Source organism: Silene latifolia, chromosome 6, assembly GCF_048544455.1.
Source record: "Silene latifolia isolate original U9 population chromosome 6, ASM4854445v1, whole genome shotgun sequence".
Lineage (NCBI taxonomy): Eukaryota > Viridiplantae > Streptophyta > Magnoliopsida > Caryophyllales > Caryophyllaceae > Silene > Silene latifolia.
In genome coordinates this window covers 12,382,701-12,454,789 of record NC_133531.1, presented here as the reverse complement: position 1 = coordinate 12,454,789, position 72,089 = coordinate 12,382,701, and the positions used below count along the sequence as shown (strand labels likewise).

The following is a 72,089-nucleotide window of genomic DNA, read 5'->3' as shown; positions in this document are numbered from 1 at the left end:
ATACCTTCCTCAATTTGGACATTTTGCCATATGTCGACCATCACCTTCTCACACCAAAACCTCCTTTGCTCCACGAGACAACATTCCACATATACACTTGTCACCCTAGACCTTCCGAACATGTGTCTTGATTGTAGTTCTCCCCACCCTCAAACACCAACCCCCATCCTCTTCATGAAGGCTCACCACACAAGTCTCCATAAATAGCCATCCGTGTTCAGTGCCAGAGCCAGAATTTACCAATTTGGAGTGCGGAAAATTTCAGTGGAGATAAAAGAATTATGCCATAAAGTAAACTCGGAAAAAAAAGTGAGAAAATTTAGCTAGAATTTTCAAGGTTTTCAATGACATATTCAACCTAAACCAATTTTTAGCCTTCACGTCTGAATTTTTCTTTCATTAAAGTTTTATACAGTATCCCTACCGAGGATTCCCGTCGAACACTTCTCGCCCATTAGCGGGACTAAGTAAGGCCTAAAGCCCCGAGCAAAATTTAACAATTGAGGAATAATCGCCTCAAACATTAAGCTATTCAAATTTTAAACTTATTCAAAGCGTCTTGCTTGTGACGGGTACATTTCGTCTAACCATTTTCCCTAAAAAGTTACCAGAATAATTTCCTAAGCTATAATAATTTGCCATTAAAATAGTCACATTTTGTCGTTAAAATGGCGATATTTAGCCCGTTTTTAGTTTGTGACGAAAAGTGTCCGTCTTCAATGAGAATTGATGTTCATTATTATCTCCTATTTGTTAGAGAAATAACTTTATTTAACTTTACCAATATGGTTTTCTAATGAATCATAACCCAATCAAATCACGACACGAGGGATTGAGCATTTTCCATCTAATAATCTTTTGCACCAACAAGGGAATCCAACCTAGAAAAACTTTGTTTAATTTAAATGATTGATAATGATAACATGATAACATCCGATCAAATGGAATCTATTAATTTTTAAAAGGATAGTAGTGAACATCTTTGATAAGTTAGGAACCATATTCGGTAACAAATGCGACAAATACAAAAACCTAAAAAAATTGGTATCCTCATGTCAATTAATAGAAGGTGCGTATAGCAGGAAGCCAGGAATATTTGAACGTTTTAGATATTTTTGTCGTCAGGATTGACCCAAACTTACTTTTTGACCATTATAACACTCTTTTAGTCTTCTTATCTCGTCACTTATTGATCTATGTATTTGACTTTTGACATGTATAATAATGGTAGCACTAATTTTCATTTAAGACGAATATTATCCGTCTTAAACTTAAGACGTGTTAAATACATATCAAATTATATAGTAAGTGATCTAAAAATTCAAAACTTGTGTCTTTATTATCAACATATATGGTAGTATATTTGATCTGTCTTAAGTTTAAAACAGATAGTACATTTTTTAAGTAGGAATTCTATAAAGATAGAACGACTAGGAGTATAAGACTAAAGTAATTATAACTACTATTATTAATAAAATATATAAGGATAATTAATTTACTCACTAAAGTTATTAGTAAATAGAAACAAAAATACATATGGATAATTAATTTTTACTAAGTAGAATTATTATCATTGTTAAATAGAACGATAAAAAAAAAGTTAAACACCTAAAAAGTAAACTAGATTAAATAAATTATTCTTAAACAAAGAGAGTAGGTCTAATTGAGATCGATATTATCTCCAAAGTCTAGCTGAGAGTAAACTTTAATGTTTTATCTCATTTATTTATTTTACTATTATTTTTATTTTTTCTTATTCATATTAAATAATGTCATTTTGTCACTTTGCATAAATTCAACATATACTCAATAATGGATTAAAGATAATGGAAGGAGTACACTATTAAAACACTATATGAGTTATGTGTACATATATTTTATATTGAGAATATATTCTTCAAAAAGTTATATGGAGTATTATTAATTTATTATACAAATATAGTCTTTTTTTATAACTATTTTCATGTTATTTCTAGGAAAAATTGTAATACAGTATTTGTATATTGTGAGAAAATAACGATTAAAGTTATTTAGTAAAGTGAAGTCTAAGGAGATGATATATTGATATAGATAGAATTATCCTAGTGTTTTGTTTGTTTGTTTATATTTTCTCTATTCACTTATCCCCCCCCCCCCCTTCCGTTTTCATGGTAGTCGGATTTTCTTCCGTCTTTTCTTTTTTGGAAGGTTTTGTGTGGTCGAAAATCAATTATATGTGGGGTAGAGTGTTTTGTGTGGTCCAAAATCATTTTCTTATTTCTTGTGTAAAATGGAAGGGGAAGAAATGAGTAAATAGGAAAGAGTATCAATTTTAAAGTTTGAAAAAAGGAAGACTTTTGTGGTCTTATTTATTTTTAAGGAAGTGTCATACTCCTCATTTAATTCCACGTAATTATTGTCGTCATCAAAAACAATTCAACATAACTAGTATAGATCCCGCGCCACTGCACGGTATATATAGAGATTTTATTTTTGAGGGTATTTATTTAAATCAACACTTTATTAATATTTAATATTTCATTCCATTTTATTTTGATATTAAAAAAATTGAAATGCAAAATTAATCAAAGAGAATTGAGTAAAATTATTAAATGTGTATTTTTATGAAAGTACTTTTTTTACCATAAAACTACGGATTTCATTTTATAATTTTCTCCAATTTTTTTAATGATTTTTTTTACGAACCTAATAGTAAGTATGTGTTAATTCTCTAAAGTAATCATTATTGCATTGTGAAAAATTTAGCAACATATAGTCGATAGTTTAATACCAAATTTATTTTATTATAATGAAAAAAATCATAATTTTGAATTTAATTAAAAGACTAGTGTAGTTCCCGTGCTAAAGCACGGTAATTTCTGAATTTATTTTATAAAGAGACGTTCTCAAATAAATTATTTGTATAAATGAATGGTAGTTTTAATTAAATGTTATAATATACTAAATATAATATTAATAAGAGCTAGAAAAAAAAGTTTACTGTCATCAAAAGAGACTTTAAGTAAATTATTTTATTACTACTAAAAATAATGTTATATCATTACATGCAACTAATTTATGACATTAATAATAAAATTAAGTTAGTTGTATAATCTAATTAAAACGCGTATTGACATTAAAATAAAAATCGGTAAAAACAGTGGGCTAATTCAAAAATCTGGGCTATTAATAGCTTTTACCTCGACATGTGGGATAGATAAAAAGTGGGCTATTTATAGGGTCCACAATTTACAATCCAACTAATATTGGGTTAATATTATGGTGTTAGTATCCAGAAAAATAGGCCCAACTAAATATAAATTTTTTAGGCGGGAAAACTAAGAGAATTTTTATTCTCTTAGTAGTAGGGGAGATTATTGTCGTAATTATTGTCGTCATCAAAATTTGTGAATCTTTATTACCATTCTTAGGTAGTTAGAGCCTAGAGGGGGTTCACAGAGTCGCTCGCCTCCACTAACAGTCGGAAATTTTAAAGTTTCCAATTTTTTTAAACTTCCTTTAAACCATTACTCGTTTGGCCTCACTACTTAAGTTCAAGCTATCATACATATGTCATTTTGAATAGAATTATAAAATGAGCTCATGGAGGAGTATAATTTCACAATGGAGCACTTGAGACTTTCCTTTGATTTTGATCACCCACAAAGTTGTCAACACTAAAGTCTAGGTCAGAATAAGGAGGAGGGACTCTGACATAAATTGGGTTTTGAGCTTCTTGTAATTTTAATTGATTTTACATTACGTTACTAGCTACTCATTTGTCCAACACAATCTTATTCTCTTCCAACAAAATTTTCAGATTGGACTTGCAAGATGGAATATGCCTTTCAAGGGTTGACATGTCATCTACCTCAAGAAACATAAGTACTCGTATAAGTTAATATTCTTTCTATTCCGGTCATTTATTTATCTTTTTCATTTTAGGATATTTTAAATAATTGTTTACTTTTCCATTTTAGGAATGTTTTTTAATGAATAATTTGATCATCCACACTCAATTTAGTCTACTTGTCATCAAATGATTGGTCATCTTCTCTTTCCCGGGTCGTCGTGGCAACATCAAAGGTAAAGAAATGACCAAGACTCAATTTAAGCTCTTGTAACACAGTTTCCCACACTTTTTCAAGTGAAGCGGAAAACTAGAGTTTAAGGTGAATCTAACGGATAATGTATATTCTAAGGTAAATCTGAACAAATAAAAAAATAATAAAAATTAGTAAAAAGCTGATATGACAGAGTCTTACGACTGAGCAAAATCTAGTCAATAATTACCTCCACTTGCCCTCCTACTTGCATTTTGGGAGAGAATCACAATCCGTTTATAGTTTTAGACGGATAATCTCCGTCCACAATAAAACGGATTGAATCTCCTCAAGTCCTCCCCCACTACTCACTAGTCACTACGTACGTGCCTTGCCTCTTTATTTCCTGAAGGGCTAAGAGCCTAAGACCCATGTCCACTTGATACTTGGCCACAAAAGCTTTGACCACAGCACATACTCAAAAGTCTATAGCAAACAATGATGAAGCCCATTAATTCCATTCATTTCGTATCTAATCTTGACATACTCTATTACCAATTTCGTACATTTGGGCCTCAAAAACAAATCAACTTCTTGCCTTGCTTAGAGTAAATTATTGGTAGGTTTGAAACAAGACTTTGGTGAATTTTAAGACAAAACTTACTCAAGACTACCAAAAATCTATCCTAATCTTGACAAAGTCTTAAGTTGAGTATTGAAAATTCAAGACTCAATTTAAGACTTTGGGGAGTCTTGACTCTTGACCCCACTTTAAAGGGGAATCAACCAATGAGTGGATCCATGTGTCATTTCTTTTTTGTGTAAAAAAGGAGTAAAGTGAAACAGTAGAGTCTGAGGTGAGTCTGACGGATAATGTATAAAGTCTGAGGTGAGTCTGAACAATAAAAAAAATAATAAAAGTTAGTGGAAAGCTGATGTGGTTGAGTCTTAAGACTTGGAAGAGTCTCACTGATAATCTCACCATTAGATCATGTACAACAGTGAGGAGATTTTCTCATCTTATTTTTATTTGGGTGTTGATTTTCGCAGTACGTATTTTACTCATCGCAATACATTTTTGACCATTATAGCCCTCTCATTTTTTCTCTAACTTCTCTCTAACTTGTTCCCCTCCTAATTCTCATCTCCTTTTATTTCCTCTCTCACCAACCACCACCATCACCCACCGTCGTACTGCAAAATTCATATATGTACGTATTTTTATTGCGACAACTACGGATAATATAGTGTACTCTATATACGTACTGCATATCGTAATTGATGGGGCATATTCTGCACCCGCTGACCGAGTCAACATATTGAGCAAGGTCAAAGATATCCACAGCAAGTCAACATATTAGACAGCCTAACCGACGCGAGTCGGCTGTCACTGGGTCTCGGCCAGGTGACTAGCTAGCGCCGGAGACACATCCGCGTACTCATATCCAAGACCCCTCGGCATGGAGTCAACCAGGCCAGCCGGCCTGCCATGGGTCCCTCGGTCGAGGGTAGAACAGTCTTTTTCACCTGCTCTGCCACTTGGCCACTTGGCCACTACGTGACAAAAGGTGAAAGTCTATAAATACTCCTCAATCTTCATTGAGAAAACGATCGAATAATCCACAATTCATCCATAAACTCACTATTAATCTGGTATAAACTCCCTTATCTCTCTACAATACACTTTGCCAAGTAACACACAACTTAATCTCTTAAGTTTACTGACTTGAGCGTCGGAGTGAGTACGCTCGGTACCAAGCCGAGCCCTCAGTTTGTTCATTGTTTCAGGAGAGGCCGAAAGGAAGAGTCAAGCGAAAACGTCATTCACCAAGCTTACGTGGTCACAAACACTGCTCCGGAATTACACCCGGAACAATTGGCGCCGTCTGTGGGGAGAGATACTAAAAGCTAGTCACCTCCCTTACAAAAAAAAAACACAAAACAAAACCCACCCAGCAAGCTAAGAAAATGTCAAAACAAATGAATTTGTGAGTATAGAAACCGAACTCTACCAGATGACACATTCCCTAATTCTCGAGACAGGCGCCCCCACCCCGAGTGATTGAGCCGGTGAAGTACGGATGCCAAGTGAGCTGAAACACCGCGCTCACGGCCAGTCACTATCATGGGACATGTGGTCGATGCAAATCAAACCGCTATTCCGGACTCGATGGGTAGTACGCCGATCACCCCGCCGCAACGACGGTGACGGAAAGACACCCACAGGTGACCAGGGCCCATAAAGTGACCCCGAACAACTTGTCCGGGCGATACAAGGAGCCATGCATACTAGGACGCCGGCGGAGCCCGTGCTGCCCGATGGCAAGACCAAAGTCCTTCCCCCACTCGCGGGAGGACAGCGTCGCGCCCGGCAACAACGAGGCCACCCCCGAATAAATGAAGAAAGAAGTCCGACTCTCCAAAGTCGGACAACAAGAAGCCCTTCCGCCACGGGGGAGAGGAGCCGGACTAGGGCTGCGAGGAGCCGATCGCCACGTGTCATTCGACACGTGGTCGACACCCCTCGGTGCCTATGTCCTCGAAGTCTCCGTGCCGACCAAATCAAGTCCGCCGTCCCTATCATACAAAGGGGAAAGTGACCCAACCGACCACGCCGAGGCTTTCGAGTCTTACATGTCGGTATGGGACCCGGCTGATGAGGTATGGTGCCGAGTCTTCCCAACAACCCCGCACGGGATGGCCCGGAGTTGGTACAAGGGGGCGCCTAATGGTTCGGTATCTTCGCTTCGCCGACCTGGGATAACTTCATAGCCCGAAGACGCCCGCAACAAGAGGAGGGCCGAGGAGACATCGGATCTTCTCACTATCCGAAGCGATGGGGGAGGACGAGTCTCTACGAAGCTATGTGAAGAGGTTTGACGCAAAAGCTCGGCAGATCCGTGAGTTGAACACCGAATCGGCGGCCTTCGACCGATGAAAGGCCTCCCAAAAGGCGAGCTCAAAAATGAGCGGATCAAGTGCGAGACCTCAACCCGGACTCCGCCAGAAAGATGGCCGACCGAGCCGTAAAGGTGGAGGATTACCACAAGACTGGTAGGCCACCGTGAAGTGGGCACCCGAAAGGAAGAGCCACGGAGAATGCTGATGAAGGTCGCCGTGACATGAATCGGTCACGGCCTGAGAGATTTAACAGGAAGCAGAACTCGGCGGGCGCCGGGGGGAGTTCGGGACCATACACCCAGAAGCGGTACAGCGGTCTCACCCCCCTGGTCAAATCTTCGGCCGAGGTCTTCGCCCTGAGCAAAAATGAAGGGTAGAAGTGGGCAAGACCCCCCAAGACGAGGGTGGAAGGCGACGCAAGCCAATTTTGCGATTACCACGGCCAGCTCGGCCATAAGACCGACAACTGTCGGCATCTGAAGAATGCCATCGAGGAGCTTATCCGAAAAGGGGCCCTCAGCAAGTACGTAGCTGGGGCCCCGGAAACGAGCTCCGACGGGGCGAATAAGAAATCAGTATTCCAGAGGATGAGAGTGATCCAGGTTGTTATCGGAGGAAACGAGAACGGAGGATCGGCTAATGGGCACAAACGGCACCTAAATGAGCTTTACCAAGCCATCAACTTTGTGCCCACCACAGCGATCCCCGCTTCCATTGTCCCCGATATAACCATCGGAAAGAAAGACTACGAAGGAGTCGTAGCCCCGCACAGCGACCCGCTGGTGGTCAACCTGGACATAGCCAACCAATTGGTTAAGAGGTGCCTAATTGATACAGGCGCCTACACGAACATCATGTTCAGGAAATGCTTCCTCAATCTCGGTCTGAAGATTGAGGACCTGAGCCCCTGCACCAATCCACTATACAGCACGACTTCTCGGGGCCGCCTGGTACCCCTGGGGTCAATCAGATTGCCGGTGATGTTTGGCCAAGCAGATGCGGCCAAAAATGTTTGGTCTGAGTTCGTGGTTATTGATGGTTCGTCCGCCTACAATGTCCTAATAGGTCGGGTCACTTTGAGCGAGGCCGATGCTGTAATGTCCATCCGGGCCCTGACATTGATGTATGTCTCGGACCGGGGGGGGGGCACAAAAGCTCGTCTCAAAGGACGAGAGAGACGAAATTGTCAATGTCCAAATATCTGCCAGAGGGTGTAACATGCAATCCCTCAAAGTGGCGAAGAAATCAGAGAAGGGGAAGAGCCCATCCTTACAACAGGAGGGTGATCCGATGAACATCGTCGGCATGGTCGAAGGAGCCGAGACCGAGCAAGTGGAAATTGACCCAGGACGCACCGTAACTGTCGGTGTCGGCCTGGAGCCAAAATTCAGAGCCGATCTCCTAGACCTGTTGAGGAAGAACAAAGACGTCTTCGCGTACTCAGCCGCCGAGATGCCAGGCGTGAGCCGAGAGGTGATCGTTCACAAGCTGAACGTACTCTCCACCGCTCGCCCTGTCAAGCAGAAGATGAGGAACTCCTCGGCCGAGAAAGATGAGGCCATCAAGGCCGAGGTAGACAAATTGTTAGAGGCAGGCTTTATCATGCCTTGTACTTACCTTGAGTGGCTAGCAAATGTTGTAATGGTGAAGAAGTCATCAGGGGGTGGAGGATGTGTGTTGATTTTACAAATCTTAATAAAGCATGCCCCAAAGATTGTTATCCCTTGCCTCGAATAGATAGCTTAATTGACGCAACGGCAAAAAGCGAGCACTATGCTAAGCTCGCTAGACGCCTTCTCGTGGTACCATCGGTATTCATGGCCTAAGAAGACATGCCTAAGTGCGCATTCATCACCATACACGACACATACATGTATAAAATGATGTCGTTCGGTTTGAAAACGCAATGCAACTTACACTAGGTTGGTGGACAAAGTGTTTCAAGATCAAAAAGGGCGAAACATCGAGGCTTACGTCGACGATGCTATTGTAAAAAGCAAGTCCGACAATGAGCACTTGGCCGACTTGAGCGAAACATTTTGTTCACTAAGGAAATACAAGATGAAACTTAACCCAACGAAATGCAACTTCAGTGTCCGGGCAGTAAGTTCCTCGGCGTGCTTGTCGGCGCCGGGGAATTGATGCCAATCCGAGGAGAAAGTCCAAGCAATCTTTGGACCTCACGGAGCCGAGGAATCGAAAAGAGGTTATGATGTTGATCGGGAGGATGGCGGCTCTCGCCCATTTCATCTCTCGGTCAACCGACAAGAGCACCCCATTCTTCAAAGTGTTGAAGGGGAATAAAGACTTCAAATGGGGGAGGAATAGAGCACGACTTTCGTGCAACTGAAAGCTCATCTTCTAACTCTCCCGACCCCTGTCCGCAGATCTTTGGGGAGACGCTATATCTATACATAGCCGTTACCTCGGCCACGGTCGATCTTTAATCGTCGAGAAGAAGACAAGCGAGAACACCCGATCTACTTTATCGCCATACATGCCGGCCGCGAAAGAAATTACCCACTGATCGAAAAAGCAGCCTTTGTTGTCGTCGTTGCCGCAAGAAAACTGAAACCTTACTTCGACGCACATCCCGTGACGGTCCTAACCGACCAGCCATTGGAGAAAGCATTGGAAAAATTCGAAAAATCCGCAGCTCATCAAATGGCCAAGAGAGCTATCCTGCCGGCATTCAATACAAGCCGAGGCCCTCGATAAAGGGGCAGGCACTTGCAGACTTTCTGGCCGAGTGCACATATCAAGAAGAACCAAATTCCGGAGTGTGGGAAGTATACACCGACGGGTCCTCCACGACGAACAAACGGAGCGGCATCCTTATCATCACCCAAACGGGACGAGTTTGAGTACGCCTTGAAGTTTACCTTCTCGGCCTCAAACAATGAATCCGAATACGAGGCGGTGATAATCGAGTCGAGCTAGCTAGAGCTGCGCGGGGCGAGCATGTTGTGGTGAAAACAGATTCACTCTTAGTCACTAATCAAATCAGAGGAGAGTATGAGGCTCGAGACGACGGGATGGTAAGATACCCGGAAAGGGTAAAAGGCGACACCGCAAAATTGAAATATTTCCAAATCCAATGCATCCTCGGTCCGAGAACAACCGAAGTCGACGCTCTCTCAAAACTTGCCAGCTCAACCATCAAGAATGTCACCAACCGTCTTTGGTGGATATCGGGAATGCTAAAAGTATCACTGAGACCGTCGGCATGATGGGCGACATAGAAGTCGAGACGACGTGGATGACTCCGATAATGAAATACAAACTAACAAAAGAGTTACCGGAGGACCGCAGTCTCTCCCAGAAGATAAGAAGCCGCAAGGTACTTGGTGTTCGAAGGAGAACTATACAGAAGGTCCGTGATAAGACCACTTTTGAAATGTGTCGGCCCAGCCGACGCGGAGCTCATACTGACAGAGATTCACGAAGGCATCTGTGGACATCACATGGGGGCAAGAACGCTAGCCCACAAAGCTCTCCGAGCCGGCTACTTCTGGTCTACCATGCTTGAGGATTCCAGAGCTAAGACCAAGAAGTGCAAGAATTGTCAGATGCATGCTCCGGTGATACACGCACCTTCCCGAGACCTGCAACCGGTACTTAGTCCCCTGCCATTTGCACAATGGGGGATGGATTTACTAGGACCCTTTCCGACGGCCTCCGGAGGAAGGAAATACCTGATCGTCGCCGTTGACTACTTCACCAAATGGGTCGAAGTCCGCGGTGACTGCCAAGACCACGGCGGCCGTAAGAAAGGTGATTTGGGAGAACATCATAACTCGTTTTGGGTTACCCCAAGTCATGGTATTTGACCACGGCCGAGAGTTTTGGAGTGACATGGTGATGAACTGGCTAGAAGAGCTCGGTATCAAGTTCGCATACTCCTCCGTCTGCCACCCTCAGAGCAACGGGCAGGCGGAGGCACCTAATAAAACAATATTGAACGGGTTGAAAAAAAAGGTTGAAGATCTAAAGGGAAGGTGGGCTGATGAACTACCCAGCGTCCTGTGGTCCCTTAGATCCACGCAGAAAGAAGCAACGGGGTACAGTCCATTCCACCTAGTCTATGGGTCCAAGCCGTCCCGCTAATTGAAGCGGTGCCGACATTTAGAACGCAAACCTTTAACCCGGATCGAAAATGAAGAAGGCCCGAAAGCCTCCCTAGACACTGTCGAAGAAAGCCGAGACACGGCACAGCTTAACTTGCAAAGATATCAAAACCGAATGAGAAGAGCATACAACCGTAGGGTCCACAAAAGAGACTTAAGAGTAGGAGATCTAGTCCTAAGAAAGTCACCGACCAACAAAGGAAACATCCATGGTAAAATGACGGCCAACCGGGAAGGACCCTACAAAGTGGTTGAAGAAATGAGGCCGGGGACATACCGGCTGACAGACATGGAGGGAGTGCCTCTAATGAGCCACTGGAACACAGACAACCTAAGGAAATATTTCATATAGCGGCGGAGGTGTCCGAGACCGTTGTGGACACCCCAACGTGTGATTACAACTTATGAAAAATAATCCAAGTTTTCCATCAAAATACTTGTCCCCTCCATAGTCATGCCAGAATAGACGCCGCGGCCAAGGCCGGGCAGTCACTACCGAAGTATCAAAGCGTATAAGCACTGTTGAGACGCAAATCGATCGCCCCGCCAATCCGGAGTGGCAGAGGAAGCGATCAATATGTCTATAGATACGAAAGGTCGAAACGTAAACTTCGGTTGCCTCGCCAAAGCCGGAGTGACGAGGGAAACGCGATTTGCCAACAGCAATTGATACTCGCGAAAGCGACCAACATGCTTAGGAACGTATAAGTACGGTTGAGAAACGCAATCGGACGCCTCGGCACCGAGAGTGAAAGAGGAAGCGATCAACACGTCTACGATCGAACGCCGAGCCGTAACCTCGATTGCCTCGGCCAAAGCCGGGAGTGACGGGGACACAACGACCGATACGCTAACATGTTCACAACGGCGGTTGGGAAGCGCAAATCTGACGCCTCGGCCAGACCGAGAGTGAAGGAGGAAGCGACCGACATGCCAACATGTTTAAAAACGTTAAGTACAGTTGAGATACGCATTCTAACTGCCTCGGCCAAGCCGGAGGTAGAAACAAAAAAAAAAGCGCTCAATTAATAACGAAGGAAGACAACTGAATGAAGGATTGTGATCAAAGCCCCGGCCAAGCCGAGGGCAAATAAACAAACTTTATTAAACATGTTTACAGGTGATACAAAACGAAGTCGACGGCCGTCCCAATAAGGATAGCCTGAACTCAACCTACCAAAGTTTTACAAAAAAAAAAAAGGAACAACAAAAAGTATCACATTGAGACAATGAAGCGCCAAAAGGATGGCAGGGAGAGAAGGCTCAAAAGTTGGCCCCCGAACAGCTGAAACTATCCGAAGGGCCAGGTGAGTCTGGTGACGACCGCCCGTCTCCCTATGCTTGTTCTTTGCCGCCACCCGGCGGCCGGCAGACATCATCTTTGGTGGCCGGCCCGAGAGAAGGGCTTGGCGACTTCACGTGCCCTTGCCCTTTCACCTCCTCTCCGCCTCCTTCACCTTTGCAAAGATGGGCCGCCTTGGCCTCGGCTTCCGAGCGACCCGCCGCCTCCGCCTTCTCCGCAGCATCGGCCTTCTCATCCAGAAGCCGGTCAAAAGCTTGCCACGGGAAAGAGCCTTCAGGAACGAGCTATTTGATTGCCTCCCTAGTAGCCTCTTCAGCTTGGTCCCGGTACCGGAAACACATGTCAGGGATGACAACGGTTTGCAGCATCTCAATGTCCTTCTCCCTCTGGGCAAGGACAGCCTTTGTGCTCTTGTGCTCCTTTACCTCAGTCGAATGCAGGGACTTCCACTTTTCCCTCTGATCAACCATGGCATTATAGCCGCCCTCAAATTTGGATTTCTCCTCCAGCAGCTTAGCAGCGTCAGCCACCGCAGCCTCAGCCTTGGCTCTCTTGGCTAGGACCGCCTTTTCAGCGTCCTCCCTAAGCTTTTGCTCAGCGAGGAGGTCCTTCTTGACGGCCTGGAAGTCCTCCCTCGACCTCTCGGCCTCCTTCTTAGCAGCGGCAAGATCGAGCCTAAGTCGTTCAACCGCAGGGGCAGCTCGAGCCATGACCGTTTCTTGCTCCATAATATGAGCGCCGGCTAGTTCATTCCACTTCGCCAGCTTCTTGCACAACCTTGTGCCTTCCGCCACAAGCTGAGCGGCGGAAGGCTTCAGGGAGGAGAAGTCGACGATGACATTTTGATTGCCCGTCTGCACTGGCCGCTTCTCCAATTGCCGTTCAGTGGGACCGGCAGCCGGCGACGGTTGATCTACAAAAAATTCGGACAAAGCATCCATGTCAACATTCATTGACACGTCAGAAAGCCTGTCATCAGGAATGCCTAGTGAACCAGCTAAATCTGAGCCATAGGTTAGATCCGTACCAGCCTTGGCCTTCTTGGTTGGAGGACCCTTTTCTTTACCTACCTCGAATAATGAAGAATGTGCAGACTTCGGTCTCTTTTCTCTTATTCAAAGAAGGAGGAGCCTCCGCAATGTGACCTCCTCCTCAACATCGATGACCACCTGCCGCTTTTGGACCACGGGGATTGAAGAGGCGAGCCGGAGTTGACGCCGTCGCCGCCATAGACGTTGTCTTTGGTTTGCGGCGCGGCACGTTACTGGCAATCTGCGCCTGAGCCGCCGTCACATCCAGTGCCTTCAACTGCTGGTCCATGAGTTCGTTAGGAGCCGGTCGGCGATCACGTGTCTGGGCCTTAGGATGCAGCTCAACAACTCTCCCGTTCTCGTCAAGTCCCAACCTCTGGAGAGCAGAGACAGACAGTTCCGGGCCAAATCGGTCTGCAAAAGAAACAAAGCAGGAGTTAAACAAAGGAAATAAACCAAGATTCAAAATACAGAAACATAAAAAGCAAAGATGGGCCTCACACCGACCCCACTCACCCTGTTCGAGGGCCGGTATGAGGCCGGCGTGGCAGAGCACCTCATCCTGAAGAACGATCTGCGTCGGGGGCATCCATCCCTTCGGCGTCCCATCCTTCTCGGCCTCAAACAGCCTCATTGCCCGTTTTTCGTCCTCATTAAGATAGACCCTGATGGCGTCCATCTTAAGCTTATTCCGGGAGACGTATCTGTCATGCTCCCCTTTACTCTCGCACCGCAAATTGACGCGGTCCTGGAAGGACCGGCAAAATGATAGTCCTCCGGAACCTCAACGTATACCCACCGCCCCCTCCAGTCCTTGCAAGATGTCAGCTTGGAAACGGTGACGATGCCCGGCTAGGTCTGTATGTTGTACCACCCCGAGCCGCCTAGGGTAGTCTGTTTAAGATGGTGGAGCCGGCGGAAGAGGTTCACCGTTGGGGCCTCCTCTTTGAAAAGACACAACCATACAAAGCCAACAATCGTCCTGATGGCCAACGGATGCAGTTGGGCCACGGCGACATTCATCGCTTTAATAATAGCGAAGAACGTATTCATTCGGAGGAAACCGGGAGCCCATACTCCGTGTGTCGATGTATACGCCGATCAGCCCGCGGGAGGGCAACAGACGGCCGGCGACCCTCTTCGGGGATAACAATTCTATACCCCCTACCGAAGGAGTAATGGTGTTCAAAAAGTTCAGAACCGGAACAACTGGCGAACTTGTTCGTCCAGGCACGGTCAGGACTGATCGAGCAGGCATCACCGTGCCCCGAAAGAAGCGGCCTCCTTACGACAGAAGGGGTCGCCTCATCATCATCATCATCATCATCATCATCCTCATCATCCTCGAAACCCTCCAAAAATTTTGGATCAATCTCAGGAGAAAATGGCTTGGGACCCCCAAACCCTATCGGGGTGACAACCAGTGCCTCCTCTTCATCAGGACGCGGTGGTTCGCCCCGGCGCCAAATCTTTTGGGCCCAAGATCGCAGAAGACATGACAACAAATACTTAACAAATAAAAGTTGAAAAAATTTGTTTGTTTACCTTGGAAAGGTGTTACGCCGAGTAACGCTTTGAAGACTAGAGAGAAGTTTCGTCGAAGAAAGCTAGAGAGAAGAAATTTTTTTGAGAAAATGAATTTTTGGTGGCCAAAATCAGGGGCTAACTGCTCTATTTATAGAGCAAAGCCCATGAAACGGATCAATCAGGGCAAAGCCCATGAAGCGTCAACCAATCAACACCGAGCCACGTGTCAAGCATGCAGCCACAGAATGCCAATCGACGTATCTTCTTCAACACGCTCCTTGACAGAATGCCAATCGACGTATCTTCTTCAACACGCTCCTTGACAGAATGCCAATCGACGTATCTTCTTCAACACGCTCCTTGACAGGATGCCAATCGACGTATCTTCTTCAACACGCTCCTTGGTATTTACTTGCCAAACGGCTCGCTGTTCAACCAAGCTTGGCAGCACCGGCCGGGGGCAATCAAAAGCACACGACACTCTCAACCTCGGTCTCGGCCAGCACCATTTTCTTTTCCACATTTGATGTCCATTACACATCCATGTGGAGGGGGGATATGATACGGCCTGAGCAGAACCAAGCCGAGGAAGAAGAAGCCGGGGAAGAATTTTTCCATGCGCAGAATACGCTCAACACTCATCGAAGGTCCATACCACGGCATAGACTACGCTGGGGGCAAATTGATGGGGCATATTCTGCACTCGCTGACCGAGTCAACATATTGAGCAAGGTCAAAGATATCCACAGCAAGTCAACATATTAGACAGCCTAACCGACGCAGCCAGTCGGCCTGTCACTTGGGTCTCGGCCAGGTGACTAGCCCGCCGGGAGACACATCCGCGTACTCATATCCAAGACCCCTCGGCATGGAGTCAACCAGGCCAGCCGGCCTGCCATGGGTCCCTCGGTCGAGGGTAGAACAGTATTTTCCACCTGCTCTGCCACTTGGCCACTACGTGACAAAAGGTGAAAGTCTATAAATACTCCTCAATCCTTATTGAGAAAACGATCGAATAATCCACAATTCATCCATAAACTCACTATTAATCTGGTATAAACTCCCTTATCTCTTTACAATACACTTTGCCAAGTAACACACAACTTAAGCTCTTAAGTTTACTGACTTGAGCGTCGGAGTGAGTACGCTCGGTACCAAGCCGAGCCCTCAGTTTGTTCATTATTTCAGGAGAGGCCGAAAGGAAGAGTCAAGCGAAGACGTCATTCACCAAGCTTACGTGGTCACAAACACTGCTCCGGAATTACACCCGGAACAGTAATTACTTTGACTTAATATAACGAGTCATTAAAACTAAAATAATGTATATGACGTAATGTAAAAAAAATGTTTTATATTTACAAATTTAATTTAAAGTAATACGTAAATGGATTTTATAATCGAATATATCGAGTATTGTGTACTATATTGAAAAAAAAAAAAAACAGCAAACAATTGTACTATGTATACCAATGAACACCACCATACTTAACCACCCTCCCCCTCAGTCTACCACCAGCAACTGGCACCGGAACCCCCTGAGAACTGTCGGCGCACGTTCCTGCCCCAACCATGCGTCTGCTCATCATCAACCTTCAACCTCCCTCTACTTCCTTTTCCCGCCTCCACAGCCCTCCCTCTCTCACTCCCTCACCAGCCAACGGCCGACCACACTTCCCCGACATCAGCCCTGTGGTCTCTCAACACCAAGCGGCCAGCCGGCCACCATCGATTCCCACAAATAATTTTCACACAATCCCCAAATTAATTTTAAAAAAACCATCAACAATGAGAGAAAACCATTAACTTGGTTAATATTGATGCAATTAACGTTAACCGTAATCAAATTATCACTTAAAATTGAAGAGATTTGTTAATTTTGAGAGAAGTTATGGTTACCAATACAAAGAACACAAAATTAGGTTTACATTTTTTTTAGACAAGGGTAGACAAATGGAAAGTATATGACAAAAAGTACTGAAATGAGTACAAAATGTAATGCGAAAATAAATTACGTTTTTTCCCTTCTATTTTTTTTGCACAAATTATTTAATAAAATGGTTTCTTAACATAAAACCAGCCCGTTAACTTAAAGCTAAAAACATAAAATGAAAATTTGTATGTACCGAATTAAATACCCCACTATGTACCTAAAAGTCTATGACTGTCATACTACACCACGCTCTCACTCCCTTAATGAATTTTGACGCTGCTCCTCGGCAATCAGCATGCTACCTTCCACCGGCGATTTTAATTTCAACTCCAAACGTCAATTAAACTCCTCTACACACATTCACATCAGGCCATAAATTTGTTATTTAAAACTCTCAGTCTTCAAACTAAAATTAATAGACTAAAATCTAAAATCATACCTTAAGACGCAACAAAAAAATGTCATCATAATTATATGATGTATTGAAAACTAAAATTTTGAGTTTTGAAGTTAAAATATTTAGATGTTTAATTATCTATATATGAGCCACTTAAAATCGTAAGTTAATTATTATAATTGAAACCAATATTCTTCAACCTTTTACTTAAACTCTATTTGTTGGGCTACGCTCTCCTGAGAGCTGCTGATTTTTTTTACACCTCACTTACTTTTTATCCAACTCAATTTCCAATATTTACATCCTCTTCCTCTATTCTTCTCCTATATTTTTCTACAATAAAGATGAAGTCTTCATCTTCTTCTGAGATTAAACATTACACTTAAACCTTCAATTTGATATCATTGATTGGTTGAATGGCACAAGGGTCAACGCACACCTTCCTCTAAAATTAGAGGAAGTACTATTCATCCTCTTACTAAGAGGACACTCCATACTTGTTCCACAATAGAGAATAAATTCTTTTAAAGGAGAAAAGTGTTAAGAGCGAGGAGGGTCAAACCTCTCTAATGTGCATGCTCTTGGGTTGTTGGCATATTTTAGTAGGGAGTGCCAAATAGTCAAATACCCCTTTTTTAGCAAATAGTAATATAAATCGTACTAATAACTATAAAGGGAAGAAATATTATATAAAGAGTATTAAAAATACGGGAAAAGTATATAAATTATGGGAAATTATAACTATACACAATATAGATAAATTATATATGGAGTACTTATTAATAACCTTTATTCATATAGTTATAAGGCTCTAGCTAGGTAATAAAGGACCTAGAATGCTATGAGAATTTGTGTTTGAAATTAGATGTCTCTAACGAAGACGTTTTGAAAGTGATATGACCTATTTAAGATAGAGTTTTGGCGAAATTCTTTATTAACATTACATAAAGCAATGAGTCAAAATCCTATCAATATATATTTTTTTTTATAAAAACAATTGTTCTAAGAAACGATAAGGCTAATTACTAGTTAAACGAACACAAATAAACATCCACAAAAAGTTAAAACAAAACCACATAAAGAATTAGATTCAAATAGTCTCACTACCTGCTACCGGGTAGACCAATCGACCTCCAAACATATATTTGAGTAAGTAGTCCACATAGTCGGTTATTAAAACACTACACTTTGTCAACACGTGATATGTATAGCCATCCACAAGCCAACTTACCTTCTACGGTCGACACTTTTTCCCAAACTCAAAAAATGCTCAAAAAATCCATCGAAATATTTGTTAGAAATCCCTTTAAAAAATAGTATGAAGTAATATATAATACAAATACTTGTTTACGACATTTATGATGTTAAAATTAAAGCGGATTGGACAGTACTGATGAGACAAAAATATACTTATTGACCGACAAACATAATTACTTAAACAGTCTTAATCTTCAGACTGATATATCCATTTTAACAAAGACCGACTATATTCTACGGAGTGTAAGATGTCGTTTGGATGTCATTTTAAATGTGGGTGAATTCGAAAATCTCGTGATTTGGCAAAAATTAGAACGTTTGTGATACGAAAATGCGGAAGCGGAATAAGACATGAAAATAAAACAAAAGGGATATTTGCCTTGAATTCATGGGTAGAATTCAAGTCAATGGGATATTTACTCGGTGCTAGACCTATAACAGGAGTAATGGGTGAGAATACTCAAGACCTATTGAATATTACTCGGGTTAAAGCTTGATCGCGTCAAACTCTAATGATTTTTGGATCGAACGCATCGATCATGAATTACAAACTTGTAAAACATTAAGGTTTTCTTTTTTTATTCAAAATCTTGTGTTCTTCTACAAGAGATTAGGATGGCTATATATAGCCTTACAAAATAGTAAATGGAAAGCTAAAAGGCTAGCTATTAAGAATAGTAATTATGACACATAATGATAGCCATAATGAACCAATTAAGATAGCTAATAAAGTTAATTTAATTGCTCAATTAAACCCCTATTTATTCCTAAATTAATCATGTTGTTGAACCGTGTTGACCGATTAAACGACCGTGATCATCACATGAATCAGTCCAACGAATTAAACGAAAGCTCGAGATACATTTAATCATCCCGAGATTCAACATCCCCAAATAATCATTGGGAATGCATTAAACTGATCTCCGACTTTCAATGAATTTGTTCCTCCATCGACTCGTATCCGTACTCGTATCATCCGCCCTTTATTAAAAAAGAATCGTCCCGATTCTTTGACTTGTGATATGGGTTATCAAAAGCCGATCAACCCTCGAACTACCTTGCTCGAGTTTAACCTTTGAATTCCAATCGCAATCGGAAATTCAACCAACATCTTGACTTTGACATGCCTTAGGACCTTGAATTCAACCAAAAACATTTTTTTTGGGGGGGGGGGGAACAGTACCTTGCACGTGAACAATAGTTTTTTTTTTTTTTTCTCCTATCGCACCTGGAATAAAAGTCACTAGAAACTTGCTCCAGAGATGCAAAATCGACTAACCCTCAAAATACCCGCTTGAGTTTAACCCTTGAACTCCAATCGCAATTAGAAATTCAACTAATAACTTGGCTTTGACACGTCTAAGGCCGTCTAGATTTAGGAAAATCAAGAGCCGAAGCTCTGATCCTATATGATACGAAAGTGCAGAAGCGGAATAAGACATAAAAATAAAACAAAAGGGATATTTGCCTTGAATTCATGGGTAGAATTCAAGTCAATGAGATATTTTCTCGGTGCTAGACCTATAACAGGAGTAATGGGTGAGAATACTCAAGACCTATTGAATATTACTCGGGTTAAAGCTTGATCGCGTCAAACTCTAACGATTTTTGGATCGAACGCATCGATCATGAATTACAAACTTGTAAAACATTAGGGTTTTCTTTTTTTATTCAAAATCTTGTGTTCTTCTACAAGAGATTAGGATGGCTATATATAGCCTTACAAAATAGTAAATGGAAAGCTAAAAGACTAGCTATTAAGAATAGTTATTATGACACGTAATGATAGCCATAATGAACCAATTAAGATAGCTAATAAAGTTAATTTAATTGCTCAATTAAACCCATATTTATTCCTAAACTAATCATGTTGTTGAACCATGTTGACCGATTAAACGAGCGTGATCATCACATGAATCAGTCTAACGAATTCAACGAAAGCTCAAGATACATTTAATCATCCCGAGATTCAACATCCCCAAATAATCATTGGGAATGCATTAAACTGATCTCCGACTTTCAATGAATTTGTCCCTCCATCGACTCGTATCATCAAAATCCCATGATTTTTTTAAAGGTATTGACAACCATCAATTACGGAGGAATTTGATTTGATTACCTAGTTTCCTGGGTAATTTGAAACTCCTACATATATGATTTCACAAAATCTCATTGAAGACTGCACGTATCCGTCACTTTGGAGTGACGGATACCATTTCCTCTCACAAATGACCTAAATAGAGGAGAGAGGGAAGCACATGGAAGTGCCCCCACCTTGTCCCCCTATCCATTTTGTGAGTCGCATTACCCGTCACTTGCTCCGACCCGTTTTCAGCAAGATTAACTGATATAATTTCCGTATGTAAACCAAACGACTTTTAAGCAATTCATGTAAATTATCCAATTTATGTGTTTTTGAAATTAATAGAAGTTTAATTCTACTTGAATCAAACATGCCTAATTATTGATCGGGATATAACAAACGTACGACGATGAAGTGACGAAGCAGGGAATAGACACCAACGGGGGTGAAAAATCTCAACGGTGGCAAATGATAATGGTATAAGGGGAATTCAAAATAAGTTGAAAAAATTTAAGAGAAAATTGTTGATTATAGCCTTATAAAAACCACTTTTTGAAAATTATAGCCTTATATAATTTTTTTTTTGAAAATTACATCCATAATATTACTTCTGATCATAAATTACAATCAAAACATTAACTCCGACGGGAAATTAATGCCAATTTGATTTTTTGTGACTTAAGTTCATTTTTTAAGACCAAAATACCTTTACCTTCAACCCCCTTATGTTCATCCCCAAAATCAGATTTCACAACTCATCTTCTCTCTAATTTTCCATTTCTTCAACAATATCACCTAATCTAATTCACTCCTTTTATTCAAATTTTACCCTAATCAAGTTAATTGAATTGTAATGCTATCATCATTTCCATTTTATTTTGAAATTAATTAGTGTTCTTTATCTTCAATTTCCCTCAAATTGAAAATAATTAGGGTTCTTCAATTTTGGTAATATGTGTTGAAATTGCTCTGAAAATAGTTCTTCCCTTTATAAATCAGATTACTACAAACAAAGATAACCAACTCTCTTTGAGAATGCTTTTGTAATTTCTGGCGCTTGTTTCGTTTGTCAAGTTATTCAGTGTTGTTCTGCTTAAGAAACTGGAGGTCTTTCATTTGTAACTGTATTGCTTACGTGGTCAAGGGTCTTGGCTTTAGTTGAACTAGTGGGAAGACAGTGTTAAGCATGGTAGTCAATAGCCTAACATCATCTTCTTCAATTGGAGTATTGTTGAAGTAGTAAACATAGATAGCGTCAACAGGTTTCTCTGCTCGTACTTCCATGAGGATTCTTGGAGCCGTTATTTTACAATGGGGATAAATTACAGTAGAAATTAAGGAAAGATTTGGGGGAAATTTTAGAGAATAAGGGTGATGAAGATGAGAAGGTTTGGGGTGAAATGAGAGAGCTAAATGATAGGAAAGTTAAAAGATATGGGTAAGTAGACAAACAAATAGGCAAGGGTATATCGGTCACTTTTTGTCAAAATTCACCGGAAATGTCATCGTGGTGCAATTTTCAAAGAAAAGTGATATTATGGATGTAATTTTCAAAAAAAATTATACTCCCTCCATACCAGACAAATGGTAACGTAGTAAAAAATGGGGTTTTTAAGAAAAGAGGGTAAAAGTAAGGGTAAAGAGGGAAAAAAAATAGGTGGGTATGTAATCTACATAGTATAAAAGTCAAGTATTTTCTTGGCTTCTGATTGGCTGCAAAATTTTAGGGAATGAATTAGATGTAGGGCCCCCATGATCATTAACTTAATTAATTAGCATATCTCCTCCTTTCTCATCCCAATTACTTAGTAAATTTTGCATATCTCCTCCTTTCTCATCCCAATTACTTAATTAATTAGTTAATTTTGCTTTTGTCTTTCACAAATAATTTACAAATATTAAGCTAATAAAAATTCATTCAACGTTAAAAAGTTGCAAATAATTTTTACAAATTATATTAATGATAAGTGCACATCAATTATGTGCTCATAAAAATTAAATTGAATAAAGTCTAAATTTACCATGATATAATCCCATTTAAGAATTAATGGCAGTACAATAAGTAATAATAACATTAAAATTACTGTAAAAATTATTGTGTTTGTTGTGAAAAAAAGCGCAAACTTTAATTGACAGGATAATTAATGTAGAAATCTTTAAATCTAACATTAGATTAGTGAGAAAATCTTATCAATTATCGTGAATCATAAAAAAAAATATAAAATTTCAATTTTTCTTTAAAATGACTAAACAAATATTGACCAAAAGATTGCACCTAGCAATTATTTAGCTAGATTTAACAACCGTTTTTCAAAAAAAAAAATTATTGAATAAAAAAAATACGAATCAAACAATGCATAAATATAATGATAAAAATGATAGATCTAGCTAAAATTAATGTAAACAATACTTTAAATCATCCAACAAAATTAAAAAGAAACATGCTTAAAACATACTTACAAATTAAAGCTCTATTACTTACAAAAGAATCACTAGATTGACATGCTTGGACACATTTATCACTAGATTGACATGCTTGGACACATTTTTTTCGTTACAAAAACAACAATTTTGATACTTGAGAACCGAGTTTGAAGCCAAATAAGTAAAGACGCTGAGACGGTAGACAAGTTAGAGAGAAGACGGAGTGGTAAGGACTAAGGATGAAATGAAGGTTGAGGAAATTTAGTGAGAGATGTGTGGAATGACACGATTTTTTTGGGGTTCACTTTCCATCGTGCAAATGAAAGATTCCAGTGTATTAATCAATATATATAACTAAAGGAGGCTTTTTTTTCTAATTATACTATTAGCATTAGAATTAGGAGATAGTTAATTATTTACAATTTTTCTGTTATACTTAGGAATATAATTTTCCTATTAGAAATGAGAATTAATTAATTATTTTAGAATTTTCCTATTAGAAATAGGAAATAAATTAACAATTTATTAAAGCTTATGTTTCCTAATTATACTATTAGAATTAGGAGATAATAATTATTTAAAATTTTCTATTATAATTAGGAATATGATTTTCCTATTAGAAATGAGAAATAATTAATTTTACAATTTTATTATTTGAAACAAGAAATAAATTAATTATCTACAATTTATTAATATTAAAAAATTATTCATTAATATTTGTCCACTTTTTATTGAATTAGAAGGCCAAAAAAACACTGATATATTTATAATATCCAATTTTATAACAACTTTCGATAAAAAAATGAGGTATTATGAGGCTAAAAAGCTCTAGGCCGAACTGGGTTGTGACAAATATGAATGTATAATACGTACTACATGGAATTTACTCATGTAAAGAGTAAAATGAACGCTGAAATATGCTCCTACGTCTTTTGTTATTGCTAATGTCATATTTAATTATACATAATACGAAGTTTATTTTTCAAATGTCATATGTATTTCTCCTACTAATTTAAAAGTTATTTCTCTCACAATACACTTCAACTTCTATCGATAATTTTTTATTATATTATTTACATTCATTTATCATTATATAAAACTATATTAATCAAAATTTAAATAAGATATTCACAAATTATTGATAAGTAAAAAGTTCGATATCTATTTTTCAAGGAGTATTAAAAGATAAAGAAAGTTGCTGCTAATTTGCAAATCGAAATATCATATTATGACAAATTAGTAAATGTTTTGAAAAACTTTATTGTGCGATTGTTTTACAATTTAAAGTAAAAATGGTACCACGAGTAATAAAATAGATTTGAATGAGGCTTGAGGTAAATTAGATACACTTATTATAGAAATAGTATAAGGTTATGATTCAAATTATCAGATACATTAAAAAAAAGTCATGAAAAACACATAAAAGGGTAAGTGTAGTCTTTCCCTAATATAGTGAAGACCGTTTCTCTCAAACTTTTCTTCTGACAAATTTACATGCATAAAAAACGGTACTATTCAATTATATGGAGCAAACTAATTATTGTTGACGCTATATTTTTTTTTTTTTTTTTTTTTTTTTGTAAATTGAGCACATCATCAGTATAATTTAGGGAGAGATACAAATTGGGAAGGGTGAGACATATTAAGTCATGCATAATACAATGCTTTAACCACCTTTAGGCAAAAATATAAAAATAAATGAAAAATTTAAACCTAAAAGGCGGTCACGTACTTGCCAACTCTTCTATACTTCTCTACCATCTTAATATTCAAATGAAGTTTATGACATTTATTTCATATTAATAAAAAAAATGATTATACAGCTTCGTACAATGTGTGATTTATAACTTTTAGCTAACTTATTTGAACTTGCTTAAATTTATACTCCCTCCTATTCTATATATTCTTCCTTATTTCCTAAAACGGATTATTCGAGTTTTTTTCTTCCCTTTCTTATTTTGGAAACTTTTACTCTTATTTTATTCATTTCTCTCTCTTATCACCAAACCCCACCCAACTCTTTTACTCATATTTTATTACTTTCCTTAATGTTTTGGCCCCACCATTTCTTATTTAACTCATAATTATTCATCCATCTCTCCTACTACCAAACCCCACCCAACTTTTTACTCTTATTTTATTCTTCTCCTTAATTCCCGTGCCCACAAACAAGGGGAAGAATACATAGAATTGGAGGGAGTATATTTTAAGTGAAGAATATTAATTATAAATATGATATAAATAAAGTTTCATCTTTAATTTCCCCAGAGATAAAAAAAAATTCAATTTTTATTGTCTTATAATATACTCCGTACTAACTAAAGATCATAATGTAAAACAGTAAATTACACCACAATCTACTATTTCAATATATCGATGATCAACACTCAAAACAGCACATTTGTTATTTAAATAGTGCAAAAACTCTCAAAATGTTAAAAAAAATGTTCAATTTGTCGTTATCAAACAAAACCTAAGTTTCTGCATTTTTTTTTATGTTCAACTTAAGTTTTACGGGATGTAAAAATGAAGTTCATAAAGTAGCGGATAGGTTTCTGTTAGTTAGATGGACTTTTCAAGAGAGAGATGAAAGCTTTGCATGTTAGACCGTTTTATGTGTGAACCGAAGGGATTAAGTAGTGGGCTAAAGGTTGTTTCGAGTGGGAATGAGGTTCATTGCTACGAGTTGGTTGACTAAAGTTTTTCCTTACTAGATCTAGAAAGGGGATAATAATTATGAGATAATAAAATTTGAATAAAAAAAGACAATAAAAATGAGATGGAGATAGTAAGATTTAATTATGCAATATGAAATAAATAACAAAGTTCGTGTATATATACAATATTCAAACTTATTCAGTTTACAAACATAGTACCTAAACAATTTGTTTGAGTATCTGGAATGGAGGTAGGGGAGAGGACGAGAAAACGACTAGGAAGGGAAAAGGAGAGAGATAAGAGGGAAGATTGCTTCTTAAACTTTTCTTTGTTGAAGGAGAAATAAATTGTCTTCGATAAGGGAGACGATGATCCATATTTTCATGGAGGTGAATATGATTTATGACTTCTTAGATGTAAAACGTGGCAGAAAGGTAGTGATAGTGGTAGTGGATTGAAGGTTGTTTCAAGTAGTAAGAACTAATCACGTGGATCGATGTTTTATTTTGCGCGTAAATTAGTGGGGTGGAGGGAGGTTGCATTTGTGGAGGGTGGTGAGTTCAACGAGGATAGTGATAATAAATAAGGTTATTTATCCGCAAAATATCGCTTGCATTAAAACATATAGGTAACATGAATAATAACAAGAAACCTCAAAAGATCATACTGATAAATTTAATCTTGACCCCATCAATCCAAATTAAATTAAATATTAATTCTAAACATATTTTCTAGAGCAAGGGTTAGTTTCCGTTGGATTGTGGATTTTTCTAGAAGTAAGGGTTTAGTTTTTCACTTGGTTGGATAAATTTGAGAGAAGTTTCGAAGACAAGGATTGATCTTTCAAGGGATGAGATCAGATTGTTTTAGATCATGTGTGTGAATAGGGAAGAAAAAGAGGGGTCTGCGTGAAGGTTTTTGTTTCAAATGAGAAGATGGGGGAAAAACTATTGTTATAGGGGGGGTGTCATAAGCAGACCCAGCCATGTAGTATTGCGTTGGAATTTGGTTCACATTCAAAGGTACGTCTATAGTTTGACCGGGAGATATAACATTTAACTACCTGTATATGTTTTTACGTAAATACCATTTGACCCAACAATGATTAAATTATGGTTGTTATTCTAAATAAGGAGATTTGTTGCATTATTGAGTTGATTATGCAAAGTAGATATTATTGTTTTCTTTGACCAATTGAAAAACAAACAAGTATTAATGAACAAAATCTAAAAACTCTCAGTCCCAAATATCATATATATAAACTTCATATTGGTTTTATTTTCCTAAAAAAAAACAACATTGTCGAGAGTAAGAGTTAGTTTCTATTGGATGGTGGATTTTTCTAGAAGTAGGGGTTTAGTTTAGTTTTTCACTTGATTGGATAAATATGAGATAAGTTTCGGAGACAATGATCGATCTTTCAAGGGATGAAATTGTTTTAGATCATGTGTGTGAATAGGGAAGAAAAATCGGGGTCTGTGTGAAATATTTTGTTTCAAATGAGAAGATGGGGGCCAAGACTATTGCTATAGAGATGGGGTCATAAGCAACCCTAGGCATGTAGTATTGCGTCGGAATTTGGTTCACATTCAAACGTACTTCTATACTTTGACCGGGAGATATAACATTCTAACTACCTCTAAATGTTTTTACATAATTACAATTTGATCCAGCAATGATTAAATTATGGTTGTTATTCGAAAGAAGGGATTTGTTGCATCATTAACTTGATTATGCAAAGTAGATATTATTGTTTTCCTTGACCAATTGAAAAACAAACAGGTATTAATGAACAACTTTTAAAACTATCAGTCCAAGTATCATATATAAAAATTTCATATTGGTTTTATTTTCCTAAAAAAAAAGTATTTTATTAATCAAACACTCTTTTATTCTTATTTCAATATTATGTTAACGGGAATTATTTGTTGGTCATGCGGCATACATAAAATCTTAGACATGAACAATGTACTATATGTCTATATTCCATTTTATTGTGAAATTTATCACATATTATTTTAATATCCGTGCAACGCACGGGCAAGAAAATTAGTTAGACTTATTGGAGGCTTTAGGGTTTTGATAAGGAGAGTAATAAACTGGAGAGGGCAAATTAGCTACATGCAGTTATGCAACAAGTTGATTGTATAGGCTTGGGTTTATGCAACGAGTTGATGTAAATGAGGATTTTTTTCTTTTTTATTATTTTAAAATTTTAAAACAAATATTTTGAAAATTAATTTATATATAACATTCTTATTTAATCAATATTCATTTTTTTTTGTGTTTATACAGAAACACCCATAAAAATTAATTTATCATTAAATGATAGTATAAACGTCACATAAATTCTCATTTAAAACGACACTATCCGTCTTACGGGTCAAGTATCATACCACTTGAGTATATATATAAGAAAAATATGTTTTTTTTATCCTATGCATTCTTATATACACAAGTGATATGTATTAAACCTGTCTTAAGTTTAAGACGTATAGTGTCGTCTTAAGGAAGATTTATTGTAAAAGTCATATACTTTTTTCATATTACTTTTAATGTTAATTAAATTACATGTACGTTGAATCTCTAATTAAAGACTTATTTACATTGTCACGACATTCACATTTAATAACACACATTTATATACTCCTATATCCAACAATAGCGCATGTTATTACGCCGTGCATTTTTTGCACGGGTTTAAAACTAGTTGTGGGTTTAATTGTGGGTTGACAGGTGAGGTATATAATGACATTTTGTGTAAATATAAAAATGGTATAAAGATAATTTGGTAATGTTGTGGGCCAAATAAGGAATGTTACCATTGGTGTGGTACATCCGTATTAGGTAAGTGCTACCATTGATCTGGTATGGAGGGAGTATAAGACTGTAATTTTCAAAAAGTGATTTTTAAAAAGCGGTAATTAACAATTTTCTCAAATTTTAACTAAAAACTTTAAAATTTTCGACCGTCAATAAAAGCGAGCGCCCCTACTAACCGGTAGCTCCACCCACCACTACGATCAAGAACATTGTTGGCCATCATCGACATTTTTAGAGTTCGATATAGAAGGTTCGGGGGGTTCGGGCGTTTACTTCGGTCAGTACACTAAACTCCTCAATCTCTAGAATTAAACCCGAGAGACACACAGAAACACAAAAAAACACTCTCTTTCCTCTCCCATCAAACCCTCCGAATTTCCTGCGACAATGCCCGCATCTCCATCAGGTACTACTACTCTTCACTCTATTCTCCCCTCCTTTCCCCAATTCAATTATCAATTACGTAATTGCTAAATCCGACACACAATTTACTATATCCGACACACTTTGTCAAATAACCATGTCCCCGTTTATGCAGAAGGCCGGCACAAATGGAGAAAAACCCGCGGTCCAAAAACCACCAAACGAAACCGAGTCGAAGACGATGAAGATGAAGACGAAGACGATGATATCGACGAACCTGAAGAAGACGAAGATCTTCACCCTACTCCCAACCCTAACCCTAACCCTAACCCTAACCCTAATTCTAACACGAAACCTAATTCGCATACTAGGGAGGTACTTCCCGGGACCGGGATTCGGATATCGAATTTTCCTCCGGCTGTTAAATATTCTGTAAACCTGCATCATTCGTCTGTGATGACGAATGGTGCTGTTTTGGAGAATGTATCGCATGGGCAGCTGCAGGTGTTGTCTGCTGTACCTGCGGATAGTTCGGGTTTGGTCGGGTCGGATCAGGAAAGTTCGTTTGTTGTTACTCCGCCGACTGTTTTGGAGGGGAAGGGTGTTGTTAGGACATTGTGGAATAGGCGGATTGTACTTCCGCTTCACTCAGGTAGTCACCACACGAGTTTCCGTCTCAATTATTTATTTACCTTTGATTAAAATACGTCTTATTGATAGTACGGTTTATTTTTTTTATTGTTGTTGCTAGACTGGTTTCAGCCTACGGCTGTGCATAGATTGGAGAGACAAGTTGTTCCAAATTATTTCTCTGGAAAATCACCTCATCATACGCCTGAGAAATACTTGGATGCGCGTAATTCTATTATTGCGCAGTATTTGGAGTCTCCTCACAAGAGGTTAACTTTAGGAGATTGCCAACAATTGGGTGTTGGTCTTGAAAATGATGATTTAGGTCGAGTTTTCCGTTTTCTTGATCATTGGGGGATTATTAACTTCTCTGCTCCGTTATCTACCCGTGATTTGTGGAGTGTTGATTCGTATTTGAGAGAGGAGCCCACTGGTGAAGTTCATGTGCCATCAGCGTCGTTGAAGTCTATTGATGCGCTGATTGAATTTGACAAGCCGAAATGCAGGTTAAAGACTGGTGATTTGGATTCATCGGTGTCATTCAGTTATGATGAACTTGCGGACTTGGAAAGTAAAATACGCGAGAGATTATCAGAAAACCGCTGTATTTATTGTTCTCATCCCCTGTTAGTCGTGTATTATCAGTCTACGAAGGAGGTCAGTTGCATTTCTGCCTATTGTCAAATCAACATCTCCTTTTAAGTTTGAGATTTTATTTATTTGAAAGTTTGATGGAGTGCATTAAATTGAAGGAATCAATTATTTTGATGCAAACCAGTGATTTAATTGTAAATGCCGTACGAGTACGATTCCCATTTGTCAAGCACTAGCGTTTTCCTTTAGTTGATAAAACTACTCATCCTTCTATGTGTATATGGGCGTCTTTTCGTACAAGGCCGTCACCCCATTAACGTCCCATTGGTGGATACGCTTTCTTAGTTAAAAAAAAACATCTGTGTTACTTTAATGCTTCACCCTCCAGCTCACGGTGCTTGCAGTAGAGTCAGCGTAACATAGTAAAAAATAGGTCGAGTTCACGGTAAGTAAATAAATTTATTGGTTGCCATTGACGTAATTGACTCTTTTGAGAATTTTAAGGACTATGGAGTGTAGTTTTGTCATGCCACCATCTTTGCGTGACGCGATCTCTTTTTAGTTGTGTTTATGTGTCCTTTTTGATCTTTTGCCTAATCTGCTATTTTGAGCAGGTTGATACATTGCTGTGTCCAGATTGTTATCACGAAAGCAGGCTGGTTGTTGGTCATTCAAGCTCGGATTTCATTAAGGTAGATACGACAACAGATAATGGAGATCAAGATGGGGACAGTTGGACTGATCAAGAGACACTGCTGCTTCTTGAGGCAGTTGAAATTTATAATGATAACTGGAATGATATAGCGGATCATATTGGGACCAAGTCAAAGTCACAATGCATTCTTCACTTTCTCCGTTTGCCCGTGGAAGATGGCTTAATGGAGAACGTAGAAGTACCATGTGGTTCCACTCAATCTAATGGGTCAATCACGACCGACAATGGCAGGATGTGTGTAAATGCTAATGGTATATCATCTGGTTTACAATCTTGTTTTCTGTTCATCTGTTCTCCCATGCTACAAATCTGCATCTATGCATTGCTGTTTTCCGCGGGGAATTTCTTGTAGCCGTTCCTTCGTTCGTGCTGTAATACGCTGTCATCTCTTGCTTGTGCAGGTTTTCATGTTCCAGAATCTGATTCTGAGAGTCGGTTTCCATTTGCAACTTCTGAAAACCCTGTCATGTCACTGGTAAGTGAATGAATACTTTTCCTTTTACTTGGGTATTACTTTATTTCTCTTTGTGCAGGTTATTCTTGAGTACTACTGCTGTTTGAAGTCCCATAGCCCATAGGATGTGTTAATAGTATTATACCTTTTTAAGGGAGTAGAAAATTTTGCTACTAAGATGTTTTATATGAGATCATAAGCATATGAAAACAACTCAGCAATATGGAGGAACTAGGAAGATGACTCTTTCAAAATCTGAGCGTGGGAGCTACACCTTCACGAATAGTCCTAGCCTTTGTTTGGTTGTGAGCGCCGAGTGAGCTAAAGCCTATCAGCCGAGAGCATTTATAGTAAATTCTATTATTGAAGGAATGTGTGGTCGCTGCCCCTGGAAGTTATTTTACCCCTTTCTCATCATAATAACACTGGTCTCTAAACATCTGCCTGCTGTGATTGCTCAAGGCTAATTGTTTTTGCCAATGGTTAAGTATTGAATGGGCTGATACGTTATACGTACCATATGGGAAATTGGAAATTCGTTACATTGATGTTCATGACACTATTGTCTTGACTCAAGATGAACATTTTTGGTTATCATGTATTAAGTTACATACCCAAACTCGAGCTTTGAGGATTGCATCTATGTGCTGATCTAAAGAAGTTTTAGACTGCACTTTTCAGTCATGAGAGAGGATAATTAGGCTGCTGTTCAACAATGCCTTGCATGACCTCTTCAAGCACAGAGAGAAAATGGACTAATAAGATTGCAAATATATGCAAGGATTGAGTAGTGTGGAAATTGAAACTCGAAAAATATGCAAGGATTGAAAACTAAAATTGCTAGAAAAGAGGGATGGGGAAGGGAGAGAGAGTGTGTGTGTAAGAGGGGTGGGGATGGGGGAGAGAGAGAGAGAGAGAGTGTGTGTGTGTATGTGTGTGTGTGTGTGTGTGTGTGTGTGTGTGTGTGTGTGTGTGTGTGTGTGAAATCCTCATGCGCCTTGGGTCCCAACTCCTATCTAAGTTCCATATTTGAGGATGCCGCATCTTTCACATACTGATTTGATGATTTCTAGTTTATAATCTACTATGTGGTAAGTAATTGAGTGGGCTACTCAATTGGGAAATTATTTAGTCTGTCCTCACTCGTCTGGATAGGAGTGATAGGTCCTCTGCTTCGAGACTTGTAGACGTGTAGTTCTTAATGTCTCTCATGGTCAGTAGCAGTTATGATAGAAAGTGGAGGTCCCAACTCCTATCTAAGATTCAATCTTTGGGAGTTTAGGTGGATGTCTAGTTTAGGTTTCAGTATATTGACAAGTGCAATTTCAGTATTTCACTGGTGTTTACGTTAGCTTATGGTGTCGTGAGATGGGGAATTACATTTTCCTGCAGCAGTTCAGTGTATGGTGACTGAAAGAATTTGTTCCTGGTCATTGGTTTCTTGTATCATTTTCCCTCTCTTTGGACAAGCCTGCAGCTTACTTTTAGCTTCTTTGTATTGAAAGGAATGTCACAATACAAGCAGTGATTTTTTTTTTTTTTTTTTTTTTTTTTAGAATTGTTATGTAGATAGAATTGTGTATGACACAATTAATCTGGTATCACCTTGCAGTGTTTTCCCAGATCTGCAGGCCACTTATGTCAATTTTGTTTATGTCTCGAACTTTCAGTTATTTACTGTGGCTCAAATTGGTGTCAATAAGTTGTAGTGCAAATTATTATTATTATTTTTTTTTTCAAATTTGTGAAGCATGTTTGCCATGTCATAATCGTTTCATTTGTAATTTATAAGACTCTTGGTCCTCTACATTTGTAGCATGAACTCGTGAAGTTTCTTCAAGGGATTTAAAGCACTATCAATGCTATAATGTGATCATAAATAATGATTAGAAGTAGTTGACACCCTTTGTCAACTTGAAGAATAAAGCCTCAATCAGTGTTTCTGCTACAGTAAGATCTAGGTTTTAGTTCTGTCAAATTTGCTTTTATCTCTTACTGAAGATGTACTCTCTTCTTGAAGATTGTCTTTAGTTACTGGTTATAGTTAAATTACCTGTGCATCAGCATTTAAAAGACTTGCTGGCCACTAAATGTTACTCCCCCTTGCCATTTTAATTTAAGTTAGTTATCGGCAAAAGCAAAGCAAATGCACGAGGTGAAAAACGATGGCTTATATGTCAAATTTAAATGAGATTACAATTTACATGAGTGTGTTGAGTGGAAAGGCAAAATAGTAAGAAGAATTGGGCGGACCAGCCAAATTTTATTTTAAAAATGGAAGAATTTGATAGGAAAACAGGATTACGGTTTTTTAATATGTTATCCTAACCCGCCTCGAATTTTCTCGTATTTGAATATTGTCCTTTTTACACCGGCAATTTCTGTTTTTCTTCTGGGTTGATTGATTATGTTTCCAAATTTTGCTCTTTTTGTTCTGACATGTGTATGCTTTATAGGTCGCTTTTCTGGCTTCTGCTGTTGGTCCACGAATAGCTGCTGCGTGTGCCCACGCTTGTTTGGGAGCTCTCTCTGAGGAAGAAAGCTCATTATATAGTAACAAGTAGGTTAATCATCACCCCTTTACTCTGTTTTATTTGTGATAAGTTTGGTTATTTGGTCACTTTTGTTTTTTCTTATGATTTTTCAAGTGAATGAAGTCGGTTAGGCACTTAGGCATGAGATAAGTTCTTATTATAAATAAGAGCAATGAAATTAAATAGCATAAACTACAAGTATAAACAAGTACTCCGTATGTTCTAGTAACCTTCTAGTGGACTGGTATTTGTGCTGCATCAATTGTTGTATAGTTGATACCGCTAGTGAAGTGTTATAGTATTGTGAAGTTTGGTAGTTATTATCTATTAGCTCTTGTCATCTACCTTGGGTAGCTGCCCAGGATCTGGATTATCATTGGATTTGGCTGCAACTATATATACTTCCTATGTTCCATTTTTAAACTCTATACTTTTGGATATTTCCCTGTTTGTCTGTTATTTCTCACCATCATGATTTGTGACCCCACATCTTTCATGAGCTTGCATTTTCCATCCCATATTATTAAACTCTTATATTTTTATGCTCAACAAAATACGAAGTTTGAAAATGAATGGAAGATGTAATTCTTTTGTTAGAAGAATAAGAGCATGATTTAAGCATGCTCTTACCATTTTTTCCGCATAATAATTTCCCTAATTCTTATTCCTTTCTTTTCTTCATTGTTTTCTCATTGATAATTGGTTTCAATATTTTAATATCACGCTTCTCGTCATTGCTTCCGTTTAATTAATCATTATCTGCTTAACATTTTGTTTCCACTCCTGTAATCTTCATTTTTTTTGGGTAGTTTCCTAAAATTTGAAGGCTACCCACCCTTAATTATTTTATTACTTGTGTACAAATTTGTTTAACACCAAATCTCGTACTTCTCTATTCTGCCTTTTTCTTAGGAAGACACAAAATATCATCTTAGTGGTTGTTTGGTGCTTACCAAAACAGAGAACTGTAATTCTTGCGAGGAACAAAAGTTGTAGGTTGCTTAGTTAGCAGAATCCACTTGAGCTAGAACTTCCTAGGAATGCGAATTCTATTGTCGGCTAGGTTTTCTGATTAGTTATAATGGGTGAGAAAGGGAAAAGGTGTCAGAGAGGATGACGATATGGTGGTTGATGAAATTGAGGAATGAGGGAGGGCAGAAGTCAAATCTAATAAAGGGGAGGAGGATAAAGGAGGGCCGGATAGGGTGGTTTACGTGAGGACAGAGTGGCAACGTCGTGGTTGTAGGGTTCCTGTGACGGGCAGGTCAAGGCGGGGATTGTAATGGCCGGGAGAAAGATGATAATGGTCAGTGGTAGAAGAAGGGGTGTTGGAAATGGAGGAGGGATTCAAGGGGAGAGTGATAAGTGAGGATATTTTGTATAAAAGGCTAGGATTGCATGTCAGATGATGTATTTATGTATAGGATGATGAAATCTTGTTCTAGGCTCCAAATAAATTTACCAGTTTATGAGTGATGAAGGCGGGGGTGATTTAAGATCGAATGAAATGTGGAGTTGTTTGGGGAATGAATTCAGGCCTTTTGGGGAGATAATGATGAGTATACTCTGATATCTTTTTTTTGTCTATTTTATGAGGAGGACCACTTTATGAGCAATGAAGAGCGAGAGAAGATTATATAAGCATGCAGCCTATGTAGTGTATCTATTAGGTGAATTAGGTCTACAAAACCTGCTGAATTATGACTCATTTAATCAAGAACTAGTATAGATCCCGTGCATGCATGCACGGTATATATATAGAGCCGCTACTTTTTAATGTATTATTATTTATAGATTTTAAATTCACACTTCATTAATTTTTCATATCTAGAGAATTGGTGAAGTCATGGAATATGTATTTTAATGAAAATAATTTTTTTTTACCACAAAACTAATGATTTCAATTAATAAATTCTATCAAATAATTTTAATGATTTTTTTTGTCATGAAACTAATAATATCAGTTTATATATTTTTTATACAAAATAATTATGTGTGAAGTCATTCTCAAATACATAATAGTAGCACTAATAAAATATTTAGGAGTTTATAATTTTTAGATTTATACTAGCTTTGTTTTATTTTAATTAAATTAAATGATTATAATTTAGAGTTTAGAAAAGGCTATAGTAATTAAAAGATTATATATAAGAGAGAATATATAATTTAATGAAAGAAAGACTTGTTTCCTTATTTAACCGGATTCCTTTTGGAGGGAAAACTTTAGAGAAGTTTTATTCTCTTAGTATATAGGAGATTGCAATTGTTAATGAAGCCCCTTTTCAAGTGAAGGGAGAGGAAAAGATATTGGATGGAGAAATGGATTTGCTCTACATGTCACTATTAATTCCAGTCATTTGGTAGAAGATGCAGTGATATGTTCGTTCCTCAAGTTAATGCCGAGTATTTTGTACATAATGTGGGACTCTAAATCCTAGTTTGGGTGTTCTAAAGCCTGGTTATTGATGTATCTTACATTAAAAGGAATAATTTAGTATGGCCGGTAGTTCATCCTAGGGCTTCGGAACATCAAACGATACTTTTTAACCAGCGAAATTTCATGTTTCCATTTGACACTTGTTTACTAGTATGAGTGCATTTCCTGACAATTCTAATTAAAATATACTGTCTGGCTTTTGTACTAATTGTCCACTTGTTTGGTCAAGGCTGTCAAGCTTACTTTCATCTCATTTTCCGTTTGTTTGATTTTTCTGAAGCGTGGTAAACGTTGTTGTCATATGATATCAAAAGCTTGAGAGCAATTGTGAACGCTTTTTTTTTTATTTTTATGTTTATTTGTATTTTGAAGAATCGATTCAGATGAGAGACCTTTGGAAACCAGAAACTATAGTCAGCAGAAAGGTGAGCTGTTTATTTTTGCTATGTTCTTTTGTATCGTTTTTTGTGTTTGAAAAATGGAATATTTTTCGTTTCATATACTATACAGTTGAAAACGTACCGTTTCTTGATATTATGCAATTTATCTTTCACAATTTAGAAGAGAACTTAGGTGGACAAGTTCCAAACAATGCAAATCAAGAAGCTTCCCCTTTACCTTGCGAAAGAGTAAAATCCGCAGCAAAAGCTGGTCTTGCTGCTGGTGCAGTAAAGGCAAAGCTGTTTGCAGATCATGAAGAGCGGGAGATTCAACGCTTGTCTGCCATTATTGTAAATCATCAGGTAATTAATATTGGAGCTTGAACTTTCTTCTGTCAATGTAGTGTTTTTACCTGCTGGATTCTCTTGAATTTGTGATTACGACTTAAAAGCCATATCAAGAGGTGTTAAGCCATATCAAGAGGTGTTATGGCAGAGACCTGAAAGGTATAGGCATGTCAATTTGGCTAAAAGTTGTAGGTAACCCTTCTCCTGTGCTTAAAAAGCTCCATCTTCTTTTCTTTTGTTTGATTTTCTGGCATGTTACCACAACTATGGCCCTGTTCTCTTTGTAAATGTGTCCTAGTTCATAATTATCTTTCTCTACATCCTTGGTCTATGGATGTATGATGCTTTATGGCTCGTCTTTCTTTTTGATAACTAAGAGGTAGTATTAATTAAGGACAAGAAGAGTGGCGCCCATGTAGAAAAACACACCATATGAGTGGCGGCCATATACAAACTTCATGCCTTCTCTTAAGGTAGAAGATGGATAAGGATTAATTCCTTTACCAAAAACGAAGAAGATGGATATGGATTAACTTATAGAGCAAGGATGGTGTCCAATTTTCCCCTAGGTGCCCTAAAATCTTGGAAAGATTTCTCCTGCTTGTTGAATCTTTTTATCTAAAAACTGGAAATTGACAAACTATACACAACAAAATTGGGCTGGCTGACATGGGTGGGCCAGTCGAACAAATACTAAGGCGTGGCCAGGAATTGTGGGTTACATGCTATTGCCAGTAAGTTTAGAGAGGAAAAGTGATGGGACAAAAGAGAGGGGAAGGTACAGAGCATGGGAGGAGAAGATGAATTGCAGACTTGCAGCAAGCAATTGTGGAGAAATTGTATTTTAGTGCTGAATGGGAAATTGGAGTATAGTATGGTGTATCTTATTGGTTGTTTGTTAGATAAGTGTGCATGATGTAACTACTTTCTCAATCTTGTGACCTAATCTAGGCTCAAATCTAGGTAGGTCATTGTTCTCATTAATATGTACAGAGATTTGAGGAATTAAGTGCAAAGAGCTTCATTTATGATGGTTAGCGTGATTTATCATCTTGCCCTTTCTCGTTTTATTTTACCTTTTCTACTTTCACCTGAGGACCTCTGCCGCCGTTTTTTTATGCCGGGATATTTATATTAGCAACTAATAAGTGCTCAAGCACCAAAAAGTCGGTTTATACTGCAAATGTGAAGATTTTGATTAATTTCAATGTGGGGTGTGTCTGTGGTCTCTTTCTTCTCCCACTTCAGCACCTCTGCAAAACAACGTCAGCTGCCTCTAGAAATCAAGGTTTTCCTCTTTTCAGGGCCCCCTTGAGTTGGTTATTACCAGTTTTAACTCAGCATGCTCCTTTAGCCTGTTGGACATGGGAAATTTCATTGTAAAATGTGGTCACTTCACTAATTGTTCAGTCTTTTTACACAAGGGAGTTGGAAATTGGAAGTTGACGAACATAAAAATTTAATAACAGTGTACAAACAATACAAATTGAAAGAACTAAGACTTTTGGCTGTGTCGGTATGGGTGTGTTTTTCGGTTTGTGTAGTTTTTGACAGGTCTTTTATTGTTTTGGGACTTTATTTATGGATTGAATAATATCTTGCTTATGATTGAATCGGTTTGATGGCTAAAATTTCTTGAATGTTATGTTTTATATGTCTAGCCGTAACGTAACCGAAATTTGTGGTTAAACAGTTGAAAAGGTTGGAATTGAAGCTGAAGCAATTTGCTGAAGTAGAGACCTTGTTAATGAAAGAATGTGAACAAGTGGAGAAAACAAGGCAAACACTTGCCGCAGAGAGGACTCGTGCTTTAGCAGGAAGATTTGGGCCTAGCGGAGGTACTTCGCCTATGAATTTGCCTGGTGCAGTCCCCCAGGTTATGAATAATAATAACATCAACAACAGCAGGCCGCCAGCTCTGTCAGCATCACCTTCACAACCTGGTGTTTCTGGCTATGGCGGTAGCCAAATGAGCCATCCGCAGATGCCATTCTTGCCACGTCAGCAAATGTTTTCATTCGGGCCGCGCTTACCACTTTCGGCCATACATCCTTCTTCCTCAGGCTCATCTTCAGTGTTTGGTACTCAAGGGGCCAGTCAGCCTTCTCTTAATCATCCTGTCTTGCGACCTGTATCCGGAACAAGCTCAAGCATGGGTTGAAAGCTATTGTGAGATTATGTTGGTTTGTAATTATTGGACTCTGGACTGGGCGAATGAGGAAACAGTGGCTACTCTTGAAAGGGTCTGAAGATGGTTCAGTTTGGATTAGCGCGACAGTTTCTGCTTGGCTAGATCAAAGAGTCGGGAGTTAGAGTCAGATATTCAGGGATCACAACTAGTTTCATTGTCATCTGTTCTTTTGTTATGGGGTAGTAAGCTATAAATCTTTCGGATTAGACAAATTTGGCATTGTAAAATATATTTATTTGTTTAAATATATACTAGTGTAGATCTCGTTCGTATGCACGACTTTTTTAAATTGTCATATATAGAGAGCTTAAAAATTAGAGCTAATAAGTATTTAAGTGCACTTAAAGTTTTATTTTCAATCATTTACAATATGTATAATAATAAGAGTTAGAATAGATAAAATTTAGCATTTTCATTCTGAACAAAGTTGATCGTGCAATTGAAACTATTCTTGTCAAATACTCCCTCCTATTCTACATAACCGTCTCATTGTGAAAAATGCACAAGAATTAAGAAAGTGAGTTTAGACCACACAAAACAGACAATGGGACAATTATGTGAATATATGGAAATGGAATTGAATTTGGACCACACAACACTTACCAAAAATAGACAATGGGACAGTTACCCGACTAGACAGAAATGGACAATGGGACGATTATGTGGAATAAAAGGGAGTAAGTTATTTATAAAAAAAAAAATAAGGTAGTTTGTTTAACTTAAATAACATGAGTATTTTTTCGCATTTAAAGCCTCTGATTAAGCATAATGAATAAAATACTTTTAAGCCCAATTATGAATGTTGAGATGTTTTCATGTTCGATAAGATAGCGTGACATCAACGAGTTATACATTAAGCCCAATATATGTCTAGAATTATTTCCTAAAATTAGGCCCAATTTTCTAGTTTTCTTATTGTTTTAGTTGATAGGAGTAAGAAGTAAATAGGAGTTGGATCTCACCGCGGTATTTTAGTGGCACAACATACTTTTCTTGTCCTTTTTTTCTTCCTTAATAATATTATTATGGTGGTTTTTAGGAAGGTTATACAACGATTTTTGTGTAAAAACATCTTATATAAATATTTGTGGTTTAATACGGAGTAATATTATTGTATTGGACTAGCAAACTGTCTGTCCTCGCTTATAAGAGAGAAATCTTGAATAATATTATGGTGTTGGACTAGCCAAGTGAGTTTTCTACATTTGGTCGTCATGGAACGGCTGGCCAAAAAGAGTTTTGCTCAATTCCCACTTGTTAGCGTTCCTTGAACTTTATTATTATGTGTGATGATAACCTAGGGTCGGGCGTTTTCGATATTGTATCCAATCTTCATGCTCCAAAGTCCTCATTGTAGAAAGATACGGAATGAACACAAGCAAGAATATATACAACAATACCTTTCAAGTTTCAACCTAAGGACTAGCTTCTGATTCTACGATAAATAAGATTAGGTATGCACGATCATGGCAAACGACATTCACACGCAACAATGTACTACATATAGTGACTTGCCTCGTGAATTCCACCAAAGAACTTCAAAGTAACTTAGTCGTAGCTTTTAATCTGGCTAGTGCCAACAACATCAATTCACAGTTAATCATGTATTTTCAAGATCGAGTTTCTACGTCCGATATATACAGCAGGAACAATACCTACCTACTCCTGTACGTGCTTGGATTCACTGCTATGGAATTCCCATATCGAACTGTTTTCTGGCCTTGACCCCTTTACTGAAACAAAGCAATGGAGGATACGAGAAATTTGTCATTCAAAGATACAAATTTGAAAAACACACAAGACTCATATATGACCAACATATAAACTCCAGAAATATTCATTTGAAAAACACAAAAGTTAAAAGACTCCATAATATGACCAACATATTAAGTCCGGACTATACAACTAACTGAAACGGAGTAATATGCATTTGGAGTAATATGCATTTGAGTTGATCTCGCATATGTGAGACCCTTTCACATATGAGACTGTTTCATACAAGACTCACTAGTCACTACTTAAAAAAATCAGAAAAAGGAGGGACTTACAGTGTACTGTGGGCGTGTTCGAAAACCACCAGGATAACATCTAGGAACGAGTCTGCCTGAGCCTATATTATATCGAGCGTCATAAATGATACCTGAGGGGGGAAAACGGTAGCCTGGCCAATTAGTAGAGAGCAAATAAGCGGGTCGTAAAACATGATTTCTGTAGGGCGTAACAGGTAGGTGATGAGTCTGATGACTACGAGGAATCTGTCGTTTGCGAGAATCTGACCTATGATGTTTGTTTTGGTTTACTGACGATGAGGAGGATGCTTTTCGTTTCCTCTGGGGATGTGAGTCTGAGATGGCAGCTGATAGGTTGGGGGAGGGTAAAGTAGGTTCAGATGCTTCTATCTCAGTTCCCAGATCACAATTTCTCTTTCTCTTCAGCAGAAATTTTGTTGGTTTCGTCCTTACTTCCATCTCTTTTTCCAGCTGTGTGATACGTAGTTCATGGGGTGCAGGTGGGTATATCGATTCGAGCTTAAAATCAGAAATACACCGAAGCACATTTCTGAGGGCACTTAACTCCATGTTGGCCGCATCATCCTGAACATTTCAAATTACTCCTAAAATAAGTGTACGAGAACTAAAAGGCGAGAACCAAATTAAAATGCTGAACTAGGAATAGAGATGCAAGCCTTAGTCTGAAAATGACTCCCAGTGTAAATGTGTGGATTAAAAGTTGTCATCTACATTGCATGATCGTAGTTTAGCAAGATCCATATAAAAGCTCACAGAAGTTATTAAAAATCATTTTTAATATATAAGTGCAAGGCAATCCTAACTAGACCAAATTGTTAAGAGTCCAAATGACACCTCGTTTTCTCTGTAAGTCCAGGTCTTCAAGGGAGACTGAGCCGTAAGCTCTGTTTCCATGGGTTCTTACGTTCATGTATTCCATTTTACACTAATCTAGGTCCATTGGAACAAAGTTTGGCTCTACAGAGATGTTGTTTGAGCTTCTCAATATCTTCTCTTAAAATAGAGATAGTTCCATAAAAAAATCACCTAATCTCGTATTAGCTGTAATTTGAATGTGCATTCAAGTTACAGTTCTTCATGTTCAGTAGTTGCGAGTGGAAGACCAAGAATAAATATTGACTTGAGATGGATCTAGTTCAGTCCTTAATAAAGCAAAACCAGCATACATGGCAGCAGAAAAGTCTTATAAGTTGCTAATAAATATATTCCGGCAATCGTTATACTAGGTATTATTATAGTTAAATATGATGCAAAAAAAACCTGAGCTGTTCCACTGGCTTTCTTGATTATCTCTTCCGCCCTCTCACGGACATGCTCCAGATGGGCGTTCAACAAAAAATCCGGGGGGAAAACATCTTTCATCTTGAAAACACAGGTGCACATAGCTGCTTGCAGATGTTTGCGTTCCGCAATCAAAGATTCAAGTAGGCCTATTGAAGTATGAAAAAAAGAAAATATAGTCAAATACCAGGGCATAGTAAGTAAGGAGAACTCCACACACCCCTTTTTTCCTAGCCAACGTTGTTGCTTTTTTAGGGGCACTCTTGTCAATTAGTAAGTTGAAAATTTACCTAAAAGGTAAGAATCCAAAGAACCATCCATAAACAGAAAGTGGTTAGAAATCAAAGAACCAGGAGTAAATGCATAGACATGAGCCCATATGGATGGTGGAGACACGAGCTGAATTCTGCGTGCCTACAACTTTTTAGGCCGTTTCAGTGTCTCCAAAAAGCATAACCAAAGAGTACCCAAAACTCCAAGAGACATGAAGAACCATATATAACTCGCTTCAAAAAGAAGTTCTGCACATTATGATGACTTTCTTATCTTTCTTTGTATATTCACTCTCTTTTTTTTCTTGTGTTTCCTATCCTTTTAGTTTTTCTCTACACTTTATCTTCCTTCTGTTATTTTACTGGTCAGTAACGGTTTTTGATGATGATTCAGTTAGATAACTCCTAATCATTTTGGAATCAAGGTTATGTTGTCGCTGTAATCAATTTTAGTTGCAACGGTAGTTAGGGCTTGGGAGAGTTTTTCACTATATAGCAATATTTAATACAATTATATCCTTATATCCCGATGTATTAAGACAATATTCATGTCAAAAAGTTAAAATAGAATGTATTGATTCTGCAGGAAATTAAAAACTCAATGTAGCACATATACATATACTTCCAAGGAGAAGGAAACTGACCGCAATAGAAAGATTGTTCGCTTTTTTATAACTTAAATGCTAATAAAAGATTTAAGAGGTATAGTTTGAGTGAAGAGTAACATCTTCTCCATGGCTGCTTGGGAGGAGCTAAGAAAGTAAAGCAGATATATGAAGTGAGACTATACTACTCTAACAATAGAGCTAACGACGCGATACCCTGAAGGGGCAATTTCCAATGCTACAGCATTCGGCCGAAGGGTAAGCTTTATAAATGTAGCAACAATTGCAGAACTGCTTAATAATCTTTAGTACTAGCTCTCCAGTACATATGAATGTATTATGATAAAAATTCTTCCTCATTCAACTAGTCAGCTAGGTAAGCTAAGTCGATTTAGAGGATCTAGTTGCGGGAGATGGACACTCGCATATACTTTTCAAGTTCAACTGGCAAAGACACTAAGGGCTTGTTTGGATAGCAAAATAAGAGGGAAGGGAGGGGAGGGGAAGGGAGGGAGGAGAATGGAGGAGCCCGAGGAGGTGATTTTCCTTCTGAACCCGTTCCTTTGTTGGAGGGGAAATAATTTGGCTTGGAGGGAAATGGAGGGGTCCAATTTTCCTCCCTCCAAATCTCCCCACCTCCATTTTGCTAACCAACAAATGATTTGTCATCCCTTCCCTCCCTTTCCCTCCAAATCAACCAATCCAAACGCACCCTAACAGTTGTTTATTTTGATCTCTAAAGTTCGAGTAGTAAAGAGGGAGATAGTAATTTCTGGAATGCAATCATGAATTCCTACTGAATAAGTTGAGAGTTTTCCAATTTCACTTAACTACTGCTACCAAATGATAAATGCAGCACGCTCCTTTCAGTTCGATTCTTAAGTAGGCATTTCGTCTAAAATACTCCTAATGATTACTAACAAAGAGAATATAAATCAGTGAATAGGCATTATCCCAGAACTACTCATCCAACAAAAATCTCCAGGAAAATTCCAAATGAATTTAAGGAAAACAACTTAATCACGCAGAGAAAAATAACAAAAGCGTAATTTCAGATTAGTTATTCATCTCCAGACACAAAATGGTTAAGTACACTGACCCAATTAAATTTTCCAGTCCTTATTACTCGAAACATAAACAATCGCGATTTCAACTCATTGCAATGCATGTACTTCCAAGGAAGGAAATATAAAAACTGACAACAATAAATTGCTAGCTTTTTATAACTTGAATGCTAATTAAGAAGTAAACATAGTTTAGGGTGAAGGGTAACGTGACTACTAACATCCTTTCCATGGCTGCTTGGGAGAAACTGTGGAAGTACAATGGCAGAGAAGGGAGACAATGTTATTCTAACAGTGATCTAACGAAGCAATTCCCTAAGTAGAGGACAATTTCCAATCCTTAAGCTTTCCGACATTGGGTAAGCTTTATAGATGTAGCAACATTGTAGAACTGCATCATAATCTTTAGCACTTGCTCCTCTAGCACATACTAGTCTATTACGGAGTATGATGAAAATTCTTCTTCATTCTACTACTAGTCAGCTAGGTAAGCAATGTCGATTTAGTTGCGCCTAAATGAATGTGTACTTTCCAACTGGCATAGACACACAAGGTTACTAATCAATACTCCTAAAAAGACGATTAATAACAAAGAGGAGCATAAATCAGTGAAGAGCTAAGCATCATGCCATCGTTCCAAAATTATACACCAAACATCCTTCACATCTTTCTAAGGCAGGTTAACAAAAAATCCTCGGGGAAAATACAAAGTGAATGCAATGAAAATAATTTCATTATCACACAGAAAAATGATAAAGCATAAGTGCAAAATATTTTAGTTATTCATCCCCAGCCACAAAATGGTAAAGTATGCTGACCAGCTTAAATTTCCCTGTCCTTATTCCTCGAAACATAAACAATCGCGAACTGCAGGAGCACTGACATTGACTGAGAACATACCCAGTACATATCAAACTGAAACATATGCAGAATAAAAAACCAATCACATTTAGATAATCTGTAACGAAATAGGTCCGAAAAGTACCTGTAATCTCCTCTCTCCGATCAAGGATGTTTTTCTGCCACATGCTAACCGTCTCAGTATACTTGGTGAGATATGTTGCAGTAGCTCTTGCATCATCATTTCTGAAGACCAATTGTATTTCAGCGAACAAACTCGAAGCAACTACACTAGTTACTGCCAAATCCTCTGCCTGAGGGTTCTCACTAATCACTTCATTCCCCCGTGGCACATTGCAACAATCTTCTGCTAGCTTCCCCTCCACATATTGTCGTTTAAGAACATCATCTGCCTGTTTGAACAAATTGGTACACTTCTTGATGAGCACCGCTTTCAAGTCTGCAACCCTGCCACTCTGATTAATTTCCTTCTCTAACCTCAGAGCCCTACTAGTCTCACCAATTTGTTTCTCCTCAAATTCCACCATGTTTAAAGGCTCCCTGACTTGTTTCTCAAATTCCGTCATCATTTCTGAGTACCAATTGTATTGACAGTGATCAGAGTTACTATCTTTGAAACCCACGGTGTTCGGCTCAACTTTTATGGTACCATCAACATCCTCATTCACCCGTATCACCCTTTTATCGTTGATCTCCTTCTCTTTTAACTCTACTGCTTTCAACCTACGATTAATCTCCTTTTCCTTTACCTCCAAAACCTTCCATTGTTCATTTATCCTCTCTTGTTTCAACTCCACTTCTTTGCATTTTTCAACAATTTCGTTCTCCTTCAATCCAAGCTCCCTGTGACTCTCAACCAACTGATCCTTCTTTAACCTCAGTTCTTCACAACACGCCTGGAAACCCTTATTGATATCCTTCTCCTTCAATTCAAGCTTTCTTTCAAGTTCAATCAATTCCTTCTCCTTCAAGTTCATATCATTTTCACGTTCCTTAATATTCTTCTCTCTGATCTCCACCTCTTTACCCCGCTCATCAAGCTCCTTCTTTCTCCCTTCCAACCCTCGACTCGTTCCATCCATCCCTTTCCTCCTCTCAGCCAACAATCTACGCTCCTCGACAATTTCCTTAGCTCTGATCTCCAACTCTTCTACAAGTTCCTTCATTTCCTTCCCTCTCAACTCCTGAACTCTACTCCGTTCCTCAATCTCTTTCTCTCTCACCTCCAAACCCCTACAATTTTCTTCAACCCTCCGCTCCCTCTCCTCCAACTTCATAAATTCCACCATCCTCCTCGTCTTTTTCGACTCAAGCACTTCAATCTCCTCCCTCATTTCCCTCTCTTTCACTTCCAAAACTATACACCTATCCATAACACCCTTCTCTTTCGCCTCCAAACACCTACATTCCTCCTCAATCTCCCCTTTCCTCACCTCAAAACTTCGTAATTCTTCATTCAACCTCGACTTTTTCGACTCAAGCGCTTCCCCTAACTCCCGAATCCCTTTCTCCTTAACAGTAAGAGCTTCATCAATAACCTTCTCATTAAATTCCAAAATTTTCAATCTTTCGTCGTACTCCGTCTCTCGCAATCCTAACTCTTTCTTTCGCTCCTCAATCTCCTTATTCTTCACCTCAATCACCTCCCAACATTCCTCCACACTCACCTCTCTCACGTCCACCTTCTTCGCCTTCTCACTCAAACTCCTCTCCTCCACCTTCAATTTCTCCTCTCTAACCCTAATTTCACTCAACATACTCTCAACTCTACTCTCATCCGTTTCGAGTTTTTTAGCACGGTTTTCCAAGGAAGCTTCAACCATGGCGAAAGAACTCTCAACACTCTTCCATTGTTCGTAAAGTGCTAAAAGCGGTACTGCATTTAACTTAAAATTATCTACAGTTTCAGTTATTTTGTTGAACACTGACCTTGGAAGTGACATCTCTGATGACGGTGATGGAGGTTCCGCCATTGATGACGTACGCGAAGCTTGCAAAGTTGGTGGAATTGCGGAGAAGTGAAACCCTAGCAAAGAGAGAAGTGATCAAGCAATTGCATTGTTGAAAGATTGGGGGAAATTGGGGAATTTTGCTAGAAATGGAAATATTCAGAGTAGTTTTTGGTGCTCTGCAGTTATAGTATAGGTGGACGTGACAAAATGAGCATGTGGCATGCTACATAGTGGGACGGGTTTTTGTTGGTCACGAATACGATTGTGTTGATGCGTCACTCACGTTAGCTACTAGAGTACTAGGTGAGCTTAGATTCTGGTTATGAGACGGTTTTATACGGGAATAAATATTACTTAATAATATTTTGTATTAGATTTTATTTCAAACGAGTTAAATAGACGATACCAAAAAATGTATTTTCTTACATCTAAATCAAATGTAACACTTTAATATAATACTCCTCATAAATATTAGAGAAGTGTTACCTTTGATTTAAATAGGAGTGAAAATTATAAAAAGTTTGTTTTATCTATTCAAAATGAGGTACCTTTCAATGTTTCCATATAGAGCAACTTTTTTTTGTTAATTGAATGGTCAAGTTTCAGTTACGAGTATGAGCATGATTGGTAGATTGCTGTTGTACATGGATTAGTGAGCTGGCAATGTAGTTAGTTACAGTTAGTCAGACTTGTATATGTAGATACCTCATTTTTGCACCTCCCGCAAACCACCCGGTGATGATTAGGCCGCATGTTTGGTACACGGAACGATTTATGACAATTCGTAAGTTTATCGTCAAGTGATAACTCAAATACTTGTGTCTACCCCTTGGTCGTCATCTACGCGCCGTTACGGTCATTTTGACAGTAATTAGAGTTCATTTGGAGTCCGGGCAATTAAGAGGAGTTGAAACTGGACAAGGTTTAAAAACCGTCTTCATTTTCTAATAAACCGTTTAAAATGCCGAGTCGAAATATTCCGGATATTTCTGTTCCATAATTTTAATCTTTTCATCTTTTGGTAAAATATATCCCGAAATCTTATTTTAAACAATAAGGAAGTTGAGATCTACCGCAATTCCACAACAGAAATGCGGAAATCTTTCTTTCGCATGAAGAAACCTCTGGGAAAGGATGCATCACCTGCTGCGCCTCTTCCCCAGCCCTTTTCTGCGTATTTTCAGATCTTTTTGAGATTTGTTTCAAAGTTTCAGTCATACCATAATTCCTCCGTCTGATTAGTATAAATAGGGACCTTCGTTCCTCATATTTCTCACGCGAGTGTCCGCCCTTCTCTTCTCCTTTGCATTCTAAGACCGCGCTCTAAGCTTATTGACGTCTACGTGCTTGATCAATCGACCACGTAAGCTCGGATCCTTCTGAGTACCAGTCTCGTTGCATGACCGACCAATTTGACCAACTCCACTCATTAATCAAATCAATCTAATTTAAATCCTCTTACGAGGGCACTTTGATCATACATTCGAGTCGAGCAATCACTAATCGTTAACTTACTTAATCTCGTTTCGTTAAACATGTAAGTCTGAGGGTGTAAATCCCCAAATTTTATTATTATATTTTATTATTGTATCAATTAATGTAAGGTTTACGTCGAAAATATGCTTAAAACCGATTTATAAAACCCTTTATCAAACCTATTTTCACGGATTAACAGAAGATAGACGTCGAGAAGAAACGCAGTAACTGCTGCGCCCCTTCGAAGAGTCGCAGCATCTGCTGCGCCTCTTCCTGAGGCTGCCGTAGTTTCTGCCTTTCTTCTTCTTCCTTTGTTCTTTGTTCATTCGACTCTTTTGTTCCGTCTTTTCTTTTATTTTCCTCATGTTCCATTCATCTAATAATTATAACACATAGTCCATAATAATTTGCCGTCTTTAACTCCGACTTAAATCCCAAGTAATCAATATTTGCGGCTTTTCGTCATTAAAATCAAACCCGGATTTTAGAGATTCGATTTGTTCATATCAAGTCTCTAGAATTCGACCTTTTGTATATATTTTCATCTGTTTATCACCATCTTTCTTAATAGTTTAATATAAATAAGCCTAATTAATTTGTATTCGTTCATATTAATAAGTTGCAATTAATCTCCAATTGGTTTTAGTCCGTTTTAATTCGTTCTTTATCACTTTTATGACCAATTCGCATGTAAATAACCTGTTAAATTACTTCTACTTGAGTCAAATATTAATAATCGATCATTAAAATCACCAACGAACTTTAACAATATGCAGTTTCGGCTTCACAACCAGAACTCACCTCAGGAACAGACGCAGTGACCACTGCGCCTCTTCCAAGGGGCGCAGCATTGTTGCGCCTGTTCCAAGGTGATTTCTGTCTCTGAACTTCCGTTCTTGCTTTGACCTAGTTTGTTACTTTACGTATTAATCGACTATTAATCGTAATATCACCACTGATCTGTCCGTTTTCTAATCCTAATTATTTTCCTTTTCTTTTCTCAAAATTATCCGTCTTAAATATATTTTCGACGTAAATCATTAAACCATTGTAGTTATTGTAATTTATTTATTTATTGTACCTTTATTATCATTTGTTTGCTTTCACATGTAATCAACCTTAATCTCTACTTCGACCTAATGAATGCTAAATTACATGTTCACCGACTTAGTTAATTCTCACATGTTAGGATTAATCTATTGGATGTTGCATTGCATGCATATAATCGACAACATATCGAGTATAGATAATTTCCCTAATCATTAATAGAGGCCGCTATCGAGGCGGGCAAGATTAGGTGTTCGATCAAAAGAGCTTTCTAATACGTACCCTCACCCCTTACTCCAGATCTCTGTGAACATCTGTGTTCATTGGCATCCACGAGAGTCATTCTAGACATAAAATGCTAAGGGTAACGAGTTCTTAGTGTCCATGTCACTACTTTGTGTCTTGGCATGACACGGGGTATTCGAACGGTTCCAATTTCCCATAAAAATTGGTGGCGACTCCACAAATGCAAACGCTTGTTTCCCAAGCGCCCCCGTGGGCCCCCCGTGTCCACAGTATATAAACCTTGTACTTCCTCATTCTAACTTATATCAATAATACAACCAACTTTATTTACCTTTTGTGTTTTCTCTCTCTATACTTCAATATTCTATTAAGCTCAAGCTACTTCACACCTTCATCAATGGCGGATCACTACATTTCATATGGTATCAGTCGCTAAGGAAACACGATCTTTCGGCCCTTTCTTCAATTATTTACATTTCTGGTGATCGTCGTTGGATTATTGGTGTTCTTTTTCAAGTTTTCTTTCTTGCATCTCTTACGCAATTATTCTCTTATTGTTGAGGTAAATCGATCTTTTTTGTTCATCGCTTCCGCACATCTTCTTCAGCACGTTCTTCCGCCTCTTCTAGTACCTTTTATTCCTTCAATTACATCTGGTCTTTTTGCTTCGATTCTTGTTATTTTTAGTAAATTCTTGCTATTTCAATGGCGATTAATTCTAATGATTCTACTGCTACTGCTACAACTTCTTCTGCTTATGCTTGTTTTGAGGATCCTATGTACTTAAGCAATAATGAATCTACTTCACTTTCTCTACAAAATTTGATGGAACAAAATTCTTATCCTGGAAACGTGAAGCTTATCTCACCTTGATTGCCAAAAATAAGGAAGGTTTTTGTAATACTACGGTTTTATGAGTCTTTGGCTACTCTATCGAGTGGGCCTTACTCTGTCGAGTAAGGGTGTTTTGCGATTTAAAATAATTTCTGACCTGTAGGGTACTCGATCGAGTAGCCTTGATACTCGATCGAGTAGGCGGCACTCGATCGAGTACGTCAGTTACTCGATCGAGTAGCCCGGTTCACGGGTAATGTTTTGTCGGGTTTTGTTAATAATGCGAATTAATATATAAACACTTCCGTCACTTCCGTCACTTTCATAATACGCTTTACAAACCTAATTACTTTGAAAAAGAGATTTCAACCTACGTACTTCGCATTCATCGCATTATTGACAAATCCCGGAGCTTGGAAGGTCAGAATTCATCTTTCTTTACATTTTTGTGATCCTTGCGTTGAGGGTAAGATCTACGTACCGAATTTGTTATATTTAATTAAGTTTCGTTAAACCCTAATTTTGGGAATTGGGGATTTGTGTTAGTTTTGTGTGGTTAGTGATATATGTGATGTTATGTTAGGAGGAGGATTCGTAGAGGAGGCTTTTTGATAACAAATTGAGATCGTCCCATCAGTATTGCTTTCCAGGTAGGGTTTCCCTACTCAGTATTAGTCCTTTAATGTGTTGGTTGTGATGTGTGATTGTTGATTATTACCATACGAGTATTGTGACGGTTGTTGGGTTTCTTTTGCTGATTAGTAGTTGTGGTTGATTGTAACTGTCTGTGTTCTTCGGGGTGCGTCCCTGGCTGAGTGGAGTCACTTGCGGGAGTGGCTTCACGCCCATGATTCGCCTTCTGTGGAACCCGCCATAGAAGGGATATGCACATTAATGGATTTGGGTTTGTCGCTCGATGGAGATGAGCGGGGCTTAGGTGGGAACGGTTGCGGTCCCCCAGCGCGGCGAGGAGTAACTGTTGCGATGGGTGCTCTGCGGGGCTACACACTTTAGTGTGTAGTCGATGTTGTGGAGTTGATGATGGAGTTCGGAGTACATCTCGTGACGATTGAGTGTGTTGTTTGTTGTCTTTGTTGAGTTATATAAATTGTGTGATTAGTACTGACCCCGTTTATTGTTTTAAAAACTGTGGTGATCCATTCGGGGATGGTGAGCAGTTGTTGAGCAAGTATGAGTCGAGATACATGGGCTAGCAGGGATGTGTCACCTTCAGATGATAGAGTCTTCCGCTGTAGCTTTAGTAGTTTGTCAGACATTTTCATTTAGTAGATGAGATAGTTGTTTTGAGAACATGTAACCCATATTTTGGGCATTTGGTTTTGGATTGTATTCTTTCACTAAATTTATACTATTTAAATGTTGTTTCGTTATTGTCTTATGATTATCATTGCCTCGGGGAACCGAGATGGTAACAACTTTATACCTGAGTGGTCCTGGTAAGGCACTTGGAGTATGGGGGTGTTACAAAATGGTATCAGAGCGACGATCCTGAAACCTGTAACTAATGAATATAATGAACATAGGGAGTCAATTAAAATGAACCCGGGGTAAAGGTTGTAGGAGCTAATGCAAAGGATTGGGAGACGTCCTAAAGTCGCGAACTCGCCCTACAATTGTGAACCGGTCACATGGGGGTATATGTCAAGGTCATATGTGGTGTTTGTCAGTTTATATGTGAAAGTAATGATATATGTTTTGAGTTGTTGGATGTTGGGAGTGGAGGATTGAAATGGTGATTGAAGAGTTGGAGGTTGGTAGAGTGTGTTTATATGTTGGTTGGCATAAAGAAGCATGATGGTTATTTAATATGTGGCATTTAATAACATGGATAGATTATGTTGTTGATTGTATGAGGAATTGTGTAGAAATTGCATGCATAGTTATATTATAATGTCGAGATTATGAAGTTGCATAGTATGTTGGGTTATGTGAGATAACATGCGGGTAGTATGTACGAGTCTGCATGACTTGATCGAGTAGGGGGTACTCGATCGAGTAGGTGAGGTACTCGATCGAGTGGGTCTGACTCGATCGAGTGGGTATTTTGACGTTTTCATGATTAGAAGCGTGTTTTTGGGTACTCGATCGAGTAAATAGGGGCACTCGATCGAGTAAGGGGTCACTCGATCGAGTGGGTATGCTACTCGGTCGAGTATGTTAGAGATCAGAAGGTCTGTTTTGGGTCTGGAGTCGGGGCACTCGATCGAGTAGCCGCTACTCGATCGAGTAGGCTTAGGCACTCGATCGAGTGGGTTCTGAGCGGGGTGTTTCCGTGTTTTGGGTTATAGTATGTATGTTTATATCCACCTTTTCTTATATAGTTTCAAGATGCCGCCAAAGAAAACCGCTTTGTATGCGAGAGCTGAGAGCATGAACATCGACGATATAGTTAAGATGTTGGAGCACCAAGATGCTCTTACGGAGGCCCTAAAGAGAGTGGGGAAGGATAAAGAGGTTGATCACTCTAAGATCAGTCTTTATATAGCGAGGTTCAACCCGAAAGAGTATAAGGGGACCGGGGAGCCAATTCTTCTTGATAATTGGCATCGTGAGTTGGAGAACATTCTGGACCTGGTACATTGTCCTGATGAGATGAAAGTAGAACAAGCTGCGTTCTACTTGAGGGAGGCGGCCGGTGAGTGGTGGGATAAGGTGAAAGCGAGTGCTAGAGAGATGTATACGAAGCAGGGCCTACCTGCTATACCTTGGGAAGAGTTCCGGAGGGCTATGAGGAGAGAGTTTGTACCTGAGCATGTGAGGAGTAAGCTGAGGGAGGAGTGTGATGGGTTTAGGATGGCATCTGATATGTCGGTAGCTGAGTACTACAAGCAGTTTAATGAGAAGTCTAGATATGCTGAGGACATGGGTTTGAGTGAGAAGAACCTAACACTGAGATTTGAGAGGGAGTTGACCCCCAGGATCATGGAAAAGTTACCCGTGGGAGTCCTTACTGATGTTAAGGAAGCTTATGAGAGGGCTGGGAGAGCTGAGAGGTTGGTGGAGATGGCCCGGGAGAGAGGTAGTGAGAAAAGGAAGGCTGAGAGTGAGGGTGGTGGCCAATCTAATTACAAGAAAGGCAACCACAGTCAGGCTAGAGCGTTTTCTTCTGGCTCGGGGTTTAGTGCTGGGGCTTCTTTTGGGCGTGGCCGTGAGAGCGGTAGTGGTAGTTGGGGGATGACCTGCTTTGGCTGTGGCGGTGTAGGCCACAAGAGACATGAGTGCACGAGTGTACCAAGAGTTTTTTAGAGACCGGCTCAGGGGAGCTATTCTCAGGGGCCGGCACAGAGTTATGCGAGTAACAGACCGGCTGGGTCATGGTCTAACCGGGGAGGTCAGAGCAACCAGGGTGGAGGTAACCGCAATGGCGGTAATTCTTATCAGAAACCATCTATGAACAACAACAACAATCAGGGGTCGGGTGCTAAGCCAACCACTTCAGCCAGTACTGTCCAGGGAGGTGGACAGAAGACCAGTGGAAATCTGTTTATGATGGACAAGAAAGCAGCTGAGGACGACGCACATGTTATCACTGGTACTTTTCTTGTTGAACAATATTCATACCTTTGTTTTGTTTGATTCGGGGGCATCTCAGTCGTTCGTATCTTCGAGTCATGTTAAACGGTTGGGTTTGAGGGTATATGAGTCTGTAAGTGAGAAAGTTTTTATACCTTCGGGTGAGTCTGTATTATGTGGGAGGTTGTATAGAGATGTATCTATGAGAGTTGGACAAGTTGATCTACCAGTGGACTTGCTAGAGTTTCCTTTAGACGGTTTTGAGATGATAGTCGGGATGGATTGGTTGGGAAAGTACAAAGCTAAGATAGACTGTCATCAAAAGAAAGTGTCTTTGAGAGGTCCTAAGGGCGTTAGTGTGTCTTATCGTGGGTTTGTGGTCAAACCCAAAGTTAAGTTGATTGCAGCTGTGACCTTGAAGTCCTATTTGAGGAAGGGATGCCCTTTGATCTTATGCCATGTGAGAGATGACCGGATAGAGAGCCCGACAGTTGATCAGATACCAGTGGTGGGTGAGTTTTCAGATGTCTTTCCAGAGGAGATTCCGGGGTTGCCACCGAAGAGGGAGATAGATTTCATAGTTGAGTTGAAACCGGGGACGGGGCCAATCTCTAAGGCACCGTACCGGATGGGTCCTAAAGAGATGGAGGAGCTCAGGAAACAGTTAGATGGTCTGATAGAGAAGGGATACATTAGACCTAGTGTATCACCGTGAGGAGCACCAGTTCTTTTTGTGAAGAAGAAAGATGGGAGCTTGAGGTTGTGTATAGATTACAGGGAGCTAAACCGAGTGACGGTGAAGAACAAGTATCCTTTGCCAAGGATAGATGACCTATTTGATCAGTTGAGTGGTGCATCAGTCTTTTCCAAGATTGATTTGAGGTCGGGATACCATCAGGTGAATATTAGAGAGGTGGACATACCAAAGACAGCTTTCACGTCAAGGTATGGCCATTATGAGTATGTGGTGATGCCTTTTGGGTTATCTAATGCACCGGCTGTGTTTATGGATTTGATGAACAGAATCTTCAGACAGTTTCTGGACAAGTTTATGGTGGTGTTTATCGATGACATCTTAGTCTATTCCAAGACTAAGGAGGAACATGAGGAGCATCTGAGGATTGTGTTGCAGACCTTGAGGGATCATGAGTTATATGCTAAGTTGTCCAAGTGTGAGTTCTGGTTAGAGAGAGTTGCTTTTCTGGGCCATGTGTTCTCTAAGGATGGGGTAGCTGTGGATCCGGCAAAGATTGAGGCAGTGACCAAGTGGGAGGCACCAAAGAATGTTGCTGAGATCAAGAGTTTCTTGGGTTTAGCTGGATATTACAGACGGTTCGTGAAAGATTTCTCCAAGATTGCTAGACCTATGACAGCTTTGATGAGGAAAGAGAACAGGTTTCGTTGGGATGCGAGTTGTGAGACGGCGTTCCAAACATTAAAGGAGCGTTTGACCACAGCTCCTATCTTAGCATTGCCTGAAGGGAGTGAGAACTTTGAGATTTATACAGATGCCTCAAAGAATGGGTTGGGATGTGTGTTGATGCAGAACGGTAAAGTGATTGCCTATGCTTCTAGGCAATTGAAGCCTTATGAGGAGAATTACCCTACACACGATCTAGAGTTGGGTGCAGTGGTGTTTGCGCTCAAGATTTGGAGACATTACCTTTATGGGGCGACCTTTAAGGTATTTTCTGATCACAAGAGTCTCAAGTACATTTTCACTCAAAAGGAGTTGAACATGAGACAGAGGAGGTGGATGGAGCTTATTGGCGACTATGACATGGATATTATCTACCATGAAGGGAAAGCCAATGTTGTTGCAGATGCTTTGAGTAGGAAGAGTGTACACTCTTTGTGTACAGCTTTATATTTGATGAAGTTGAGAGATGAGGTGGGGAAGTTTGGGATACATATGATGCCGAGAGAGGATGCCATGAGAGATTTGACGGTGCAGCCTGATCTTTATGATGATATTCGAGGTAAACAGGTGTTGGATACTAAGATGGTAGAGTGGAGAGCTGGAGTAGAGAAAGGGACAGTGTCCAGATTCTCTATTCATTCAGATGGTAGTTTGAGGTTTGATGGGAGGTGGTGTGTCCCTAATGATGAGGAGCTGAAAAAGATAATCATGACAGAGGGACATTGTACACCATATTCAGTACATCCAGGTGGTGACAAGCTATAGAAGGATTTAAAGAACACGTTCTGGTGGCCTGGGAAGAAGAAAGAGACAACTGAGTTTGTGGCCCGTTGTTTGACATGCCAGGGAGTTAAAGTGGAACAACGACGACCACAAGGTAAGATTCAGTCTTTAGAGGTACCTGAGTGGAAGTGGGAATCCATTTCTATGGATTTTATCGTGGGTTTGCCGAAGAGTCAATAGGGTAACAACATGATATGGTTAATAGTGGATCGACTGACCAAGTCAGCTCATTTTGTGCCAATGAAAGATACATGGACTAAGGCAGAATTAGCTATGGCTTATCGGAGGCATGTGTTGAGATTTCATGGAGTCCCTAAGGACATAGTATCTGACAGAGATGCGAGGTTTATCTCAAAGTTTTGGAAAGAGTTGCAGGAATCTTTGGGAACGACTTTGAAGATGAGTACAACATTTCATCCTGCGACAGACGGTCAGACTGAGAGAACAATCAAGACCCTTAAGGATATGTTACGAGCTTGTGTGATGGACTTTGGTGGTAGCTGGGAACAGAGGTTAGATTTGATCGAGTTTTCTTACAACAACAACTATCACTCTAGTATTGGCATGGCACCGTTTGAGGCCTTATATGGGAGGAGATGTAGGAGTCCGATTTGTTGGGACGACATCTTTGGCAAATGGTTCTAGGACCAGAGATGGTACATGAGATGGTTGAGCAGATTAAGATGATCAGGGAAAGGATGAGAGCGGCTCAGGATAGGCAAAAGAGTTATGCAGATCTACATCGCCGGGATATAGAGTTTCAGGTTGGGGACAAGGTTCTTCTGAAAGTGTCTCATATGCGTGGGGTTATGAGATTTGGGAAGAAAGGCAAGCTGAGTCAGATGTTCATAGGCCCTTATGAGATCTTAGAACGGGTTGGAGAGTTTGCTTATCGTTTGGCTTTACCAGCTGCGTTGGAGAGGGTGCATAATGTGTTTCATGTGTCCCAGTTACGCAAGTATGTGAGTGATCCATCACATGTATTAGAGGCATAGAGCCTAGAACTAGATGAGTCCTTGTCTTATCTTGAGGTGCCTAAGCAGATTCTTGACCGGAAGGTTAGGAAGACTAGGAGTGGTGAGACAGTTTTGCTCAAAATCCTTTGGTCTAATCACGAGACTGAGGAAGCTACATGGGAGGCAGAGGAGGCCATGAGAGAGCGTTACCCTTTCCTTTTTGATCAGGTATGTATGGTTACGGGGACGTAACCTTGTTTCTTTTAGGGGGGTAGGAGATGATCGCAAAGAGTTTTTAAGAGTTTTTACACCCTTTTTGTGTTGTGTCGGTATGTTTTGGTTGTGGTTGAGTCGGGTTGAGTTTGGTTAGTAGCATGTTTTTATGTTGAGTTTGTTTTAGTTGTTGTGTCGGAAGTGTAGTAGTATGTCTTTGTTTTGTTGTGGTTTGAACTTCGGGGACGAAGTTCTTTTTAAGGAGGGAAGACTGTAATACTACGGTTTTATGAGTCTATGGGTACTCTATCGAGTGGGCCTTACTCTGTCGAGTAAGGGTGTTTTGCGATTTAATATAGTTTTTGACCTGTAGGGTACTCGATCGAGTAGCCTTGATACTCGATCGAGTAGGCGACACTCGATCGAGTACGTCAGTTACTCGATCGAGTAGCCCGGTTCACGTGTAATATTTTGTCGGGTTTTGTTAATAATGCGAATTAATATATAAACACTTCCGTCACTTTCATAATACGCTTTACAAACCTAATTACTTTGAAAAAAGAGATTTCAACCTACGTACTTCGCATTCATCGCATTATTGACAAATCCCGGAGCTTGGAAGGTCGGAATTCATCTTTCTCTACATTTTTGTGATCCTTGCGTTGAAGGTAAGATCTACGTACCGAATTTGTTATATTTAATTAAGTTTCGTTAAACCCTAATTTTGGGAATTGGGGATTTGTGTTAGTTTTGTGTGGTTAGTGATATATGTGATGTCATGTTAGGAGGAGGATTCGTAGATGAGGCTTTTTGATAACAGTTGTTGACATTGTCTGACTGTATTGCTTTCCAGGTAGGGTTTCCCTACTCAGTATTAGTCCCATAATGTGTTGGTTGTGATGTGTGATTGTTGATTATTACCATACGAGTATTGTGACGGTTGTTGGTTTTGTTTTGCTGATTAGTAGTTGTGGTTGATTGTATCTGTCTGTGTTTTTTGGGGTGCGTCCCTGGCTGAGTGGAATCACTTGCGGGAGTGGTTTCACGCCCATGATTCGCCTTCTATGGAACCCGTCATAGAAGGGATGTGCACATTAATGGATTTGGGTTTGTCGCTCGTTGGAGATGAGCGGGGCTTAGGTGGGAATGACTGCGGTCCCCCACTGGCGGCGAGGAGTAACCTGTTGCGATGGGTGCTCTGGCAGGGCTACACACTTTAGTGTGTAGTCAGTATTGTGGAGTTGATGATGGAGTTCGGAGTACATCTGTGACGATTGAGCTGTGTTGTTTGTTGTACTGTTGAGTTATATAAATTGTGTGATTAGTACTGACCCCGTTTATTGTTTTAAAAACTGTGGTGATCCATTCGGGGATGGTGAGCAGTTGTTTAGCATGTATGAGTCGAGATACATGGGCTAGCAGGGATGTGTCACCTTCAGATGATAAAGTCTTCCACTGTAGCTTTAGTAGTTTGTCAGACATTTTCATTTAGTAGATGAGATAGTTGTTTTGAGAACATGTAACCCGTATTTTGGGCATTTGGTTTTGGATTGTATTCTTTCACTAAATTTATACTATTTAAATGTTGTTTCGTTATTGTCTTATGATTATCATTGCCTTGGGGAACCGAGATGGTAACAGCTTTATACCTGAGTGATCCTGGTAAGGCACTTGGAGTATGGGGGTGTTACAGTTTTGTTGATGGAATTTGTAAAATGCCTCATGCTACTGATTCGAATCATCGTCAATGGATTAGATGTGATTACATGGTGTTGAAGTGGATTTCTAATTCACTAACTCTTGAGATAAAAGAAACTGTTGAATATGCTACATTGCTAAGGAAATTTGGTCTGATTTACTGGAACGCTATGGTCAAATGCATAGCATTGAGATTTATCAGTTGCGTAAGGAATTGTCTGGTACTTCACAAGGTAATACACCAGTGGTGGAGTATTATAGCAATTTAAAATGTACTTGAGAGACTATTGACAATGTTGATCCAATTCCCTTGTGCACTTGTGGAGCTATATATGAGTGCTTGTTCTTGTCATCTTCTCAAGCGTTTTTGTTTGCTAGGGAAACTCAGACCAAATTGATCCAGTTTCTTATGGTATTAAATGGGGGATATAAGGCTGTCAAGACTAATGTCCTTTCCATGGAACCCCTCCCTCCTCTCAATAAAGCCTATGCCTTGTTGCAGCAAGTTGAACAACAGAAACAAGTAGCTGATGCTGCTGATGTACTGGCAAAAGCTAATGTTTATGCTTCTGCTAGACAGCCTGATCTTGGACAAGGTCACTTAACATATGACCAAATTCATGAATTCAATCCCACAATCATACTAACCGACTCATAAATGCATTAGTGAGGAAAGACACACAATTATGCATGCACAATATTGAAACTGAGTAGGATAACCTACCTTTTAGCAATCCACAAGCTGTAGATACCTCATTTTTGCTCCTCCCGCCAAACACCCATTGATGATTGGGCCGCATGTCTAGCATATGTCGTGATTTTATGACGTTTCGTAAATCAGTTAATAAAAGGTAACTCAAACACTTGTGTCTACCTTATGGTTGTCATCTAGGTGTCATTACCGTCGTTTTGGCAGTAATTAGAGTTCATTTGGAGTCCGAGTAAAAAACCGTCTTCATTTCCTAAAACCGTCAAATCCCGAGTCAAAGCAATGTGCTTGTCTACCTAAGGTTAGGATGTCATAAAGTGTTGAGATTATATCTCATTTTGAGTCCCATGTCACTTCTTTGGGCTAACTAAAAGTTTACATTACAAAATGTGCATTTAATTTAGTTCAAATGACAACCCGAACTTTGGGCCCGTTTTACGAGGTCATAACAACCTTTTTGGGTCAGGCCTATTTCACAGAAAGTTATAGATCTCTTTCTTAGCTTTCCAACGCCACCGAAATCACCTTAATCCGAGTCTTGTAGAGAAAGTTATGCCTAAAATACGACAGGCTGTCAAACGCGCTTTCTTGCGCAGGAGGAACCCGCTTTCTTCCAAGGGACGCAGCACCTGCTGCGCCTTTTCCTCAAGGTTTTCTTTTTGTCCAAGTTTCCGCGTTTAACCTAAGTCGGTTATTTCCGGATCTTTCTCTCCTTTCCTAAACTTTAATTCCGTGATTAGTATAAATAGAGAACTTCAGTCTCACATATTTCTCACGCGAGTGTCCGCCCTTCTCTTCTCCCTTTGCATTCTAAGTCCACGTTCTTACTTTTTGGCGTCTACGTGCTTGAACTTTCGACCACGTAAGCTCGGATCTTTCTGAGTACCAGCCTCGTTTGCATGACCGACCAATTCGACCAACTACACATCAATCAACTTAATCGTTTTCCTCTTACGAGGGCACTTTCGTTACATTCGCGTCGAGCATCACTAATCGTAAACTTAGTTCATCTCGTTTCGTCAACATGTAAGTCTGAGGGTGTAAATCTCTCTTTTGTTATTGTTATTTACTTATTGTATCATTAATGTAAGGTTTATGTCGAGAATACTTCTAAAACCGATTTGTAAAACCCTGCTTTAAAACCCCTTTTTCCGGATTAACAGAAGACAACCGTCGAGAAAGGACGCAGCAACTACTGCGCCTCTTCGAAGGAGCGCAGTATCTGCTGCGCCTCTTCCTGAGGTTGCCGCAGTTCCTGCTTCCTTTCTTCTTCCTTCGTCCTCTGTAAATTCGTTACTTTTTATTTGTTATTTGTTTGTTCGTCAATTCCTTGACACAATAACATAATAATCTCACATGTATATTGTTTAACATCATTAACACGTATAATTCATCATTAAGTCCGACTTAAATCCCTTATAATCCAATATTTGCGGGTTTTCGTCATTAAAATCAATCCGGGTTGTAGAAATTCAATTCTTTCATATTGAGTTTCTCGAATTCGACCTTTGATATATTTTCACCTGTTTATTGTCATGTTTGTCATTAATCAGTCGTTAAGTCATCATATTTAAATTAATTAGTTTAGTTTGTAAATTAATATCATTAATCATGTAATTAATTCACTCATATTCGTCTCATTCATGTTTATCGCTTTCATGACCTTAATCATATGTAAATAATCTATTTAATCACTTTCATCTGAGTATATATTATAAATCAATCCTTAAATTCATCAATTAATATTAACGAATTGCAGTTCCGGCTTCACAGCCAGAACTCACCCTTGGAACAGACGCAGCAACTGCTGCGCCTCTTCCAATGGGCGCAGTTCCTGCTGCGCCTGTTCCAGGATGATTTCTATCTCTGAACTCCGTTATTGCCTTGACTTAGTTTAATTAGTTTACGTATTAATTAACTATTAATCGTATTATCGCCTTATTCCTGTTCATAATTCCTTTATTCTTTCTTTCTCAAATTATCCGTTTTGAAAGTATCTTCGACATAAATCAAGTAATCCAATGTAATTATTGTAAGTTTCATTATTGTAATTTATAATTAATGTATTTCTTTTATTGCTTTTATGCTCTCACATGCAATTAATCTTAAATCCCAATTCGACCCAATTGTTTGCTAAATTAATTGTTCACCGACTTAGTATTAATTCTCACATGTTAGGATTAAAACTTGGATGTTGCATTGCATGCATATAATCGACGATATATCAAGTACGAATAACTTCCCTAATCATTAGTAGAGGCCGCTATCGAGGCGGGCGGGATTAGGTGTTCGATCAAAAGAGCTTCCTAATACGTACCCTCACCCCTTACTCCAGATCTCTGTGAACATCCGTGTTCATTGACATCCACGAGAGTCATTCTAGACATAGAATGCTAAGGGTAACGATTGCTTAGTGTTCATGTCACTACTTTGTGTCTTGACATGACACGAGGTATTCGAACGGTTTCCAATTTTCCACAATAAATTGGTGGCGACTCCACAAATACAAACGCTTGTTTCCCAAGCGCCCCCGTGGCCCATGTCCACAGTTAGGCGACTCCGCTGGGGATAATACACTTACGTGTAGCCAAAAGGGTGAAACTTGAACAAGGTTAGGGAATAGTTTGTACAAGACAATTGTCGGTTCTCATAACTCGGTCTTCCTAGATCGTTTCATTCGGCCTTCCTAGGCCCAACCCAACCCAACCCAACCCATTTGACCAATCGTCCCGTCTAAACGGTCCTAATTCTTATTTGGGCCTAAGGATGGATAGCGATTGACGTCATCCATACCATGATGCTTACTCCTGTTTGTATCAAGGACTTTTACTACTTGAGGAAATGGACTAGGAACCGGCCTTACTCTTGTTTGGTACGAGCCTCTCCACAGACCCCGGGTTTGATTGTTCGGTATGGCAACCCACCCTTTAAACCAAAACTCTTTTAAATGCACTCAGCATCCCATTATAATGCTTGTATAATGTTTGTACCATATGTGATCACCATTTCTAAACGGAACCATGACGATTTTTGTAAAATTCAAAATCCTTCTTTAAACATGTAAAATTTTCGAAATAGGCCAATATAGCGCAAAACCAATCAAAACTCTGTCCAAATATCAAGTCAAACTTCGGGCCTAAAACCCATTTCAAAACCAAATACAAAAACAAATAAAAAAAACGCAAAAAATCGAAAAAGAAAAAAAAACCAAAAAAAAAAAACCAAAATATTTTCAAACCGTGTAAATGTAAGTATGTTAATTCAATTGGGCTAAGTTAGAGTCAAAGTTCAAACCGACTATGTCCTAGTCGGAACTCTGTCGAGTCATAAACCCGTCTTCCTTTTTATTTTGGGTCTTTTCAAAATTCAAGTCAAGTCCTAAGGCGTCACGCCGTCATTTTGGACTCCCTACCCCAACTCAATTAGGAGCTAAACATTTCCACACCTAGTCTCACACACTCAGACTAACACATCAAGTCGTTCCCATATCCGTTTCTCGAATTCTCCTAATACACGTTTGGGACACACATACCCGAACCTCGAGTAAAGTATGTCTTAAACACACGAATTAGAATTAACACGTGTCGCCAATCCCGTCAATCAAGTCAACCACGTAAATGTCATTCTGTCAAAGTCAACACTCAGAGTCTAAAATTATAGTCAAGCACCGTGAATTCAAACACGAGAAGTCACTCACGATATTTCCTGGATTCACAAGTCAAGAGTCTAGTCATCTCATCTCGTCATGTATCCTTTGTTTGTTGCCTGAGTATGCGTGATCCTATGTTAAATCAAGTCGTAATGCTTATCATTTTCTTCTCGGTAGGAATTCTGCAATTTCCAATGAAAGTGTTTAAGAACGTTTATCCGTCGACGTCAAGGGACTAAGTGCTGCAATCATTAAGCTTCAGGCCGCCATCGAAGACTTGAGTGCTCGTGTCATCAATATGGAAAACAAGATAGATATGATGAAACCTTTACCATCTTCTCATACCCTAAGGCCAGGGCATAGCTTCAAAACGACTCACCCATCTAAGAAGGCCAATGAAGGCAAGGGAGTTAACCTCTTGCAAACCCCACCCAGAAGGCCGGGACGAGTTCATAGGGAATTCCATGACCTCGGAACCACATATAAAGTAGCTCTACAAAGACTGGTTTCCCAGGGAAAACTTCACCCAATTGGTCCAACCCCGGATCCTGAAAAGATATTCCCTAGATGGAAGGGCAATTCATATTGTCAGTACCACCAAGGTAGGGGACACGATACAGAGGAATGCTTTTGTCTAAAACATATTATTCAAGATATGATCGAGGATGGCAAGCTTCCAATGCCACCATTTGTGGAGCAATTTGATGGGACCGACCCTCTTGGGTCTAACAGCACTAAACACGATGAAGAATCATTCCTAAACTTTTCTCATCTCCTCGATCCTCGTGATGACAAAGAAATCAAAGCACTGAAGGAGGACGATGTCCAAAGTGGAATGCTCATGCTTTCCAAGATAGAGAGAGTCATTGATACTCTAAACCCTCGACTTTCCCACATGGGGAATCAATTTGCTGAAATGGATAAGAAGCTTGAGACCCAATCTTTCAAGATGAAGAATGTCGAGACAAACCCTCAACATCATGGTCTCTAGGAGAAAGCAAAAAGTGAGCGATCTATTCCTAGTCCTTCTCATCCAGGAGTCAAAATCAAAGGCAACCTCATGGAGCCTTCGTCAAAGAAATTAAACAACTCCCCCAAGCCATTCACAAATCTAGGAATACCTTATGCCCTAGCCTTGAACAAATTATCCTCTTTAGGTCTTCTTCAACCAATAGGACCTACACCAGATCCAGAAAAGAAATCTAAATTGTGGGATGTCAATTCATATTGTCAATACCATAGGGGTAGGGGGCATGGTACCGAAGACTGTTATAAGCTCAAGCATGTCATACAAGATAGGATTGAGGATGGTAGGATTTCTGTCTCACTCCTGAAATGTTTGGGTACAGAAGTTAAGCGATCTTATAGGGAGTTCAATATCACAGATGATAAAAAAGATGAACGATCCACCAATAATTTGGTGAAAAGAAGAAAAATATATTCACAAATGCCCGACCAGTCGAAGGAGGCGACATTGGTTGAGGGCGTTATTGACTGTCTACACCCAGTTTACACCTCTCATTTGAAAGGTGGCATCAAAACCGTCGAAAACTTATCTGTGGACAGCGGGGGGCCCACGGGGGCGCTTGGGAGGAAGAGAACAAGCGTTTGCATTTTTGTTGGAGTCGCCATCAATTTTTATGGGAAATTGGAACCGTTCGAATACCTCGTGTCATGTCAAGACACAAAGTAGTGACATGAACACTAAGCAATCGTTACCCTTAGCATTCTATGTCTAGAATGACTCTCGTGGATGCCAATGAACACGGATGTTCACAGAGATCTGGAGTAAGGGGTGAGGGTACGTATTAGGAAGCTCTTTTGATCGAACACCTAATCCCGCTCGCCTCGATAGCGACCTCTACTAATGATTAGGGACATCATCTATACTCGATATATCGTCGATTATATGCATGCAATGCAACATCCAACGTTTTATCCTAACATGTGAGAATTAGGCTAAGTCGGTTGACACGTAATTAGCAAACAATTAATGTCGAGGTAAGATTTAATGTTCAATTACATGTGAAAACATACAAATGATACAAAATACAATAATTATAAATACAATAGGAAAATTACGATAATAAAAATTACAATAATTACAATGGATTAGGCGATTTATGTCGAAAATACCTTTAAAACGGATAATTTGGAAAAAACGAATAAAAGAATGAATTAACGAACAGGATCAGAAGATGATAATACGGTTAATAGTCAATTATACGTAAACTAATTAAACTAGGTCAGGCAACAACGGAGTTCAGAGACAGAAATCATCCTGGAACAGGCGCAGCAGGACTGCGCCCTCTGGAAGAGGCGCAGCAGTTGCTGCGTCTGTTCCAAAGGTGAGTTCTGGTTGTGAAGCCGGAACTGCAAATCGTTAATGTTAATTGGGTTAATTTAATGATTGATTAATATAGTTACTCGGATGAGAGTGATTATCAGGTTAATTACATGTGATTGAAGGTCATAAAACAACAAAACATGGATGAGACGGAATATTACTAATTAATTACATGGACCAATGATTGATTAGTGACATAGGTGAATGAAATAAACTAAACATGATGAATTAATGACAAATTAATGGCGAACATGATAAAAGACAGATGAAAATATATCAAAGGTCGAATTCCAGAAACCCGATATGAACAAATCGAATTCCTACAACCCGGATTGAGTTTAATGACAAAAACCCGCAAATATGAGATTATAAGGGATTTAAGTCGGATTTAATGATGAATTGCACGTGTTAATGAATGAACAATATTATACAGATGAAATTATTATGATTGTATCAAAGAATTAACGAAACAAACAAAAAAGAAATGAAAGAACGAAAGAACGAATTACAGAGGACGAAGAAAGAAGAAAGGAAGCAGGAACTGCGACAGCCTCACGAAGAGGCGCAACAGGTGCTACGTCCCTTCGAAGAGGCGCAGCAGTTGCTGCGTTTTTTCTCGACGGGTTGTCTTCTGGAAATCCGCAAAAAGAGGTTTTAAAGCACGGTTTTAGAAATCGGTTTTAAGGAGGTATTTTCGACATAAACCTTACAATAGTAGTTACAAAAAGATAAATAACAGTAAATAAAAGAGAGATTTACACCCTCAGACTTACATGTTTGACGAAACGAGAAGGACTAAGTTATCGATTAGCGATGCTCGACTCGAACTATAATGCAAATACGAAAGTGCCCTCGTAAGAGGAAAACGATTAAGTTAATTAAGTTGATTGATGTGGAGTTGGTCAAATTGGTCGGTCATGCAAACGAGGCTGGTACTCAGAAAGAGCCGAGCTTACGTGGTCGAATGTTCAAGCACGTAGACGCCAAAAAGTAAGAACAAAGGTCTAGAATGCAAAGGGAGAAGAGAAGGGCGGACACTCGCGTGAGAAATATGAGGAGCGAAGGCTCCTATTTATACTAATCACGTGAAGGAATTAGGGTTTCAGAGAGTCTTTGGAAGTGAATCTCGGAAAGATATGAAAAAGATACGAAAATTACTCAAGAAAAGAACTGGGAAGAGGCGCGGCGATCCATCGTCTCTTGGAAGAGGCGCAGCACCTGCTGCGTCTATTCCCAAGGGGTTTCTTCCTGCGGAACAAAGATTTCCGTGTTTGAGTTATAGAAGGACGAAATAATTCGGTTTCCTTAATATTTTATGTGAATATTACGGAAAATTGTTTACCAAAGGATAAAGATTGTGAAATATTTATAAAATATGGAATAGAAATATCCGGAACATTCCAGAACATTCTGACTCGGGATTTAATGGTTATCAGAAAATGAAGACGGTTTTAGGCCCGGACTCCAAATGTACTCTATTTACTGTCAAAACGACTGTATCGGCACGTAAATGACAACTAAGAGGTAGACATTAGTATTTGAGCAATCACTTGACGATAAACTTACGAACTGTCACAAATCGTTCCGCGTAACAAACATGTGGCCCAATCATCACCGGGTGGTTTGCGAGAGGTGCATAAATGAGGTATCTACAGAGCCCCCACTTTGACTGAGGCTTGGACAAGGCGAAAGTCAAAGTAAAGCCATCAGGTCAATCGAAGATTACAACGTGACGACTATGGCGACGCGAGGCGGCTCAAGGGGTCTGAGCCAAGGACCTGTCGTCGGGAACATTTTAGAGTCTGTCGACTATCGGGGAGGGTCGTTTAAAGTCCATTAGACTACGTAAGGAGGCTCGCCAGCCATAAGAAGAGATCATACCTGAGACTTCTTCCTCGAGATGCTTCCGGAGGTACATAGGAGCTAAGGGTGAGACCTAAAAGATATATAAGGATTGGTGCTTGGGTATGGGGCCCTAAAAGGAAAGCATTGGCGGGAAGGAGGCCCGAATATAAGTTTAAACTAAAGGGTAAATAAGGCTTGAGTGTAGGAACTCTATTGGTTTGGGAACTTTATGGAGAACGACATCTTTATCGCACTCCGAGGGGAAACAAGAAATACTGTGAGTAGCAGGACACAGGCGGGAACTGCTGGGAGAAATCTGTTCGTGTTCAGCTTCGAACAAACTTCGGAAAAGATAGGGGTTGATGTTGATCTCTATGTCTCGAGAGGGAAAGTATATCCGCTTACTCTCGTTGGGGAACATAATCGGGAATTAATCTCCATGTCTCGAGAGGGAAAGTCTATTCGCTTACTCTCGTTGGGGAAATATAATGAAGGCGTGTCGAAACACCTGTGAAGGAATATCTGCTCGTTGTGACAAGTAAAATCTTGGAAACGATAAATAACGTGTAATAGTCTGTTGCTGGCTTAGAAATGCGGGCCGGAACGAAAGATAATCGTCAAACGGACCAAAAGGATAAAATAACATCGGGGAAGAGGCGCACCAAAGATGGGCCCACAAATAACGAACTCATAACGAATTTTTGAAAACTCGTATGGAGGGAACACAAGGAAGAGGCGCAGCAAGAGTTGTGTCTCTTGGAATAGGCGCAACACCTGCTGCGTCTATTCCCCAAAGCGTTTTTTCTGCGTAAAAATGCGATAAACAGAGGGTTTACTTCATTTGTTTCGAAACACAAATCACACATTTTCTCTCTCAAATCTTAACCATTTCCGCCAAGGTTTGATCCAAAAGCTTGCATTAATCATGACTAATCGAGGTATGCGTCTCATTCTTGCATTAATCTTCTGTATTTGTTCAATTTTGGATCGAAAAAATTAGGGTTTACGACCCCATTAATCGAAAATTTGGGGCTTTTCCCCCAAATGCATTTGCCTTGTCAAATTGACATTAGAAACGGATAATAGGTAGTATAAGGAACACAACCATGTATTTGTTTCGAATTTTCGTTGAGTTTTGAGCCTTTGAGTGAATTTGAGACGGTTTCACAGCTAAACCGTAAATTGCTTCGAAAATAGCCTTAGGATTGTCCATTTGCGATGAAACTTGATATTTGGGATCCTTGGATGATGGGTAAACTTCCTACCATCTCGGAATTTTGGTTTGTGATAGCTTTTTCAGGACACTTTTCTAGGGCATAATCGCAGTTATAACGAAATGCTACCGAAATTTTTACTTGAACCCAAGACTAGGCTTCAAATTAGGCTTGAATTGACCTAAATTACCACATGAGCGATCGGGTTTGTGAGAATATGGCCAAAGATGGCGAGAAAAAGCGATTTCAGGGCTTCTGAAGGCTCGAAAAATCCCTTAACCAAGGCTTGTCGTCACGTGACGCGGCCTAAATTTGCTTTAATGTTGCAGGTGATGAGGCTTCTACTTCTGGGAGGACTCCCATGGAGATAGACACTGCTGTCGTCGAGGAGGCTTTGGAGCAGGCCTTCACCGCTGCGGTGATGGCTGCTGGGGACGAGGTCCATGAGGAGGAGGCTGTTGAGGAGGATGAGGCTCCGAGACGGGCCAACGTTGGACGAGGAGGTCGTCAGCTGAGAGGAGCTCCCGCGTGGGAGACTGGAGAGTAGGCACTTCTTTGTGGGTGCAGAGGGTCACCTGTCCTACAGGATGGTGAAGAGCTTGGTAAATAGGAATTCACTACTCATCACTCATCTTCTTTCGTTTATTTGTTCATATCTCTTCCAATTTTCATTCAAAAACTAAAGATAGCTTTTGTTTCAAATCACAATAGGAGGCCGGGAACATCAGGTCGTTCTCGGGCTACACGACAGCGATGGAGTGCTACGAGCGGCTGTCGGCGGAGGAGCGCGCCATGATCGAGCGTGAAGCGTTCGGTGCCTTGGTGCAGGCCTGGAGGGATATCGCGAAAAGGAAGCTGCGGGCTAACCTTAGCCTGGCCCGCGCTTTCTTGGACCGATTCTGGGATACAACTTCCACTTTTCACATGCCTTTTGGTGAGGTGGGAGTCACTCTGGAGGACTACGGCATGATTTACCGGTCCGCCGTGTGGGTCCGAGGTCGGGAGTGGCCGGAGACCGCCATGAGGGTGGACTCGGCCGAGGCTAGGAGGTTGATCGGTGGAACTTGTCGCCGAAGGCCGTCACACGATCTTAGGGTTTGGTGCCCAGCTCCTACGTTCGAGACTACTTTGCGGGAAATATCCCGGCGCTGGTGACGATTGACGGGAGGGAGACGGCTCCTCCTCCCTGTACAGCTGAGCAAAGGGATCGTTTGTGGCTCTGGTGGTTTCTGTCTTTGATTTACCTCGGAGACAAGGGAGAGAGGCTGACTTGGCTGGCGTCGGTGGTGACGCCCTCCTTCTTCATAGCGAGGACTACTCAGCGTTCCTCTACGGGAGGTTGGCGTACTGGCCGGTAGTGGTGAGTATCTCTACTCTTCTTCTTTACTTGATTTTGAAAATACGATGAAAGATCACCGATTAATGAGAAATATTTGGTTTTGCAGGAGGTTGAGGCGGCGGGCATCAAGCCCCCAGAGTACCCCGAGACCCTCGAGTATACTGACGCGACCGGGAGGACGACGATCTCCGAGCTGCGTGACTTTGACGTGGCTGTGACAGATGTTGGCCTGGACGACTGGCAGCATCTGATTCGGAGGGTGAGCCTCTAATTTTGTGTAATTTTCGTGTAAGAACACATTTGATTGAGTTTGTTCAATTATTGAGAACTTCTTTTTATGAAAATGCAGGTTGCGCCGTCTCGGTTCGTGGCGTTATGGAGGGTGGCCAACCGGCTGCGAGCTACTGCCGTCGAGGCACTTGTCGGTGGTCGAGGTCGTCAGGTATGAACCTTGTGCCTGTTTCATTTTTGAATTTTGATTTTCCAACTTTTCTTGAAACGATTGACATGATTGACATGAGCCAATTTTGTTGTTTACGGGGGACCGCGAGCCGAGCGAGAGCGACTCGATCTCGGGAGGAGACCGCTCGCTTGTTGAGGGAGCTCGAGGTTCGAGACGCCGAGATTGCTGCTCTTGCGGCAAGAGTTGCGGAGCTGGAGGGCGACCAGCAGTAGTTTTGTGCAGTTTTTGTTTGTTTGTTGGCTGTATTTTGCACATTTGTACATTTTGGACCTTCATTTTGAACATTCCGGACTTTGTTTGGGGCTCGAGCCCCCAGTTTGTTGTACATTTCCCTTTTTGGTTGTATATAAGATGACCTGAGTGCCTTTGCTACTGGGTTGTGTTGCTTGTATCTGCAGGTTAGTTTTGAACAGGTTTGGTAGATGACGGTTTACGCCGTCATGTTGCCGAAATTTACATAGAAATCACGCAAAACATACATTTGTATATATACATGGCCTGAATTAGCGCAGAACGAATGACGCAAAAGCACGCAAAAATGCAAAAATTTTGCCGGAAATCGGTAGGGAGGGTTACCCCTAAAAAAAGAAAAAAATAGAAACCTATAAGTTTAGAAATGAAATGAAAAAAGAAATGAAAGAAATATGTAAATGAAATAAATATATGAATTTTGAAATGAATTATAATGAAAATTATTTCCTAAAAAAATGAATTAAAATGAAAGTTATTTCCTAAAATAAATTATACAAGTGTGGTAAAATGACGAAAATGTTGATATCGTCTCGAAATGCGTGCCCGCGGAATTAGGAAACACGAAATATGGTAATTTCCACGTATTTAGCAAAATAATAACCCGTAGGAATAGGAAATTATTCGTCGAGGAATTAGGAAAGATCCAACGCGGAAAAGCACAGAAGTCAAGCTGAGGAAGAGGCGCAGCACGAGCTGCGTCCCTTTGAAGAGGCGCAGCAGGTGCTATGCCTGTTCCCAGGTGGTTCCGTTCTGGCGGATTTATGGAAACATAAATTAGTATAAATAGAGACGTCGATGGAGCTTTTATTCACACAATTCTTCCGTCTCTTCTTCGTCTTATTACATAAAACTCTCAAAATAATCCTTCAT

The 72,089-nt window shown here is 39.7% G+C and overlaps 2 protein-coding genes across 5 annotated transcripts; one reads left to right on the top strand and one right to left on the bottom strand.

The window, feature by feature from the left end:
• The first annotated feature begins 28,669 nt into the window (after nt 1–28,669).
• Nucleotides 28,670–39,399, top strand: LOC141586377 (SWI/SNF complex subunit SWI3C). Of its 2 annotated transcripts, none has more exons than XM_074407584.1 (9): nt 28,670–28,889; nt 29,022–29,498; nt 29,598–30,133; nt 30,685–31,036; nt 31,187–31,260; nt 33,696–33,799; nt 36,583–36,635; nt 36,772–36,953; nt 38,632–39,399. In XM_074407584.1, the coding sequence occupies exons 1-9, from the start codon at nt 28,871–28,873 to the stop codon at nt 39,097–39,099; spliced, it is 2,265 nt and encodes a 754-aa protein (XP_074263685.1). In that variant the 5' UTR covers nt 28,670–28,870; the 3' UTR covers nt 39,100–39,399. The 2 variants fall into 2 exon arrangements, with proteins under 2 accessions (XP_074263685.1, XP_074263686.1); XM_074407585.1 differs by having other exon boundaries at nt 28,763–28,889; nt 36,775–36,953.
• A 1,257-nt stretch (nt 39,400–40,656) lies between these two features.
• LOC141586376 (uncharacterized) lies at nt 40,657–47,393 on the bottom strand. 3 transcript variants are annotated; one of them, XR_012519512.1, is made up of 5 exons: nt 45,367–47,393; nt 42,420–42,589; nt 41,407–41,723; nt 41,178–41,269; nt 40,657–40,862 (listed from the first exon to the last, which is right to left on the bottom strand). XR_012519512.1 is itself a non-coding variant. In XM_074407582.1 (4 exons), the coding sequence occupies exons 1-4, from the start codon at nt 47,213–47,215 to the stop codon at nt 40,860–40,862; spliced, it is 2,568 nt and encodes an 855-aa protein (XP_074263683.1). In that variant the 5' UTR covers nt 47,216–47,389; the 3' UTR covers nt 40,657–40,859. The 3 variants fall into 3 exon arrangements, 2 of the variants coding, with proteins under 2 accessions (XP_074263683.1, XP_074263684.1); XM_074407582.1 differs by having other exon boundaries at nt 41,178–41,723; nt 45,367–47,389; XM_074407583.1 differs by lacking the exon at nt 40,657–40,862 and having other exon boundaries at nt 41,160–41,269; nt 45,367–47,383.
• Nucleotides 47,394–72,089: the final 24,696 nt, after the last annotated feature.

What these genes read in the sequence shown, in the direction of transcription:
- LOC141586376 (XM_074407582.1), bottom strand. Translation starts at nt 47,215, where the DNA reads ATGGCGGAACCTCCATCACCGTCATCAGAGATGTCACTTCCAAGGTCA. An exon ending in TCGGAGAGAGGAGATTACAG is followed by an intron (nt 42,590 to 45,366) that starts GTACTTTTCGGA and finishes ATACTTCAATAG; the next exon opens with GCCTACTTGAATCTTTGATT. An exon ending in AAGCCAGTGGAACAGCTCAG is followed by an intron (nt 41,724 to 42,419) that starts GTTTTTTTTGCA and finishes TGAAATGTTCAG; the next exon opens with GATGATGCGGCCAACATGGA.
- LOC141586377 (XM_074407584.1), top strand. An exon ending in AGCTCATTATATAGTAACAA is followed by an intron (nt 33,800 to 36,582) that starts GTAGGTTAATCA and finishes TGTATTTTGAAG; the next exon opens with AATCGATTCAGATGAGAGAC. An exon ending in CCATTATTGTAAATCATCAG is followed by an intron (nt 36,954 to 38,631) that starts GTAATTAATATT and finishes GTGGTTAAACAG; the next exon opens with TTGAAAAGGTTGGAATTGAA.